This window comes from Paroedura picta, chromosome 14, assembly GCF_049243985.1.
Source record: "Paroedura picta isolate Pp20150507F chromosome 14, Ppicta_v3.0, whole genome shotgun sequence".
NCBI classification, from domain to species: domain Eukaryota; kingdom Metazoa; phylum Chordata; class Lepidosauria; order Squamata; family Gekkonidae; genus Paroedura; species Paroedura picta.
The window spans coordinates 7519706-7590646 of NC_135382.1; the positions used below are offsets into that span (position 1 = coordinate 7519706).

The 70941-nt window shown below is 49.6% G+C and overlaps 1 protein-coding gene and 1 pseudogene across 2 annotated transcripts; both read right to left on the reverse strand.

Annotated features, from left to right (window-relative positions):
* Positions 1-21241: 21241 nt before the first annotated feature.
* Positions 21242-22167, reverse strand: LOC143824004 (trans-1,2-dihydrobenzene-1,2-diol dehydrogenase pseudogene; annotated as a pseudogene).
* Positions 22168-41547: 19380 nt separating this feature from the next.
* PAX1 (paired box 1) lies at positions 41548-54562 on the reverse strand. 2 transcript variants are annotated; one of them, XM_077310470.1, is made up of 5 exons: positions 54256-54562; positions 52816-53523; positions 49786-49931; positions 48783-49005; positions 41548-43050 (listed from the first exon to the last, which is right to left on the reverse strand). In XM_077310470.1, the coding sequence occupies exons 1-5, from the start codon at positions 54257-54259 to the stop codon at positions 42950-42952; spliced, it is 1182 nt and encodes a 393-aa protein (XP_077166585.1). In that variant the 5' UTR covers positions 54260-54562; the 3' UTR covers positions 41548-42949. The 2 variants fall into 2 exon arrangements, with proteins under 2 accessions (XP_077166585.1, XP_077166584.1); XM_077310469.1 differs by having other exon boundaries at positions 52816-53547.
* Between the last annotated feature and the right edge of the window lie 16379 nt (positions 54563-70941).

Consider the following 70941-nt stretch of genomic DNA (forward strand, 5'->3'; position numbering starts at 1 on the left):
CCAGGTAATCAACCTGGGGACCAGGACCACTTTGGGGGTTGAATGATCCTTTCACAGGGGTCGCAGCAGGGCAAGCAGCTTGGCCAAGGGGGGCACCATCCACACAACAGCCTTACGGGGTTGAGCGAGATAGAGCGTTCATCTGTCTGGAGCAGTGGAAAAGAGTGAGAACGGCATTGTGGGACAAGAGGCAGAACCAAACTGAGAAACCCCAGGAAAAAAACAATTTATATACAAGCATGAACAATGGGTCTGCATGCCATTTGTCAGTTTTGGTTTAATTTCTGTGCAAGAACACTTGCATAATTTTATGGTTGGGGGTCCCCACAACAGGAGGAACTGGATGAAAGGGTTGCGGCATTAGGAAGGTTGAGAACCACTGAGGTAATCAGATAGCCAGATAAATCACCCACAATATCCAGGTGGCTAACCATGTTGGCCTAAAGCAGCAGAACAAAGTCTGGGGGTCCCTCCAAGACCAACACAGTTTTATTCAAGGCAGAAGCTTCCGCGTGAAAGCACAGGTCTCCAGGACTTCATGCTTGCACATGGAAGTTTAGACCTTGAATAAAACTTCATTGGTCTTAAAGGTTACCCTGGACACAAACTTTGTTTCATCAAAATATTAATAATGTTCATTAATGCAGGAATGAAACACTGAGGTTCCGAAATAAACTATAAAAGATCATCTGTATAAAGAATTGGTGTAGTGCTTTGGAGCATGGACTTCTAATCTGGCGAGCTGGGTTTGATTCCCTGATCCTCCTCCACTTGCAACCAGCTGGGTGACCTTGGGCTGGCTACAGCACTGATAAAGCTGTTCTGACCGAGCAAAAATCTCAGGGCTCTCTCAGCCTCAACTCCCTCTCAGGGTGTCTGTTGTAGGGAGAAGAAAGGGAAGGCAACTGTAAGCCACTTTGAGACTCCTTCGCATAGAAAAAAGCGGCATATAAGAACCAACTCTTCTTAAATGTGAAGAATTATGCACAAAGCCATGAATGTTATTATTTTGTCTAATAGCACACACAAGAGGTTCCAAACGCAAATTAAAAAATAACAGAAGAGGACAACTTTGTCTAGTATCCTTCTCACGAGGGAATGGCACAGAAAATATGCTTTTAGAGCCCTAGATCTGGGAGTGAGTGGCCATTGGCCTTTACAAAATAGATCTGGGAGACAAATAAAGAATTCTAATCCATTTCAAAAAATCCTGAGGAAAGCGAATTTTAGTCAATGTAGCAATAATAAATGTCCAGTATACTTTGTGGAAGGCTTGGTAAGTTGAACAGATTTCTTGCTATTTAAGTAAACAAATAAATGACCAGTTCATGGCAGCTAACATTTTAGCATCTGCATTCATCAAAGAAATTTTTCACACAGGATATGATTCCTGTTTCTTTTGCACTCCATTAAAATCAATGAGATTCTGAAAGTGTGAGGTGTTGAGCATTCCAGGTATGCAACTAGGGGACAGCAGGTTAATACTGAGGCTTTGCTCCAGTTTGCTTCAGATTTTTCTGGCTGGTTCCAGATGTCTATGAACCAAATCCCATTGCATTGTTTTTGAATGTGGGATCCTGTTGGTTGAATTGACTTCTCTGTAATCTGGCTGTTTAATCTGCCAGTGAAAGAGTCAGCCTGTAAATAATGTCCAGAAACAGATAATGCAGTGAAGCAGGCTTTTAGTTGTACAGTAATATCTAGCTGGATGAGCAGGCAGCTATTGACTGTGCTGACAGCATTCTGATGAGAAACACAGTCAAGGATTCTTTTTTCTTTTTTGGAGAACTTATGTAGAGTCTACTTTGTATTGCCTCTGCTCAGTACATTATTTGGTTTGGGTGAGGAAATGCGCAGGCCAACAGGCATGGTGCATCAGGCTCATCTGCCCATCCAGGTTCTGAGCACCTCAGTACAGTCATGATAGAAGATCAGTGCTAGTGCCATGCAGCAGAGAAAAAGGCCGGGGTGGGAGGTTTGATTTAGTCCTTGCTTGTACAGACCTTTTACACAAAAACTGCACAAATGGTCTACATGTACAGCTGTGAAAATGAAGCAATTAGCGGTCCTTATGGCAGCACTGTAAGGTTGGCCACCAGTACAATTCATTACCAGCATTCTGGAGTTAAACAGCAGGCTGAACAAACAGTGGTATGCACTAAGTTGTTAAGAGGTTTGAATCTGGGATTTCACAGCACTGTGCCAGTTCCATGTGAGCACTGTGTCGCTAGCAGCTGCTAATCTCTTTTACTCATAAAATTATGGCACAGCTTTCTTTTGGAAATCTCTACTAAAGGCAACATACAACAAAATGAAAAAAAAAATTAAACCCAACAAAAAAACTTAGGCATATCTTAAATTATGTCAAACATAAGAAACTTTTGAATCTTATTTCTGGCAATGGGTCATACTGTAAATTTTTCTGTATATCTTTTATTTAAATAATTATAAGTAATGTGAGTTAATTTTTAAAAATATCTTTGATGGGCTGCATCAGAATTAGCAAAATCTAGAGTGCTTACACCATCTTATGCAAATTGTTGTTAATTAGTCCCAGTTTATTTTAAGTTAGGATGACTTGGTGGAGATTTTCCCGTCTTCATTCTGCATCAAAAGAAATAATTTCTCCAGAAGGGGGGGAAAAACTAGCACAGATAATACTAGCAACTGAAAAATGCCTGCACGTTCCCCCTGCCTTTCACTTTAAATTAATATAAATTTTCAGATGTGTCATAAATTTAGGCTGTAGCTAAATTGCTGCCAAAGCTGGAGGCACATCTCATTGCTGTGCTTGATTCTAGTCCTGGCGCAGAATCAAAACCAGTTGTTGAGTCTGCCTGCTGAAAGAAGCCGGGAATGATGTCATCCTGGTGAATTATGCCATTTTGATCCAATCCAGTTAGCACTGCTGGTTTCTGTGCAGCCTGTTTGGGGCAGATCGGCTGGAGGGAATCTCTGCCACAAGGAAACACACTCAAAACCTTGGATGCGCCTTCAGCAGACAGCAGCGGAGCCATTGCAGCAGCAGAATCCCTTTCCCTTTGGGCAGGTCCCCAGTCCACAGAAGTGCTTCCCTGATCTGGTCAGCTGTGAGTGCTTCCTTGTTGCCGTTGTTTTGCTTCCATTGCCAAGGTCTGGAACCAGAAGTTGATCTCTTGCTCTCTGAGAGGAAGGTTCCGTGGGCAAGGTATGACCGAAAGCCAATGACGGAGCTGCCCTCCAGAAAATAATCTGACCCCTGATTTTGCAATTTTTTACTGTTAAATGTTTTTTCTCGCTATCTGTTTTATCTGGCCACAGTGCTGTATCAAATAAAATTGATTTGATTTGATTTGACCCCTTATGAAGCTGTCCAAAGTTAATGACTATGATCGTTTTTGTACAAGTAAATGTTATAAGTCAATTGTGCTTTGTGTACGGATGCACTTCTTTTTGTTTCTTCTAACCCAGCAGCAGGCTGCACCAGTGACACTTGGGAAGGGCACATTCAGAGTCCTGGCAGCAGATACCTGAAAATCCCTTAATAACCATAAAAGAAAATTGTCATCTAAAATGGTTGTTAGATCATAGAAATCACAGAATCATAGAATCATAAAGTTGGAAGGGGTCACACAGGCCATCTAGTCCAACCCCCTGCTCAACGCAGGTTCAGCCCAGATCCTGAGGTTACAAATTTATTCCACTGGCAAGTAAGACATTGCAGAGCAAAGAAGGAACAGGCAAAAACAAGACATGATAGAGATGCAAAAACAGGGGCGTGGGGCATGAAAGGAAACATTTTTCATTAGGTTTTATTTCATTTAGCCATTGGAGATTGGACTGGAAAGGGGGGAGGGGAACATTGTAAAAACCCCTGGTGAAATATTCCTCTTTTGAAATGTGAAATCCTTTATGTTTTTTTAAATACTAATGTTTTGCTCACTCAGAATGTGTTCTATGAAGATTTAGACATTTAGACAATGCTGTGTATGTTAGACAGACACAACATAAAGGTAGATTCAAGGAAGTGTGCCTGTGCACGAAAGTTCATGCCTTGAATAAATCTTTGTTGGTTTTAAGGGTGCTCCTGGACTCACATAAGTTTGGAGACCAAGACATATGAGGAAAGGTTGAGGGAGCTTGGTCTGTTTAGCCTGGAAATTAGATTGATAAGAGGTGATACGATGGCCATCTTCAGATTCTTAAAGGGCTGCCATGCAGAATATGAAGCTGTTTTCTGCTGCCTCAGAGGGTCAGACCAGAATCAATGGGTTGAAATAAATTCAAAAGAATTTTCGGCTAAACATCCAGGAGAAGTTCCTAACAGAGTGGTTCCTCAGTGGAACAGGCTTCCTTGAGAGGTGGTGCGTTCTCCTTCCTTGGAAGTTTTTAAGCAGAAGCTAGATAGCCACCACACAGATTCTGTGAACTTAGGCAGACTGTAAGAGGCTGGGTAGAAGGGATTGAGTCCATGCTTGGCTCTTGTGGCCCTTTCTTGCAAGCCCAGGGAAATGCCAGTCGCCACTTTGGGGTCAGGAGGCGAATTTCGTCCAGGCCAGACTGGCCATGAATTCTAGTTTGGGGTAGGGGCATCATCTGGGCATGGAATTGTGTGCCCACTGTGGTGGGCAGGTAGTTGTGAATTTCCTGCATTCTGCAGGGGGTTGGAATAGATGACCTTGGAGATTCTAAGTTAAAGGATATTTATTGATTAAATGTGACTACTTTTGTCCGTGACATTTTACTGTCATCATATATATTAAAGCTTTAATATATATGATGACAGTAAAATGTCATTTTCAATATTCAGCTTGAGAGGCAAATATACTTCTAGTCCTGTTGTAACCACATGATACTATTCTCATTCAAATAATAGACTTCCTTTTGCTTATTACAAAATATTTGAGCAGCTCTCTCTCTCTCTCTCTCACTCTCACCTCAGTATTGGTCTGCATTTATCTTTTACATTTCATTAATCTGCAAAATAGTACAATTTTATAGGATAACTTCTATATAGCATATTTTATGCAGCTAAAACAAGAAAATAAGTCTAAGTTTGATAAAAAGGAATCAAGCATGTACTTCCCACATACACCGGCAGTTCCTCTATCCCCTCCATCAAAGACAACAAAACTGCTTTCAGGCTTTCTGGCAGTTCTATGTTTCTTGGAACCAACTTACATGGCAAATTATGTGCTTGTTATGTGCTTGTGGGTGTACTGCTGAAATCCTTTGATTGGATTGGGCACCACAGTTGAAGAGGGATGTAGACAAACTGGAGCATGTCCAGAGGAGGGCAACAAAGATGGTGAGGGGTTTGGAGACCAAGACGTATGAGAAATGTTTGGGGGAGCTTGGTCAGTTTAGCCCGGAGAGGAGATGACTAAGAGTGGATCTGATAGCCATCTTATTTTATTTATTTATTTAATTTATTGATTGATTAATTTAGATTTCTATACCGCCCATTTCTTTGCAGCTCTGGGCAGTTTACATTGAACATTATATAACTTACATGGAACGATATATAGACTGTAACATCAACAACTTTCAAACAGGCATCAAAACCACATTTATAATATACATTTATATATATATATATATATATATATATATATATATATATATATATATATATATATATATATATATATATAAACCTTTATTGGCATAATAATAAGAGGCCAAGCAGAGTAAAATTATAATAGAATAAAATAAGCTAATATTATAGACTAAAATATAGTAAAATCAGCTGATTAAAACATCTTAATTCTAGCTCGATAAACAACCATTAAGAATTCAGCTACACACAATGTGGTCTCTGCAGAAAGATTGTTAAGCAGAAACTGGAGTGTAGCTTCATCATTTACTAGACCAGGAGTAGTCAAACTGCGGCCCTCCAGATGTCCATGGACTACAATTCCCAAGAGCCCCCTGCCAGCATTCGCTGGCAGGGGGCTCTTGGGAATTGTAGTCCATGGACATCTGGAGGGCCGCAGTTTGACTACCCCTGTACTAGACCTCTGGGACAAAGTAGAGGATCCAGAAGTTTTCTGCGAAGACTCACATGAAGTTCACTATCTAAAATAATATGTGAGGTTGAATCGGGACAGTTCGCAGAACACGGACACAATCTTTCCCTCCTTGTGCCATGCTGGTATCTTCCTGCAAGGACGCTTGAGGGAAGACAACTCATTCTTGCCAGCATGAAAACTCTACGAAGGGCTGGATTAGTAAGATTATAAATATAATTAACAATTTCCCCTCGATTTAATCGAATACCAGAAATGGATGTTGGGTAGCAAGACGATTGATCAAGTAAAAAATTTTAGTTACTTAGGCATTACATTCAATTATAACCTTAAATGGTCTAGCCACCAGGGCTGATTCTGCACTTACTTTGTTTTTTTCAGTGTGGATCCTGCTGAATTCAGATCAATTTGAACTCGGGTCTTCCTCTTTCCCCCACCTCCCCACTGAAACAGAAAAGTGTTCTGCACTTGATTGGGAAAACTCAGAAGGGGAGGGGGGAGCCAAGCCCAGACAGAGCCTATTTCTTTCTTTCTTTCTTTCTTTTCTTGAAGGGGGGGGGGGGCTTGAAGATAACAGAGAAGGGAGGGGAAAAAAACCACGAGGCAAATTTCTATCCACAGAAGTAAGGGCTTCTGCAGCTTCTCCAGAAAGAAAATTAGGGCTTCCTCTTTAAAAAAAACCTAACAGTCTTGGCTGGCTTCCCAGGTTTGGCCAATACTTGGATATGCTGGGGGGGGGGGGGCAGAGCCGGAGGACAGTGGGGTTTGAGGAGGGGAGGGACTCCAATGGGGTATAAGGCCACAGAGTCCACCCTCCAAAGCAGCCACTTTCTCCAGAGAACTGGTCTTTATCACCTGATCAGTTATAATCCCTGGAGACCTTCAGTTGCCACCTAGAGAGTGGCAGCCTTACCCCTCATGTGCTTCATGGCTAAGTGCCCCCAATTTTAGACCAACACTTTAACAACTACATCACACACATCGTGAATACTCAGTGTGCATCTTCTTGTGTTAGGGAGTGGGTTTCAAAAGTCTGTTGCCCAAATACTGCCCCCCCCCCCGAAAACACCAATCCAAAACCAAAATGGAGATGGGATAGAAATGTTTATTTAAAGGTAGTAACCTTGCCTCCTTTGGAGAAAATTTCAGTTTTTCTCACTGAATTATAGAAGCACTAGAAATTAAGCCCGCTGTATCCAGAATACAGCGGGCGCTAGTGGGCAGCGGGTTTCTGCGGGACAACTACTACCCCCTCCCCACTCCCTGGCCCCAACTCTTCCCCCCCGACTCATCTCCCCCCACCCGCTTCCACCTTCAGCGTGGGGCTCCGAGGCCCGCACTGAAGGCGGCCCCGCCCCCCACTCCCTCCCCCCCACCCTCTCCCACCTTAACATCTACATGCACACTCATGCCCAGCTGGTCCAGAGTTATGGGCTGGGCTGTCATAAATATGCAGATGACATCCAGCTCTATCTCCTAATGGACAGCTAGCTGGACTCCCCTCCCCCCCCCCAAAAAAAACAACATTTGTCAGATGTTTGGAACAGTGGCTGGATGGCTCAGGCAGAGCCGACTGAAACTCAGCCCCTCCAAAACAGAGGTCCTGCGGCTGGGGAGATGAGGGCAGGATCAGGAAGTGCGTCTCCCATTCCTGGATGGGGTACAACTGACACCTGCACCACCAGGAACCTCTTTTCCATGGAGGCTCAGTATTAAATTTGCAGACGATACTAAACTGGGAGGGGTAGCAAGCACAACAGAAGACAGAATCAGGACACAGTGGGCTAACCGGAATAAAGTGAAGTTCAACGGGGACAAATGTAAAGTTCTGTATTTAGGTAGAAAAAAACAAATACACCAATATAGGATGGGGGAGACTTGGCTGTAGCATGTGTGAAAAGAATCTAGGAGATTTAGACAACCATACATTGAATATGAGTCAGCAGTGTGACTTGGTGGCTAAAAAGGCAAATGGGTTTTTGGGCTGTATCAAACGGAGTATTGTGTCCAGATCACAGGAGGTGATGGTACCGCTTTACTCTGGTTTGCCCTCACTCGGAGTACTGTGTTCAGTTTTGGGCACCCCAGTTGATGAGGGATGTAGACAAAATGGAGCATGTCCAGAGGAGGGCAACAAAGATGGTGAGGGGTTTGGGGACCAAGATGTATGAAGAAAGGTTGGGGAGCTTGGTCTGTTTAGCCTGGAGAGGAGACGACTGAAAGGGGATCTGGTAACCATCTTCAAGTGTTTAAAAGGCTGCCATATAGAGGATGGAGCAGAGTTGTTCTCTCTTGCCTCGGACGGATGGACCATTACCAATGGGATGAAATTAACGCAAAAGAAATTCCGTCTAAACATCCGGAAGAAGTTCCTGACAGATAGAGCGGTTTCTCAGTGGAACAGGCTTCCTCAGGAGGTGGTGGGTTCACCATCTTTGGAAATTTTTAAGCAGAGATTGGATAGCCATCTGATGGAGAGGCTGATTTTGTGAAGCCTCAAGGGGGTGGCAGGTTACAGTGGATGAGCGATAGGGTTGTGAGTGTCCTGCATAGTGCCGGGGGTTGGACTAGATGACCCATGAGATCCCTTTCAACTCTATGATTCTATGATTCTAGGTAACAAAGGTAGCCCGAACAGCATTTTTTCATCTGCACCAAGCACAGCTACTAGCACCCTACCTGTCCTCTGAACACCTGGACCCAGTGATCCATGCAACAATCACGTCCAGGTTAGACTGCTGTAACTCGCTCTATGTGGGCTTACCCTTAGCTTTGACCCAAAAATTACAGCTGGTACAGAATGCAGCTAAGAGGGTCCTCACTGGTACAGCTTGGAGGGCCCATATCCAGCCAGTGCTACAACATCTGTACAGGTTACCAGTCTGTTTCCGTATCAGGTTTAAGGTTTTGGGTTTAACCTTTAAGGCCATACATGTTTGCTGGATCATGGAAATTCGGTTGAGTTTGCTGGATCGTGGAAATTCGGTTGATGTCGTTTACTTGGATTTTAGTTGGTGTTTGCTTTTAAAAACATACACATTCACTGTCTGCCCCCCCCTCAAACTGGCTCTGTGACTTTAACAAGGGTATGACATACAGAAATTCAACAAGTGACACTTGAACTTTAGCCACTCAAGGGGAGCAACCAGCACGGGTTGAATTCCTGTCAGTCAAGGCTAAGTCAGGGAAGAGCCCTCCGGGAGTGGTTCAGAATTCGCAAGTGTTCTGAGGCAGGTTAGTTTGTCTTGTATGATGGCCATGCCCTGTGCCGGCACAAAGGGGAGAGTTGGTTCCCCTCACCTTGTCCTTTCCAGATCCCTGGCAGCTCTCACTGCACATGTGGCAACCACGTTTTCTTCCATGCCCAAGATCTCGAATCCCTCTTCTGCCATCAGGACAGTTGCATCAAGCCCCCAGGGCCACTCCTCCCAGCTGTGCAGCACAGGGCAGACTCATGGCAAGCAGCAGCCCTTGGCAGTACCGGCCCCACCTGCCCTGAGCAGCCAGCAGCTCTCCGGGAGAGGGGAGGGGGGACTAGGCTTCCCTGCTGGGGATCTGAGGCGGGCCCAAAGAACGCAACCACGGAACAAAACGCATCTTCCGCTTCGAAGAGAGGGAGGCGGCCGCCTCCAGCGCCATGCTCACCCGGCCCCCGCCCCTCCAGCACCAGCACCAGCCAATTCTGAGCCCATCTCCTCTCCCCGGAGAAGAGTTGGGCGCTGGCAAGAGCGGCAAAGAACGCAGCCGCGGAGCAAAGTGCGTCTCCCACTTTGGAGAGAGGGAGGCGGCTGCCTCCTGCGCCACACTCACCTCGCCCCCGCCCCTCCAGCAGCAGCAGCAGCACCAGCACCAGCCACTTCTGAGACCGCCTCCTCTCTCCAGAAGAGAGTTGGGCGCTGGCAAGAGAAGCTCGCAAGCGGCGGGGAAAGGAGCAGGAGGAGGAGTGGCGGCCCGGTAGTAAGTGATTGAAGGCCTGGTCCCGGTCCGCGACCCGGTGGTTGACAACCACTGGGTTAGAGAACCGCACTCAAAGAGTTGTTGTCAATGGTGTTTTATCAGACTGGAGGGAGGTGAGTAGCGGGGTACCCCAGGGCTCGGTGCTCAGTCCGGTACTTTTTAACATATTTATTAATGATCTAGATGAGGGGGTGGAGGGACTACTCATCAAGTTTGCAAATGACACCAAATTGGGAGGACTGTCAAATACTCTGGAAGATAGAGACAGAGTTCAACGAGATCTGAACACAATGGAAAAATGGGCAAATGAGAACAAGATGCAATTGAATAAAGATAAGTGTAAAGTTCTGCATCTGGGTCACAAAAATGAAAAGCATGCCTACTGGATGGGGGATACACTTCTAGGTAACACTGTGTGTGAATGAGACCTTGGGGTACTTGTGGACTGTAAACTAAACATGAGCAGGCAATGTGATGCAGTGGTAAAAAAGGCGAATGCCATTTTGGGTTGTATCAACATGGGCATCACATCAAAATCACAAGATGTCATAGTCCCATTGTATACGACACTGGTCAGACCACACCTGGGCAGAGTCTGCACTTACTTTCTTTATTCCATTGTCAATCCTCAGTCATGCAACTTTCTGACCTACCTGGCTGACAATTTCATTTATCAAATGGTAGATGAACCCACAAGAGGTTCAGCCATACTGGACTTAATACTGACCAACAGGCAAGAGTTGGTGGATGAGGTGAAGGAGGTGGGGACACTAGGGGGAAGTGACCATGTCCTCATAGAATTCCTTTTGAGATGGGGAGCCAAGGAAGCTTGTAGCCAGACGCGGATGTTGGATTTTCGTAGGGCAAACTTTAATAAACTCAGAGACATGATGAGTGTCATACCATGGACGAGAATGCTGGAAGGGAAGGGAGCATGTGAAGGGTGGGCGCTACTCAAACAAGAGCTATTGCATGCTCAATCAATGACTGTCCCAGAAAGACGAAAACACTGCAGGAGCCCTAAGAAGCCTATTTGGATGAACAGAGAACTTCGGGAGGATCTAAGAAAGAAAAGGGAAATGTTCAGGAAATGGAGGGAAGGACAGAGCTCTAAAGAAGAGTACCTACAGGTTACTAGGCACTGTAGATCAATCATAAGAAAGGCCAAAGCTGAGAGTGAGCTAAGATTGGCCAGGGAAGCCCATTGTAACAAGAAACGTTTTTTCAGTTATGTGAGGAGCAAACGTAAAGTAAAGGAGGCAATAGGCCCACTGTTGGGTGCGGGTGGACAAACTCTAACGGAGGATGCAAAGAAAGCAGAAAGGCTTAGTGCCTATTTTACATCTGTTTTTTCCCACAGGTCAAAGTGTTTAGGCACATCTAGAGATGGCTGTAGCCAAAGGATAGTGTCTGGGTGGCAGGTTAACATGGATAGAGAGGTTGTCGAGAGGCATTTAGCTGCACTGGATGAGTTCAAATCCCCTGGTCCGGATGAAATGCACCCGAGAGTGCTCAAAGAACTTTCCAGAGAACTTGCACAGCCCTTGTCCATCATCTTGAGGACCTCTTTAAGGACTGGAGATGTCCCGAAGGACTGGAAGAGAGCAAACGTTATTCCGATCTTCAAAAAAGGGAGGAAGGATGACCCGGGAAACTACAGACCAGTGAGTCTGACCTCTGTTGTGGGGAAGATAATGGAGCAGATATTAAAGGGAGCCATCTGCAAACATCTGGAGGACAATTTGGTGATCCAAGGAAGTCAGCATGGATTTGTCTCCAACAGGTCCTGCCAGACCAACCTGGTTTCCTTTTTTGACCAAGTAACAGGTTTGCTGGATCGGAGAATTTCGGTTGATGTCGTTTACTTGGATTTTAGTAAAGCTTTTGACAAGGTTCCCCATGATGTTCTGATGGATAAGTTGAAGGACTGCAATCTGGATTTTCAGATAGTTAAGTGGATAGGGAATTGGTTAGAGAACCGCACTCAAAGAGTTGTTGTTAATGGTGTTTCATCAGGCTGGAGAGAGGTAAGTGGTGGGGTACCTCAGGGCTCGGTGCTCGGCCCGGTACTTTTTAACATATTTATTAATGATCTAGATAAGGGGGTGGAGGGACTACTCATCAAGTTTGCAGATGACACCAAATTGGGAGGACTGGCAAATACTCCGGAAGATAGAGACAGAGTTCAACGAGATCTGAACACAAAATGGGCAAATGAGAACAAGATGCAATTTAATAAAGATAAATGTAAAGTTCTGCATCTGGGTCAGAAAAATGAAAAACATGCCTACTGGATGGGGATACGTTTCTAGTTAACACTGTGTGTGAATGAGACCTTGGGGTACTTGTGGATTGTAAACTAAACATGAGCAGGCAGTGTGATGCAGCGGTAAAAAAGGCGAATGCCATTTTGGGCTGTATCAACAGGGGCATCACATCAAAATCACAAGATGTCATGGTCCCCTCGTATACGCCACTAGTCAGACCACACCTGGAGTACTGTGTGCAGTTCTGGAGGCCTCACTTCAAGAAGGACGTAGATAAAATTGAAAGGGTACAGAGGAGAGTGACGAAGATGATCTGGGGCCAAGGGACCAAGCCCTATGAAGATAGGTTGAGGGACTTGTGAACGTTTAGCCTGGAGAAAAGGAGGTTGAGAGGGGACATGATAGCCTTTAAGTATTTGAAAGGTTGTCACTTGGAGGAGGGCAGGATGCTGTTTCTGTTGGCTGCAGAGGAGAGGACACGCAGTAATGGGTTTAAACTTCAAGTACGATATAGGCTAGATATCAGGGGGGGAAATTTCACAGTCAGAGTAGTTCAGCAGTGGAATAGGCTGCCTAAGGAGGTGGTGAGCTCCCCCTCACTGGCAGTCTTCAAGCAAAGGTTGGATGCACACTTTTCTTGGATGCTTTAGGATGCTTTGGGCTGATCCTGCGTTGAGCAGGGGGTTGGACTAGATGGCCTGTATGGCCCCTTCCAACTCTATGATTCTATGATTCTAAGCCAAGACAGAGGTCTCCTGGTTGGGCTAACATATAAAGAAATGGGTGATGCAGCTCTCAGCACTTCACAAGGTGCAACTAACACCAGTGTCTATGTCAGGAGTTTGGGTGTGATTTTGCACTCCTCTCTTTCAGTGGAGGCCTAAATCATGAAAACTGGCTGGGCAAGCCAGCTGACACCAGCCAGCCAGACTTAGCCAGAGTGATCCATTCAACAGTCACCTCTAGATTAGACCCCTGCAACTCGCTCAGTGTAGGCCTGCCCCTGAGACTGCTTCAAAAACTCCAACTGGTTCAAAATGCAGCAGCATGAGTCCTGACAGGGGTTCAGTGGAGAGTGCATATAACATAGTACTCACATTTAAATTAGCTCCAAACTGGGGACCAAATCAGGTTCAAAGTGCTTGTTTTAATCCTTTAAAGCCCTAAATGGTCTGAGATTAGCATACCTAAGGGACCGCCTTCTCCCCTTTAATCCCCCTGAGGCACTGTGGTCTTCAGAACCAACATCTTCTCAAGGTTCCCAGCCCACAAGAGGTGAAGGTGTCTCAACCAAAGCCAGCACCTTTTCTGCCCTGACCCTAGCCTGGTGGAAGGAGCACCCAAGAGAGATCAGGGCCTTGTGGGACCTCAGTCGGTTCCACAAAGCCTGCAAGATGGAGCTTTTCCAGCAGGCATATGGTTGGTCTAAAATGACACTCACCAATAAAGGCTGGCCTCACCGCTGGGTGAGGAGTGAGTTGGAAGATCGGATCCTTACAAAACCTCACTGTTTGGGGAAATTTTAGCTGGGGATATCAGGAAAATTGTAAACTATTAGATTTTAACTGTAGGTTTTAAATATTGTTACCCACCGTGAGAGATGTTGAAGGACGGGATATAAATCATTCTTGTTGTAATTAAGTATTGGGATTGAAACAAGACTTGGACTTTGAGTGAGCATATTACCTTAGCTATTTAGTTTAAAATAGGAAACAAATCAATTTGGACACTTTTAATGAATTTAAAATTAATTGTTAAGGGCTAATTTTAAACACTGAATTAATATAATCTAGTGGTTATTTTTGTATCATTTTACTTGTTTTTTCTATTGCTGATCAATGACCATAAGTAAAGATTTGATCTGATTTGTTCAGTTTCTAATATGATATTTGGTGCAACATGGTTTTTAGCGTGGTCATCCAACATCTCTCCAAGCAAAGAAATGGATGCCAGAAAACTAAATGTGTTGATTTAATCTGTTGAGTGTCTTTAAACCAGACAGTGGGAAACTCATGTCACTTCATCAAGCTCATCCATCATATTAAGAATTTACTCAACAGTGAAGCAGTTAGTAAGTGTGGTATCTAAGGTTATGGATGGACATGAACCAGCTGACAAACCAAAGCTTGTCATGAATTTTAGGTGGTTTGTGGTTCACAAACTGAAGAACTACTATAACCTTCCTTGAATTTTGATGCAGTTCATGGTGGTTCATGAAGAGGAAAAATAGCTGAGTGACAGGGACCTCCTCATCGTTCAGCTGTTGGTTTTACTTACTTGGAATTACTTAAACCATTGCTTTGTGCTTCCCTCTGACATAAGCATGGCCCAGGATGGTGGTGACCTCAGCCCAATGGCCCCACGCACTCAACACGGGGCCGGAAGCACGAGGAGTGCTCCGTAGCAGTGGCAGCAACAAAGGGGGGATCGGGGGCATGGGGCCCCCACTGCACGATAGCGGGGAGCAGCATGCTGCTCTCCCACCATGGTGGGGGTGGGGGAAGCCCCTGTCAGCTCCGTGGAACCATGGAGCTGGCAGGGGCAAAAGGCGGAGACGCAGAGCCATGAAGCTGGCAGAGGCAGGGGTGCCGTAGGTCAGCCTTTGGGCCCGGCTCCTCCAATTATGCACTGGGCTAGCCCAACCAAGCCCTCACCTGTGCCCACGGTGGACCCAGGAATGCGAAAAAATCCGCGTTTCCTGAATATAGGCCTTCCGAGGGCCTGGGTCGGGCCAAGGCTCGCTGGCGCCCAGGATGGTGGTGACATCAAGGATTATTTATTTATTTATTTATTTATTTATTTATTTATTTATTTATTTATTTATTTATTTAGATTTATATACCGCCCTCCCCGAAGGCTCAGGGCGGTTTACATTAAAACTAATCAACGATACATGAAACAGTCTTCGTTAAAACATACAGTAATTAATAACAGTGGTTGTAACCATATAACAGAATAATGTAACAGTAGAACAATATAATAATATAACGATGGAACGGTGCAATACCACAACAGGTCCAGAGCGCTCTGGTGGAGTTCTGGGAGGAAGGGGGGAGATGGGGGGAGGGGGGGAGCGGGGGCCCTTCATTTGCTGTTGGTTGTGCCTGGTCTCAACCAAATGCCTGGCGGAGGAGCTCCTTTTTGCAGGCCCTGCGGAACTGTTTAAGCTCCGTCAGGGCCCTGATCTCCTCCGGGAGCTCGTTCCACCAGGTGGGGGCCAGAACAGAGAATGCTCTGGCCCTGGTCGAGACCAGGCGGACTTCTTTAGGGCCAGGGACCATTAGCCGGTTGGTGGCGGTGGAGCGCAGAGCTCTTTTAGGGGCATAGGCAGGGAGGCAGTCCCTCAGGTACACTGGGCCCTGACCGTGAATGGCCTTGAAGGTAATTACCAGAACCTTTAGTCTGATCCGGAATTCAACTGGCAACCACTGCAGTTGGTGGAGAATGGGCCGGATGTGGGACCTCCACGGTGTTGCTGTGAGGATCCTGGCCGCTGCGTTTTGGACCAGCTGTAGTTTCCGGGTCAAGGCTAAGGGCAGGCCTGCGTAGAGCGAGTTACAGAAGTCCAGTCTAGAGGTGACCGTCGCATGGATCACTGTGGCTAGGTGTTCCGGGGCCAGGTAGGGCGCTAGTAGTTTGGCTTGGCGGAGATGGTAAAATGCCAGCCGCGCTACCTTTGTGATCTGGGCTTCCATTGTAAGGGAAGTATCCAGAATCACGCCTAGGTTCCTGGCGGAGTGAGCCGTAGAGAGCTGTACTCCATCCAGGGCAGGCAGGCACGCTTCCTCGCATGGGCCCTTCCTACCCAGCCACAGGACCTCCGTCTTTGAAGGATTGAGCTTCAGACGACTCTGCTTCAGCCATCTCATCACTGCTTCCAGGCAGCTGGCTAATGCTTCTGGGGGGGAGTCAGGGCGGCCATCCATCAGGAGGAAGAGCTGGGTGTCATCGGCATATTGATGACAACCCAGCCCAAACCTCCGTACCAGTTGTGCAAGAGGGCGCATAAAGATATTGAATAGGATAGGAGAGAGGACCGCTCCTTGTGGGACTCCACAAGTAAGTTGACGACGGTCTGATGTTTTGTCTCCAATTGCAACCCTCTGTCCACGATCCCGGAGGAAGGAGATCAGCCATTGGAGGGCTGTCTCTCGTATTCCGGCATCGGTGAGGCGGCGAGCTAGAAGCTCATGATCAACTGTGTCGAACGCTGCTGAGAGGTCTAGTAATATCAGCAGTGCCGACCCACCTCGGTCCAACTGGCGACGGAGGTCATCCGTCAGGGCGACTAGCGCTGTCTCTACCCCATGGCCAGGCCGGAAGCCTGACTGGGATGGGTCTAGGACCGAAGCTTCTTCCAGGTACTCTGTTAGTTGGTTTGCGACAGCCCTTTCAATCATCTTCCCCAGAAACGCTAAATGCGAGACGGGTCGATAGTTGTTGGGCTCTCGCGGGTCTAAGGATGTTTTTTTCAGCAGTGGGCATACCACAGCCTCTTTCAGTCCCTCCGGGAATTCTCCCGTTGTGAGAGATAGATTGATTATCTCCCGGAGGGGGCCCTTTATCCTTATGTCCGCTGTTCTTAGGAGCCAGGATGGGCAAGGGTCTAGTGGGCATGTGGTTGGCCTCGCTGTTGCTAGTATCCTGTCCACTTCGGTCAGCGTGAGTCGTCTGAAGTTACTCAAGGTATTCTCCAAAGACGGCCAAGGGGCCTCTAGTTCACTTTCTGTATCTAAGGTTGGAGGGAGGTCATGGCGGAGTGTCGAGATTTTATCCGCAAAATGACTCGCGAATGCCTCACAGCTGATATCCAATTTGCTACTGTTTTGTTGTCCTTCAGCCAGGGCAGTAAGAGACCGAACTACCTTAAACAATTGAGCCGGGCGTGAGTCTGCGGATGCGATGGTAGCCGAGTAAAAATTGCGTTTCACTGACTTCATCGCCATCTCATAGGCCTTCATCTGCATTCTATAAGATGTTCTCGAGGCTTCGTCACGAGTCTTCCTCCAAACTCGCTCTAGCCGTCTCAGTTCCCGTTTCTTGTTGCGAAGCTCCTCGGTGTACCAAGAGGCCCGCTTGAGACGGGGCCGGAGAGGGCGTCGGGGGGCTATCTCATCAATGGCAGCCAGCAGTCTATCATGCCAGTCGCTGACCAGGCCATTGAGAGAAGTGCCAGGAGGCATTGGCTCCCGCAGAGCGTTCAGGAATCCAATTGGATCCATAAGTCTCCGCGGGCGAGCTAAAATTTGCTCGGCGCCCAACTGAGGTGGGAGTGGTAGCCATAGCCGAGCTTTCAGGGCATAGTGGTCTGACCATGGCACGGCAGTTGCCGTGACCAGATCCACATTCAGACCTACGCCGAAAATAAGGTCCAGGGTGTGACCTGCTTGGTGGGTGGGGCCAACAACAAACTGTGAGAGCCCTAATGTCGCCATGGTTGACACTAGGTCCTGCCCAGTTTTAGAGGACGGCAGCTCAGCATGGACGTTAAAGTCCCCCAGGACTAATAGACTGGGAAACTGTAGCGTCCAGGCCGCCACCGCCTCTAGCAGGGCAGGCAGGGCATCTGGTGGTGCATTGGGCACGCGGTACACTAACCAGATGGCCACGCTCTCAGTTGATCCCCATCCGAGGCCAACACATTCAATGCCTGGTATTGACGGCGCAGGAAGGGCCCTGAAGGAGAAAGCCTCTCGGGTCAGGATTGCCACCCCTCCTCCCCGCCCCGCTGTCCAAGACTGGTGGAGGACAGAGAACCCGGCAGGGGCTAGGTGTTTGAGGGCGACTGTTTCACCTTTCCTGGTCCAGGTTTCTGTCACGAACGCCAGGTCCACTCTTTGCTCTGCAAAATAGTTTTGCAGGATAGAGGTTTTGTTGTTTATTGACCTGGCGTTGCACAGCACCAGTGTCAGAGGCGGGTTATTCACCTTTGCCTCCACCCTAGTGTCCCGAGGGATGGGGCGGAGTCTGGAGGGGGCCCGTGTATGGTTGATTTCCGGGCCCCTTGGTCGCCGCCATCCGCTGTCTCTGCCTCTGCCCCTTATTGTTGGGATCCCTGACCCTTTCAGGGCCCCCGCTTTCTCTCCTTCCTCCGTTCTTTCAAATATGATGGGCTCCATGGACGCTGTTGGTTTTAGTTCTTGGTTTTGCGGTTTAGCTAGGGTTGTTGCCCACCCTGGTTCTGTGCTTATTGCTGGTTTCTAATGTAGGTGTAGGGTTTTGTGTATCTGTGGAAGGTTGGTCCCGATCGCTATTTATAGCCTCTCAGGACTTCCCAGTTCCAATTGTGACAGTTATGTGCTATGTGTAGGATGTGTATCTGGAGGGGTAGCCCCGATCGCCTGTTGCGGCACCTCAGGGTTGCCCAGTCCAGGGTGTGTGGTGGGTGTGGTGTATGTGTGGCCTCTGTGTTATTTCATGTTGTGATTTGGGACTGGATGTTTGTGGGTTGGGTGGAATTGGGTTGGACAGTTAGCGTTGTTTGGCAAGTGGAGGGTGGGTTGTTAGGTATGGTCTGAATTAATTAGTTGTTAGAATTGGTTGATTGGGGTGGGTTTGGGTGGTTCAGTTGGTAGTTGGGTAGTTCAATTGGTTGGTGGAGTTGATTGATTTGGGGTGGCTTGGGTAGTTCAGGCGATAGTTGGATAGTTCAATTAGTTGATAGAATTGATTGTTTGGTAGAATTGATTGTTTTGGGGTGGGTTTGGGTAGTTCAATTTTAGGATTTAGTTGATTAATTGGTGGAATTAATTGTTTTGGGTGGGTTTGGGATAGTTAAATTGATGGTGGGGTTGTGGTAGATCAGTTGATGATAATTGTTCGGATGGGTAGATGGGTAAGGTGTTAATTTAATTTGGGGTCAGTTAATGGTCAGATGGGTTGTCGTTAGGTTGAGGGTTGGGGGTTAATTCTTCTCCCTTTTTTATAATTCCTGTGCATAGATTGTTGTCTCTTTCCCTCCCTTTTAAAAATTTTTCTCCTTTTTCTATTACCCCCACCCCCCCTGCTCTTTCCCTCCCCCCCCTCTTTTTCCCCTCCCCTTTTCTGTGCACACCACAATGTTTCCACTTGATTCTTCTCTTAGTTTGTTTGAAGTTTTCCTCTTATTCTCCCCCTCCCCTCCATTTTCTGTCTGTACAGTTTTTCCCGCCTAAATTCTTCCCGCTTTTTTTCTTCCCGTCTAAATTCTTCCTGCTTAATTTCTAGTGGTTTGTTTGGTGTTCTTTTTTCTTCTGGGTGTGCCCTCCTCCCTCCCCTTTGAAATAGGCATTAATCTTAGTCAGCTCGGTTAGTTCGTTTGATTTCCCTTCCCCCTTCTGAGAATGTCTGTTTGTGCCTTCTTCCCTCCCCTCTGCAGATAGTATATTTGTGGCAGGTCCCCCCCCCCAGGATTTGGTATTAATCTTATTCAGTTCGTTAGTCCGTTTGATTTCCCTTCCCCCTTCTGAGAATAAGTGTCTGTTTGTGCCTTCTTCCCTCCCCCCTGCAGATAGGATATTTATGGCAATTCCCCCCCCCCCCCAGGATTTGGTATTAATCTTATTCAGTTTGTTAGTCCGTTTGATTTCCCTTCCCCCTTCTGAGAATAATAAATGGTCCGTTTGTACCTTCTTCCCTCCCCCCTACAGATGGGATAGTTATGGCAAGTCCCGTCCCCCCCCCCCCCCAGGGCTTGGTACTTCTCTTTCTTTATTGTTCTGCAGGTGAGTGTTCCTTTTCCTTTCCTTCTTCTTTCTTTTCTGTTTGCTTCTTTTCCTTGTCGCTCGGCTGTAGTGCAGGGTCGGCGATGGGCAGGCAGCAGCAGCAGAGGGTCAGGCTCTGTTTGATGGCGGTTGGGCACGGGTGGTGGACGTGGCGCAGCTATGGCGAGGCGGAATCAGTAGAAGTCCAGGCTCCGTTCCTGCGGGGTCCTGGCTCTGATCGGGCGGCAGCTATGGGCTTGAATGGAAGGCGAAGCGTGGTAATGGCGTCCTGTCGACCTTCGGCGGTGGAACAGCCGCAGCAGAGGGTCCGGCCCCGTTCACGTGGTGGCCACGGTGCTGATGGTGGGCGTGGCACAGTAGCAGCGGTCAGCTGTGGCTGAAGTCCGGCTCCGCTTGGGCGGCTGCAGGAGGGTCCCTCTGCAGCAGGCCGTTTCCCGCAGCGACACTGACAGGCCGTTCCAGTGGATCTGCTGGTCGGCTCTCCCTGGCTGTTCTCAGCAAGCTCCAGGTTCCTCCGGCCGTGGGGCTGTTCAGGCTTGGTAGATGGTCAGTGGGCAGCCCCAGCACAGTCCTTGATGGCAATCCCGGAGGGCTTTGTTGTTAGCCAGCCGTTGTTGTTTTCGTTTGTTTTATTTTGGTTGGTTTTCTTACCGTTTCTGTTTTTCTTTCTTTGGTTCTTCTTATCTGTTCTTGTTTCTATTTGTAGTGGTTTTGTTATTTCGATTCTTTTGCGTTTCTTCAGGTATCTGTAGTTAAATTGGTGGGGTTCTTTTTGTTTTTGTTTCTTTTTTTAGAGTGATCAATTCTGGGTGCTTTTTGGCGGCTATTTTTGGGCTGGGCCTGTTTAGTTTCAGGAGCAGTCTGATTTCATGACTGCTCCAGCCGCCCTCTTGGAGCAAATTGGGATTTTTTCCCCGAACTGCTGTTTTAAACTATTGCCTGTCTCCTAGATCCTAAATGATGATCAATGGAAACAGCTCCTCTGTGCTATAAGATTCATATGGCAACACGGGAAGGATAAATGCCCACCTTTTCTAATTCAATGGACTTGAGGATTTTACAAACTTCTTATTATTTGAATATATGACATATATGACCATTGAATATGGACTTATTTTTAGATATTTTTCTATTGAAACGTATTGTCTACATTGTCGGCCCCCTTTTTAAATTATTTCTGAAGAAGAAGACCCCACTTTTCACTACCCAAAGGAATCTCAAAATGCCTTCAATTGCCTTCCCTTTCCTCTCCCCACAACAGACACCCTGTGGGGTAGGTGAGGCATCATTCTTTTCCAAGGTCACATTAGGTTTGGTCCTGGGTGCATGACAGCCGAAGCTGCTTACAGACTTCAGCCAAGATGGAGTGGAGCAGCTTGCTGTCTGCATGGGACATGACCGAGCTCTCCTTCAAGCCTTGGAGGGGACGTTGCTGGACATGCTCAGCTTCATAGTGCAGACTGGTGCTATTGGAATAGTGCAGTTGCTGAGAGGGAAGGGGGAGGGGAAAGTCTTAACTCTTCCTGTTGACAACCAGCTGGACTGAGCATCAGAAAAAACTTGGATGATCCCTTTGGTGCCACTGACGCTTGCTGCGTTGGGCAGCGTGGTGGTCATGGTGTAGGAGAGGGTAGCTTGACACCCACCTGTGATGTTCAGGATGATGGAGCCTGTATTATCTACCCCCATGGAGAAACAATGGATTTGGGCTTCTCTCCTTCAAAGACCGTGCAGGCAAATTGAGAGCAGTGGACACCAATGTCCAACAAGCTGCCTCTGCCCAGCTCCTTCTCTATACACCTGGAGATAATCAGTTGACAGCCTCCAAAGTTGGCATGAACCGCCTTGAAGAAGACCCCCTTTTCTTGGGCTGCCCACACCATTGCGTTGACTTCAGCAGCATTCATGCCCATTGGTTTCTCACACAGCACATTCTTCCCAGCCTGGATGAAGAGGAGGGTGGATGGGAGATGAAAGGCATGGATCACACCCACATGCACCACCTCGACATCTGTATCCCGAGCCAGCTCTGCATAAGACCCATAGGCCTTAGGGATATCATGTCTTTGAGCATATTTCTGCCCCTGGCTGAGTTCAATGAGAAGTGATGGTCACCACCTGGTGGTTTTCAGGGGGCTGAACTTCCCAGACAAGCAGAAGCCCCAGAGGGTGGGCCCCATAGCAAGAGGGAATGGGAGGTGGTACTGCTGCTTGCTCAGAGTCCCACCTCATTACGAACCTGGTAGGTGAGGCTGAGAGAGCCCTGCTATTAATGTCAGTCAAAATGGCTCTATCAATGCTGTGATGAGCCCACGGTCACCCAGCTGGCTGCATGTGGAGGAGAAGCAGGGAATGCAACTCGGCTTGCCAGATTAGAATCTGCCGCTCTTAACCAAGCTGGCTCTAGTTCATTAAAATTCAAAAAATAAAATAAAAATAAAAAATGCATTCGGACATAAAACAAGATTATTTAGCAACTGCAATCTTGTGATATTTAAAATGTTGCCTCCTTAATTTACTTTATTGATAGGTTATCTTTTCATCAACACAGAATGCAGATTACACAGAGTTAAACAATGCAATCAAATAAACAATGCAATAGGGCTAGAGTTATAAAATTGGAAATAATGTAAAACATATTAGCCTTGGTGTATCAAACACAACAAAATATTAGAACAAAGTTTGAGTCCTGCAGCACCTTTAAAATCAACAAAATTTAAGTCTGAGTATCGGCCTGCCTCTGGCAAAAAACCTCCAAGGCCAAGGGGCCTTGGGAGACAAATCACTCCGAGATAGGCCAAGGCAGGCAAAACCTTTAAAAGACCTGAGGTGGGCTCTCCGAATCACAATTCGGATCCTCCTCGGGCAGCCTTGGCTGCTTCGGACCCACGTCAGACATGTCCGAGGCGCGCTTCCGAAGCAGCCATTTAAAGTTTAAAGGGAAAGGCAGAGATACTTCTTACCTTGGCTTCCTTCACGCTCTACCTTTCCCACCATTTGTTCCCAGGCCCTGGAGCAAAGGGAGGGGTGAGTGAGACCAATGGCTGGGCTCCCTGTAGGAGGCCAGCCAATCATTGGAATGCATTTTGCATTTGCAAATGTATTGCAGTCCTGAGGTTCTGCAGCTTGTTCTGCCTGCTTGCTGCAAAGGAATACAAGGTAGGTGGGGGAGAGGCGGGGGGGGGGTTAGCCTGTAGGATGCAAGTTTTTTCAGGAAAACATTTCCTAGCCAATCATAGAAAGCTTTTCCTTTTTGAAAATCTTCTGTGCTTGGCCAGGATCGTACATAAGGCTAGGGGGTCTTCTTTCCTGTTTTTGTTTCTGGCTGCTGCCTCCTGGCCTATGCTGCTCTGGTAGAGTAGACCGCTACAGTCTGACTGCCAGGGAGTATGCTGAGCCTTGTTCTGTGGCTGGCTGGCTGCTGTGCTGAACACTGGAGGATCTTCATAGCTGGAGAACACATCAACAGTTTGACAGAGGGATCTTTTTTTCCTCTTGCTTTCTCACTTTTCTTCTTCCTCTTCTTAATTACTTCTTATTTTAAAACCAAACTATTCTTTTGGTTTCTGTGGGTAGCGGGGCTGGGGGGGGGGTGTGCTTTGGGATTCATTGTTCCTTTCTCCTTGTGTTTCTTTCATCTTTTTTATCTAACTGAGGGGCAGCACTGTTTGCCTATTCTTCTTGGGGTTCTGTTGTGTCGCTTTTAAAATTGCTTTTTGTAGTTGCTTTTTACAGTTGTTTTTAACAGTTCTTTCTTTCAGTGTTGGTTTTGCGGTGGTGGTAGCCCAACTTTGGGTGGGTGGCCTGCTGCCCTGCTGCTGTTGCTGCTGTTTTGTTCTGGGGGGAGGGTGCTGCTTGTTGTGGGTGACTTGCCTGCTGTTCTGCTCTGCTGTTGTTGTGGCCCGGGGGAAAACTCTCTGGTTCTTCCTGGCGTGCCCAATTCGGATTCCCCCTCTATACAGGCACTAAAGGAGAGTATTTAAGGAAATATTTTAAAGTCCTGCTAATATTTTAGGAAGAGCCTCTTGTGGCGCAGAGTGGTAAGGCAGCCGTCTGAAAGCTTTGCCTATGAGGCTGGGAGTTCAATCCCAGCAGCCGGCTCAAGGTTGACTCAGCCTTCCATCCTTCCGAGGTCGGTAAAATGAGTACCCAGCTTGCTGGGGGGTAAACGGTAATGACTGGGGAAGGCACTGGCAAACCACCCCGTATTGAGTCTGCCAAGAAAACGCTGGAGGGCGTCACCCCAAGGGTCAGACATGACTTTTACCTTTACCTTTTTAATATTTTAGGATGGATCTTCAGTTCCTTCCCTAATTAGCCAGCTCAGGATTAGATTCCTAAAAGAAAAGGCAAATAGGACTTTGGATGACCTTGGGCTCACCACAGCGCTGATAAATCTGTTCTGACTGAGGAGTAATCTCAGGGCTCTCGCAGCCTCCCCTCCCTCACAGGGTGTCCATTGGGGAGAGAGGAAAGGGAAGGCGAATGTAAGCCGCTTTGAGACTCCTTTGGGCAGAGAAAAGCGGCATATAAGAAACAACTCTTCTTCTTCTTCAGTAATCTCAGGGCTCTCTCAGCCTCACCTCCCTCACAGGGTGTCTGTTGTGGGGAGAGGAAAGGGAAAGCAAATGTAAGCTGTTTTGAGACTCCTACAGGTAGAGAAAAAGTGGCATAAAAGAACCAACTCCTCCTCCTCCTTCTTCTTCATGGTTAAATAATTAAAAAACACTTCCATGGACTGTGCCTCTTCTCCATTGAAGGCCAGCTTTTCTGCTAGAGAGAGGACTTCAAGGCAAGTCCACCAGTTTCTTGGGGTCTTAGTGGCAGAGGTGGAGGTCTGCTGCCGCACATCTCTGCAGCCTTCCTCCTAGAACTGTTAGTCAGATGTCATAGTTAGTTTTTTTTAACCCTACCCTAACTTTCTAAAAAGGTCGAACTTCATTGTTTCCTGCTAAGGTTTAGTGAGGGTTATTTAAAGCTAGCCGGGTTTAGCATCAGTTTTCTCCAGTTGTTTAAAAACCCCCACAGAAAACCCACAACATCCCCATTTGCCCACTTTCCCAGCATGTTGAGATCTCGTTGAACTCTATCATCTGGGGTGTTCACTACTCCTCCCAATTTGGTTTCATCCACAAATATAATGAGGAGTCCTTCCAACCCCTCAATCAGATCATTGATAAAAATGTTGAAAAGTTCTGGACCCAGTACCGAGCCCTGTGGCACCCTGCTGCTCACCTCCTTCCAGTCGAACGAAATACCATTGACAACTGCTCTTTGGGTGCAATTTTCTCGCCAGCTCACTATCCGCCTAACCATCTGAAGATCCAGATTGCAGTCCTCCAGTTCACAGCATCTTCCACACTGCATCCACCTTTCGAGTTGGCCCTGCTGTTATTGCAGTTCTGATTATCCCGCTTTCATCGGGACAGGTTTGCACTCAGACCTTTTCCTGTCAGGTTTTCATCATCCATTCTCATTCACAGAAGATCAATTGGGGGGGGGGGGGGGATTCGTTTTGGTTTTGAACATGCACTGGGATGCTGAAGTGACCCAACAAGCTGAAAGGGATGATGCTGAAGGCCGGTCTCTTCCCCTCATGCACCACTTGAGGGAGAGGCCTTGACACTGATGGGTGCTCTTTTCCCACAGCAGAATAGGGCCTCTAATTGACTTCCCCCCAGAGTTTGAGTTCATTTATCCACCTTGTATTAGGAGAGCCACTCACTTCACTACTCTGGCAATTGATAATGCTTGTTTTTGAAAGCAGCCTAAGGTTGTGCATTACTTATCAAGGAAGCACCCATGGAGGGCATCGCCTCTTGTGACAGAATAATAATATTGATTTATTTTTAAATTTATATACCACCGCTCACCGACAGGTCTCACGGCAGTTTACATGATAAATACTCTGTAGTCAATTCTAACCCCATGTTGTTCAACTCAGGCCCTACTATCCCTCCAATGAGAGAGGGAGCTGGTTCAAGGTGTAGTGGTTAGGAGAGCCAGTTTGGTGTAGTGGTTAGGAGTGCGGATGTCTAATCTGGCATGCTGGGTTCGATTCTGCACTCCCCCACATGCAGCCAGCTGGGTGACCTTGGGCTCAACACAGCACTGATAAAACTGTTCTGACCGAGCAGTAATATCAGGGCTCTCTCAGCCTCACCCACCTCACAGGGTGTCTGTTGTGGGGAGAGGAATGGGAAGGCGACTGTAAGCCGCTTTGAGCCTCCTTCGGGTAGGGAAAAGCGGCATATAAGAACCAACTCTTCTTCTTCTTCTTCTTCTTCTTCTTCTTCAATAGACCCTAGGATCCAAGTTGGAAACCCGGGACTCTGCCCCGGCCTCAACCATACGCCTGGCGGAAGAGCTCCGTCTTTCAGGCCCTGCGGAAAGCTGGTAACTCTAGCAGGGCCCTCAGCTCTTCCGGGAGCTCATTCCACTAGGTTGGGGCCAGGACTGAAAAGGCCCTGGCCCTGGTCGAGGCCAAGCGAACATCCCGGGGGCCCGGTACAGCCAGTAAATTCATACCTGCAGAGCGAAGAGCTCTGCGGGGTGCATAAGCAACCAAGCAGTCCCTCAGGTAGGTAGGAGCCAGGCTGCGTATGGCCTTAAAGGTTAACACCAATATCTTAAACTTGACCTGGAAACAGACAGGTAACCAGTGCAGATGACAGAGCACTGGCTCAATATGGGCCCTCCAAGGTGTCCCAGTGAGGACCCTAGCAGCTGCATTTTGTACCAACTGTAACTTCCGGATCAAAGTCAAGGGAAGGCCCATGTAGAGCGAGTTACAGTAGTCTAGTCTGGAAGTGACCGTTGCATGGATCACAGTGGCCAGGTGTTCTGAGGACAGGTAGGGCACTAGTAGATGGGCTTGGCAAAGATGGAAAAAAGCCGTCCAGGCTACTTTTGTTACCTGAGCCTCCATAGAAAGGGAGGCATCAAAGGTCACTCCCAAATTCTTGGTAACTGGTGCAGGTGTTAATTGCACCCCATCCAGGCATGGGAAATGCATTTTCTGGTCTTGCCCTCTTCTCCCCAGCCACAGGACCTCTGCCTTGGAGGGGTGGAGTTTCAGGCGACTCTGGCTGAGCCAACCAGCCATTGCTTCCAAACAACTGGCAAATGTATCCGGGGGTGGGGTGCCTGGCAGGCCGTCCACTAGGAAGTAGAGCTGGGTGTCATCCACATATTGGTGACATCCCTGCCCATAGCCCCAGACCAGCTGGGCTAGAGCAATGGTCCCCAACCTTTTTATCACCGGGGACCGGTCAACGCTTGACAATTTTACTGAGGCCCGGGGGGGGGGGGTAGTCTTTTGCTGAGGGATGTCACCACCACCACCTGAGCCCCTGCTCCACTTGCTTTCCCACCGGAGCCCCTGACATGCCCACTGCCCACTGTGGGGTGCTGTCAGCAGCAGCTGCGCAGTGCCCCTCCGAGGGGGAGCCCCAGACATGGCGGCCACCAGAGAGCACCAAAGGTGAGCCAGCAGCAGGGAAGCAGGGCAGCCCCCGAGGCAACAGATGGGGAGAAGGACGAGGAGGAGCCATGGCCTGGTACCGACTGATCAGTGGACCAGTACCGGGGAGAGTATCGTCCCCTGCGGAACCCCACAAGGGAGCTCGCGAGTGGCAGATAACTCATTCCCCATTCATGTAAGTGAAAAGGGTTGTGTTCTGGCAGAACTTGGGCCCCACGTCCACCAAACAGTGGTCCCTTATTGGAGATTTATCACCTCCATTGTCTACTAAAAGAGGTGAAGAAGGACCAGGTTTGATTCCCCACTCCTCCACATGCAGACAGCTGGGTGACATTGGGAAAGACACAATTCTCTTAGAACTGTTCAATCTGAGTTCCCTCAGTCCCACTTGCCTCATAGAGTGTCTGTTGTGGGAATAGTACAGGAAAGGTATTGGGACTTCTTTGGGTAGAAAAAGCAGGCTATAAAAAACCAGCCCTTCTCCTCTTCATAAAGACGGAAAGTGCCTACCATTTCTTCTGCAAGGTGCTTCTCCCATACATCACTGGGAAGGCTTCTTCATGCAAGGGTTTGCACATCAGGGTAAGGGTTTTTTATAAAAGTTGGGACATATTACTTTTTTTAAAAAATGAGGAGAAAATAGATGCAGAACCTGATTATTGCTATGTCCTTCTAGTATTCTTCGCGTCCACCTTTCTATCTTCAGGAAATGATGCGGCTGACAAATAAACAATCTCACTTTCCAAAAAGCCTTCCAACCAGCGCAGTAGCCGATTCATGTCTTTATCGACATGACAAGCAAGGCTGTTTTGCTTTCTTCGGAAGAAGAGGAGGAGGAGGAGGAGGGAGTAAAATTACTAAGCTGGAAATGTATGTGTCTGTTTGTAGAGTCTCACCACAGAAATCGATCTGTCTCTAAAAACGTTTCCCTTCATTCCAGTGCCGCTTCAGAGAGGAAAGACTAAAAGGATTACTTGGCTGTTCCTGACCTGCCCTCATTGTCTGAACAAGCAAAAATGATTGAATGAATGGTGTAATCTAACTCCTAAAGAGATAACAGAAGCCAGTGTGCTCACCAAGATTTGTTATTAGCATTTCCCATGAAGTGTCCAGGCTGCTTTCAAGGGGCCTATCCCCAGACAGCGGGATACCTCAGAAGTCATGGAATGATCCTGCCCCTGGACAAATAGGGGCATTGCTGTAGAATTTAATTGCTCACTCAACACAAAAGGAACACTCAACTCTCAACCAGTTGGATCCCCCAAATTCTAAAAATGTGGCAAAATTATTGGCTTTCCATTTGTGTGGGTGCCGTAGTGGGAACTGATCTTTTATTATTTATAATAATAATTTTTACTTAAAATATTTCTAAACTACCTTTCCATCCAGGTTAGGGCCCACAAGCTGGCAAATAACAGAAACATTGAAATGATGGAAAACATCTACACATAAACGTGTAAATGGGAGGAAGATCTTTTATTAGTTTTATTTTTCTTATATTTCTATGCCGCCCACCCAAGAGGCTCAGGGTGGTTTACACAAACGTAGAGGATGTACCTCGTAATCATAACAACCGCAACTGAGTTCCAAGTTAACAACAGAATTATAATAGTTTGCATTACAACAATAACTTCTATAAATTCTAACGTGTACCCATGTGGGAGTCAGTTTGGGTTCAGATCATGAGGGGGGTGTTTGGGGGACCTGTGGATGTTGTTCAGTCAATCAGGTTCAACCACGTTCCTGGTGGAAGAGTTCCCTTTTACAGGCCTTGCAAAATTGTGGAAGTTCGGGCAGGGCCATAGAATCATAGAACCATAAAGTTGGAAGGGGCCATACAGGCCATCTAGTCCAACCCCCTGCTCAACACAGGATCAGCCCTAAGCATCCTAAAGCATCCAAGAAAAGTGTGTATCCAACCTTTGCTTGAAGACTGCCAGTGAGGGGGAGCTCACCACCTCCTTAGGCAGCCTATTCCACTGCTGAACTACTCTGACTGTGAAAATTTTTTTCCTGATATCTAGCCTACATCGTTGTAAAGGTGAAGGTAAAGGTATCCCCTGTGCAAGCACCGAGTCATGTCTGACCCTTGGGGTGACGCCCTCCAGCGTTTTCATGGCAGACTCAATACGGGGTGGTTTGCCAGTGCCTTCCCCAGTCATGACCGTTTACCCCCCAGCAAGCTGGGTACTCATTTTACGTCGGAAGGATGGAAGGCTGAGTCAACCTTGAGCCGGCTGCTGGGATCGAACTCCCAGCCTCATGGGCAAAGCTTTCAGACGGTTGCCTTACCACTCTGCGCCACAAGAGGCACATTAAACTACATCGTTGTACTTGTAGTTTAAACCCATTACTACGTGTCCTCTCCTCTGCAGCCAACAGAAACAGCATCCTGCCCTCCTCCAAGTGACAACCTTTCAAATACTTAAAGAGGGCTATCATGTCCCCTCTCAACCTCCTTTTCTCCAGGCTGAACATTCCCAAGTCCCTCAACCTATCTTCATAGGGCTTGGTCCCTTGGCCCCAGATCATCTTTGTCACTCTTCTCTGTACCCTTTCAATTTTATCTACGTCCTTCTTGAAGTGAGGCCTCCAGAACTGCACACAGTACTCCAGGTGTGGTCTGACCAGTGCCGTATACAATGGGACTGACATCTTGTGATTTTGTGATGCCCCTGTCGACACAGCCCAAAATGGCATTTGCCTTTTTTACCGCTGCATCACACTGCCTGCTCATGTTTAGTTTACAATCCACAAGTACCCCAAGGTCTCGTTCACACACAGTGTTACCTAGAAGCGTATCCCCCATCCAGTAGGCATGCTTTTCATTTTTCTGACCCAGATGCAGAACTTTACACTTATCTTTATTAAATTGCATCTTGTTCTCATTTGCCCATTTTTCCATTGTGTTCAGATCTCGTTGAACTCTGTCTGAATCTTCCGGAGTATTTGCCAGTCCTCCCAATTTGGTGTCATCTGCAAACTTGATGAGTAGTCCCTCCACCCCCTCATCTAGATCATTAATAAATATGTTAAAAAGTACCGGGCCGAGCACCGAGCCCTGAGGTACCCCGCTACTCACCTCTCTCCAGTCTGATGAAACACCATTGACAACAACTCTTTGCATGCGGTTCTCTAACCAATTCCCTATCCACTTAACTATCTGAAAATCCAGATTGCAGTCCTTCAACTTATCCATCAGAACATCATGGGGAACCTTGTCAAAAGTTTTACTAAAATCCAAGTAAATGACATCAACCGAATTTCCCCGATCCAGCAAACTTGTTACTTGGTCAAAAAAGGAAACCAGGTTGGTCTGGCAGGACCTGTTGGAGACAAATCCATGCTGACTTCCTTGGATCACCAAATTGTCCTCCAGATGTTTGCAGATGGCTCCCTTTAATATCTGCTCCATTATCTTCCCACAACAGAGGTCAGACTCACTGGTCTGTAGTTTCCCGGGTCATCCTTCCTCCCTTTTTTGAAGATCGGAATAACGTTTGCTCTATTCCAGTCCTCCGGGACATCTCCAGTCCTTAAAGAGGTACCGAAGATGATGGACAAGGGCTGTGCAAGTTCTCTGGAAAGTTCTTTGAGTACTCTCGGGTGCACTTCATCCGGACCAGGGGATTTGAACTCATCCAGTGCAGCTAAATGCCTCTCGACAACCTGTCTATCCATGTTAACCTGCCATCCAGACACTATCCTTTGGCTACGGCCATCTCTAGATGTGCCTAAACATTTTGACCTGTGGGAAAAAACATGTAAAATAGGCACTAAGCCTTTCTGCTTTCTCTGCATCCTCCATTAGAGTTTGTCCATCCGAACCCAACAGTGGGCCTATTGCCTCCTTTACTTTACGTTTGCTCCTCACATAACTGAAAAATCTTTTCTTGTTACAATGGGCTTCCCTGGCCAATCTTAGTTCACTCTCAGTTTTGGCCTTTCTGATGATTGATCTACAGTGCCTAGTAAACTGTAGGTACTCTTCTTTAGAGCTCTGTCCTTCCCTCCATTTCCCTCCATTTCCCTTTTCTTTCTTAGTTCCTCTTGAAGTTCTCTGTTCATCCAAATAGGCTTCTTAAAGCTCCTGCAGTGTTTTCGTCTTTCTGGGGTAGTCATGGATTGAGCAAGCAATAGCTCTTGTTTGAGTAGCGCCCACCCTTCACATGCTCCCTTCCCTTCCAGCATTCTTGTCCATGGTATGACACTCATCATGTCTCTGAGTTTATTAAAGTTTGCCCTACGAAAATCCAACATCCGCGTCTGGCTACAAGCTTCCTTGGCTTCCCATCTCAAAAGGAATTCTATGAGGACATGGTCACTTCCCCCTACGGTCCCCACCTCCTTCACCTCATCCACCAACTCTTGCCCTGATCTCTTCAGGGAGATCGTTCTACCAGGTGGGGCCGGGAAAGAGAAATCTCTGGCCAAGGTCCCATTCGCTTCTTTGGGGCCAGGGATCACCAGCCAGCTAGTGGTAGCAGAGCATAGGGCTCTTTGTGATGATCAGCAGAGAGGTGGTGTCTCAGATACGCTGGGCCCACACTGCGGATGAGGAGGCACACTGCCATAACATAAGTTCCAGTGACCTTAAGGCAGGGGTAGTCAAACTGCGGCCCTCCAGATGTCCATGGACTACAATTCCCAGAAGCCCCTGCCAGCATTCCCAGAAGCCCCTGCCATGGACATCTGGAGGGCCGCAGTTTGACTACCCCTGCCTTAAGGTATTTTATCATTTATTTGTTTGTATCCTGCCTTTCTTCCCAAGGTGTCTTACGTCATTCTCCTTTCCACCATGTTATTCATTTAAATTGCCCTGTAAGGTGGGCTAGACTGACCCAAGTCACCCTGCCAGCTTCCATTGCACAAGTGGGGATTCAAACCCATGTCTCCTTGAGGCTAGTCCAATACGCTTAGCCACTGCACCACGTTGACTCATACAGGGAGATCTTCCTCCCACAGCAGGCACATTGAAAACTTGTGTATGTAAAGGGCTGTCCATTCATTCATTAAGCTTTACTGTCATTCCAATAATATTACAAATTATACATGGCAAAAGGTCAGAGCAAGAGAAAATATAGACAGCAGCGAAACATATAAAATAGTAATACACTAAAAGTAATACACTATCTTCTGGCTTACTTCAACTAAAAATTTAGCAACCGTGACTGTAATCTCACGGGAATGATCATTTAATAGCTACTGGGATGCATTTTCCTTATTTATGAGACCGTTGGAATGTAATAAAGGGAAAAAGGGTTATTTATGGGGAACCTCATGAAGCTGCCCATCTAGAATGATGTGTTGATTTGTATCCTCTGAATTGATGGAACATAAACATCTCCTGAAATGGAACCTGCTGATATCTCCAGACTAACACCTTTGAGGGTGCTGTCAAGGGGGTTTCAGACTGGATGCTATGAGTTAATGACCTCCCAAACGTCCTGTAGTTAACAACCGTGATTGAGTTTTGAGGCCTGTGACTATCTTGGAGTCCATCCATCTCATGTTTGTCTTCCTCTTCTACTGATGCTTCCAATTTTCCCAAGCTTTTTCTTTCCAAGTGACTCTTATCTTCTCATAACCATGACTGAATTACGGTAGCTGAGTCATCTTAGCTCCTAAGAAGAGTTCAGACTTGATGGTCTAGAATCCACACTGGTGTTTTGGGTGGCCCATGGAACCTGTAAAACTCTCCTCCAATACCACATATCAAAGGAATCAACTTCCTGCCAGCTTTCTTCATTGTCCAGTTTTCACACCCATACACAGTAATGGGGAATATGGTACGAATTATCTTGATCTTGGAGCCAGCGACACATCTTTACACTTAAGAATGCTTTTAGCCCCTCCTTGGCTGCCTTTCCCAGTCTCGATCTCCTGATTTCTTGGTTACATTCTCCCTTTTGATAATGAAGCCAGAAAGTAGAAAATCTTTAATCATTTCAATTTCTGCATTGTCAAAGCTGTGCAACTTCCCAGCAATCATTAATTTTGTCTTCTTGAGGTTCGCCACGGCCTGTTCTGACCGAGCAGTGATATCAGGGCTCTCTCAGCCTCACCCACCTCACAGGGTGTCTGTTGTGGGGAGAGGAATGGGAAGGCACCTGTAAGCCACTTTGAGCCTCCTTCAGGTAGGGAAAAGCGGCATATACGAACCAACTCTTCTTCTTCTTCTTTTTCTTCTTCTTCTTCTTCTTCTTCTTCTTCTTCAGTTGCTGTTTTGCTTCAGCATTTTCTGCTTTACCCTTCGTCAGAAGTTGTTTCAACGTTTTCACTACTTCTGCCAGTTATGTAATATCGTTTGCATACCAAATGTTAATGCAGCCTTTCTCAACTTTTTTACTGTTGAAAACCTCCTGAAACATTCTTGAGGCTTCAACAAACCCCAGAAGTGGCACAATCGTGCAGAACATGGTTGGGAAGCATAGGATACCCAGGAGCCTTCCCTCCCCACCAGTTCCAGGCCCATCATTAGCCATAGAGGGTGGGCAGGTCAACATGATCATCACCCGATAAGTGTTTAACACATTTTTAAAATATATTACAAATTAATTAATTAACTCCCACCCATTTGGGAAACCCTTCCAGGCTGTCAAGAAACCCCAGGGTTTCACAAGACCCTGGTTGAGAAAGCCTGTGTTAAGGTTCTCTCCACCAAATTTCACCCCAACTTTACTTAAATGTAATCCTTCTTTCCTTTTGATATGTTCTGCATCCAGGCTGAAGAGACAGGGAGATGAAAGACTTCCTCCTCTGACTCCTTTGCTGTTGGAAACCATTGCCTAGCCTACTGCAACACAAACAGGACGCCACAGGGCTAACTTCAGATAGAGGCATGGAAAATGCAAACTGGCTATTTGAATTGAATCGGGGAGGGAAAATTACCGCCAGTTTGGTGGGAGTTGGGGGGGGTACATAGTAACCCCCCTCCATTATCATTTTGCAGATAATACAAGATCAGATACCACATGTGAAAATTAGTGGCCTGTGTATTCTGTCATTTCCATGTTCAGGATCCCTCTGAGGGAGGTATTCTTATAGCCACTGCTGATCTGAAGACAATTCATCTTACAGCTTCAGTGCAGTAGAAGCAGGATTCCATCCAGGTGTCCCTAGTAGAAAAAAGGAAGTGTGCAAAACAAAAAAGAGTTGATTTTTATACTCCGCTTTTAACTACCCAAAGGAGTCTCAATGTGGCTTACAAATATCTTTCCCTTCCTCTTCCCACAACAGACACTCTGGCCAATTCTGCACGGGCAGAAAAAGGTGAAAGGGCAGCCATATGGAGGCGAGGCAAATCCCCACATCCATATGACTTTGCTGCCAGACCAACACTCTCCCGAGCCTGGTATGGATCGGGCCCCAGAAGTCCCACACTAACGGAACACGGATTCTTCTGGGTTCCCTTTCGGCACTACAGGTGCCAACAAGGCCTGTCCCGCAGCAACAGTTCCTCCCCACCTTATGGAGACCTGCAGGGGACAAACAATGCCCTGGATGGCTTCGCAGCATGTCTTGGCGCTGCAGAGCAGACCAGGGTATTGTTTGTTTCGTAGAATGTAGTCCCACTGTTCAGCAAACTACAACACCCCACCCCCGTGCAGCAGAACCTACCTGCCACCATTGCGTTTCCAAAGCGGACTCTTTTCAGCGGGACACTGGGTGTCCCCCTAAAATGTGTCCCCTGTAGGGACTTTGTAAATTTGTATTTCATCAGTTTAAATTTGGAGATCCTTTTACTTTATGTACTGTATTTTTTTATTTTAATACAATCTCTGTTTTAGAAACTCTGTATAGTAGGTAGAGCTGAGAGATCCCTGATAGAACTGCCCAGCAAGATTGGCTATAAGAGAACTGCAACTGCACAAGGTCACCCAGCTGGCTGCATGTGAAGAAATGGGGACTCAAACTTGGTTCTCCAGAATAGAATCTGCTGCTTTTTACTATTACACCAAGCTGGTTCCTGAGAGATTCCTAGCAGCTGCTGAATAAGAGCATTGGATCTGGGTGGGGCTTGAGACCATAATTAAGCTGCTTTGGAGGCTGAAGAAGACCCTGGAAGCTGGCTGTTCACTGGAGTCCCTTCCCCCTTCTTCATGCTCCCGGTAGTTTTTTCCTCAGATATAAAAATAGATACAAATATAAGATTTTCCAAACATGTCTATATTTAACATCAGGTTTCAATATAACAGTTTGCTGAGATTTTATGTCTTGAAAAGTGAAAGGAATGGCATTGGAAAAATTTGAGCCTCTCTTTTGAAAACAAGACACACACACACACACACACACATATATATATACCCACAAAAAGCTGCCAAACAATGGGTGGTGGTGGGGAGTCCTGTTTTCAAAAGGGAAGCTGCAGTTTTTGCAATCCCATATATACACCCACTGTCACTAATGTTGATGTGGAGCTTGAGTGGACCCAGCATGTGGCTCCAGCAACTGTTTCTTGCTGGTCCTGGCTGCTAAAGGGATGCTTCCATTGCCTGCCCCTAACCAGGTTACCAGGCGTTGGAACTGCAGTCAGCAAGTAATTTGGTGTAGCCAGCTTTGGAAGCTGTTTTGAAACTGTTTAAGCAACTGAGCTGTACCTGTATGCACCTTCCAGGAGCATGGCTTTGTGCCAATGACTACGTTGTTTTCTAGAGAGTCTGCTTGTAGAATCATCTTGGTTCTCCACTCCTGGGGCTTGAAACTAGTAGCACTTGCCCTGGGAAGGAGGACCAGCCAACATGAGCGCAAACTCGGGTCCGCAGCCAAGAATGAAGTCACTCCATTCCTCCCTCAGATCCTGAGTCTTATTCCGTGCTCGTAATTTGCATAACCACAGAGCCAATCTCATCATTTGTTCCATATGTCCCTGAGGTACTGTCTTCGCCCTCTTGTTAGAACGATTCCATCGCTGCACTGATTTGCTCAGAATCTGGCACACCAGGAAGGCACGTGCTGATCCTACAGAGAAGATATTCAAGGCTTCGGGGACATGAAAAGTGAAAGCTAATTTGTGCTTTCATCATACAGGAAACTTTCCTTTGTTTTTTTGTTGTTGTTTCATTGACTTTCATTCAGACTTGTCCTTTATGATGGCAGCTAACTCTGGCTACTATTTCTCTTCCATTTGCTAGGATTATGTCCAATGTCGCATCCACTCATATGTCTCCTGGCCCCCTCTTTCTTCTCATCCTTGTCTTTAATGGAACCAGGCAGAGGGGATACCCTATGCCAGCTAACTGACTGGCAAAGAGCTGAGCTCATCCTGGGCAGAAACCACACAGCTGCTTAACCTCTGCTTGGCCATGTCTTCGCCCAGTTTCTTTTAGAACCAGACTCTCCAGTGTGGTTATAGCGGTTCTCACAGTGGAAATGGAGAGTGCAACATACATTTTAAGCCTCAGAGAAGACAGTTTCTGTTACCGGCATCTGGAGCAGGATTCCAAATAGTTCCAGGATCAGCAGCAGAATTTGAAAATCATTGCTCTATTTTTCGGCTGATGAAGCCTGAAGATGTCGGCTGAGGAAGCCAGGTGAAGTGCCACACAGTGGCAAAGTTAACAGGACCATGAGGGACAGACTTGGGGTGGGGGGTTAAAGGTCTGGGAGGCTAGCCACCTGGTTCAATGGGGTGCTGATGCAGACTGGAGTTCGAGATGACATTGCTCCCCCCCACACACACACACACACCAGCTCACCTCCATCTTTATTTACCCATTTCCTTAGTGGACTCTGGGACTTGGCCTTACCTGAACACTTGACATGAATATCAGGAATGCTGGGAACTACAATTTCCAGGATGCATTTGTGGCAAAGGAAGAGGAGGGACCTGATATCTGAACAAGACTTAGAGAGCTCCTGGATTTACATCTGATTTCCAGTTTACCGAGATCAGACCCCCCCCCCCGGCAAATGCCTGCTTTGGAGGATGGAGGTCTATGGCCTTACACTCCCGGAGGCCCCTCCTGAACCCTGCTGTCCTTAGGCTCTACCACTCAGTCACCAGGAATTTCCCAACCTAGAGTTGGCACCCCTAACTAGAGGTAGGGGAAATAAAGTAGCAGTTTAAAGAAAGCTGGGGTGAGAGTATTGCAAGATTTCCCTCTCAACTCCCTCCTGCTGTCACTGCACTAATGCTCAGCAGGTCAGATCATTTGGGGGGTGGGATGGAAGAGGGGAGGTGATGTGGGAATATTTCTCTGGCTTGGATTTACCAGCCAGCCAGAAACAAAGAAACCAGGAAGTTCATCTTATATTGTACACTAGAAGAATATGAACCTCATCTGCATTTCTCAGATTAGTTAGACTTTATGGGGAAGAAGTGGTGATGGAAAGGGGGGCTGAAGGCCATCACTAAGCCAAGAGCCTCCCAGCCAATGCACAGAATCTCCCCATTGCTATCATGCTGTGTTATCACACAGACAGCCCCCAGTCAACTCCTCAACCCCAACAACTCCTCACCCACAACAAAGCAGCATCGAATGTGAACATGGACACTGGTACTAGAGCTTGCAACAAACCCAGATGCCAACTTTGCTGTCATATACGCTCCAGTGACACAATCACTGGACCTAACAACATCACCTACACCATCAAAGGCTTATACAATTGCTCATCTTCAAACTTGGTATATGCCATCAAGTGCCAACAATGCCCCTCTGTTCTCTACATAGGGCAAACAGGTCAAACCCCCCGCCAAAAATTAATGGATACAAGTCTGACATCAAAAACCAAAGAATTGAAAAACCTGTAGGGGAAACTTCAACCTTCTAGGACATTCAATAAGGGACCTGAAAGTAGCTGTTTTATTGCAAAGGAACTTCAAGCACAGGCTAGAAGGGGACACTGCAGAAATGCAAGTTATACAACACTCAACACTATGGCGTACCCTGGGCTCAACGAGGAGTTTTTTATCTCACTATTCACACTAACCTTGTTCAACTCTTGTATCCATATTCCTCACTTTTTTTTTTAATTTGTGATAAATAAATTTTATTTTATTTGTGATAAAATAAAGGTAAGGTAATAGTAATGTAGTGGAATGTTAAGTTTAACTCCCTGTTCTTGGGATGAGATAATTGCCAGCAATTCCCTTTCAGGAATGTTTCACCCTTGCATGGTGACAGATGGGGCAAACAGCAAATGGTGGGGTGGGAGCCTTTAATCACTGACAGAGTTTTATTTCTCCTATGTTTTTGTAAACTACAACTGAATTCCAGGGGATTGATTGGCTGTTTTGGCAAAGAATTATCCTATGGCTGTATTTGGATGTGTGACACAGTTTACTAATTTAACAGAATTAATTTTTTGCTATATATTCCCACTGTCATGTAGGGAGTTCTTAGTCTGAGGAAGAGTGCTTGCACTCGAAAGCTCACGCCTTGAATAAATCTTTGTTGTTCTTAAAGGTGCCTCTGGACTCTGGGGTACAGAAGCTCCAAACCCAGCAGAAAGCAGCAGAACCAGTAAAATGCATCTGTGTTGATAACATGGAAAACGTTTCCCTCTAAGATTTTTCCAGAATTCCTCTGAAAACATTGGCAGCTGCATTGTTAGGACTTACTCAGCAGTGCTTCACTTGGAACATATGGAGTTAGAGAAGTAAAGATTAATAAAGTCTCATTTAAGTACAAATGTTTGCCTCAAGCTGTTTTCCCCCATCTGGTTATAACGGACTGTCATCCGTGCTTGGAGTGGACTTTCTACTGGTAAATTTTGCAGGCAGGATATGGCCTGTACTGCAACTATTTGGATTGATCTGTGGCCTAAACATCCATGATGCTTAATTCCATGACTTGGCTATTACTGGGAGCTAGATGGAGAGTGCGCATTCCTCCCATTCTGCAGTTGCCCCACTCATCAATTACCAGGCTCAATTTAAGGTGCTGATGACCTTGGACCTTCCTATCTGAACCTATGAAACCTGTTATGGCTGTGGACCCTGATATCTGCAAGACCGCCTCTTCCCTAATGCTTCGCCATGACAGCTTCACTCATCTGAGCAAGGCCTTCTGCAGGTGCCAACCTATGCTGAAGTGCTGGTTGCTACCAATAGCTCCGACCAATGATGCTGCAACCACACAGCTGGCACCCCAGAGGGCAACTATACAGTGACCAAGCCCCACTGCCTGCCAGTTCCTGCGTAAGTGCTCAAAATTGTCGATAACCTCCTATGGATGTATACATGCCGTGTACACACATGGCAAGTTTCACAATTGTGGGGGCAGTTTTTCAAACTGTGGTTGTACAATCGAGCTCATACCTTGAATAAAACTTTGTTGGTCTTAAACAGGGGTAGTCAAACTGTGGCCCTCCAGATGTCCATGGACTACAATTCCCAGGAGCCCCTGCCAGCATTTGCTGGCAGGGACTCATGGGAATTGTAGTCCATGGACATCTGGAGGGCCACAGTTTGCCCACCCATGCCCTATACAATATGCTCAAAAATGGCAACAGGTAATCCATAACTTGGAAATTTTTCTAGATGCTAGTTCTGAGACCAGAGAACATTCTGAGTAATAAAGGGCAAGAGACATAGAGGACCGGGACAGTCAGAGCAAAGTCCGTTTTGATGCATACACAACCTCAATTTGAGGAACTTTATAGTAAAAGGAGCATCAGAGGTTGAGGAGCTGAAGAGCTGCTTAAGACAGCTATTCAAATGGGCAAAACTTGTTGGAAGCCTACTATGAGGAGATGGCTCATTTCCTGGTTAGCAGTGCAAAACTTGCAGTTTTCATGCATTCTGTATATCTCCCTTATCTATCTATTAGATTAATGTCCCACAAATTTGCAGCCGAAAGGCTCCCAGTATGGTAAAGGTAAAGGTAAAGGTAAATGTATCCCCTGTGCAAGCACCGAGTCATGTCTGACCCTTGGGGTGACACCCTCTAGCGTTTTCATGGCAGACTCAATAAGGGGTGGTTTGCCAGTGCCTTAACCAGTCATTACCGTTTACCCCCCAGCAAGCTGGGTACTCATTTTACCGACCTCGGAAGGATGGAAGGCTGAGTCAACCTTGACCCGGCTGCTGGGATTGAACTCCCAGCCTCATGGGCAAAGCTTTCAGACGGCTGCCTTACCACTCTGCGCCACAAGAGGCTCAGTATGGTACTTTTGCATAATTACCTCCTTTTGAAGAACAAAGAAAAATGGATTGTATGAAGATGCAGGGGACCTTAATACGGCTGTTCAAAGTCTTCATGTCAATTAATCATAAGTCTGAACAGGTGAGCCAACTCACAGGACCAAAACTGCATGCAGTTCAAATTCTGCTGTCTGATGGCATGCAAAAGACTACATAAATTGTCATAATAGTGAGAGGCAGCTTAGGTTGCGTTCCAGTCAGTGGTTCAAGAATAAGGGACTTTCTCTCTTCCCATCGTCTGACAAAAGTTCATACTGGAAGAAATGTTAGAACAAAGTGTGAGTCCAGGGGCACCTTTAAGACCAACAAAGCTTAATTTGGAGTATAATCTTGTGTGTGTGTGTGTGTGGAATTAAACTTTGTGAGACCCACACTTTGTTCTGTTGCTCCAGGGATTCAGCACCCACCTGAATCTGGAATAAATATAAATCTTAAAGGCACCAGTGGACTTTTCTTTTGCTACAACAGACTAACATGGCTCCCCCACTGGAATGGTCCAGTAAACACAAATTTCACAGGGAACCACTAAGCAGCCCTCTGGACTCTCACAAAGCGCTATTTGGCATTTGACCATAGCTGTGGTGAAATGGTTCAATATAACAAATTTGGTAGGCATCATGAACACATGTATGATCTGACACAACTGCATGCTACACTTAGCATTTGAGAGGGTCTAAGTTACAACTGCCAAATTCAAACCAAGAGTCGCCCTCAGCTCTGAAGCACTTCGCTTCTTATCTAAAGTGTCATATTCAATATTTCAGTTTTGAATGTTCACATTTCCATTCAATATTTGAACTCTTGATACATTTCCAATACTTAAATATTGGCTTCAGCTCAGTGAAATCAATGGAGATTTGTTTACAATTGTTGGTTCGGATTCGAGTCGCCAGCCTTCTTGAGCAGCACAGCCACCCCCCACCCCAAACAAGACATGCAAAAGGCTACAAAAGGAATAAAGCTCAGTCAATAGCCATTCGCTTTTTATTGGTTTGTTTTTTAAAAAATATAAAATCAGACAAAATTGTTACCATCTTGTCCTCTGACGGGAGAGAGGACTCACATCCATGCTGGCCCCGAGCAAGTGTCCCCAGATGGTGGCCTGAGGGATTCGGCACTCAGCTCCACTCACGCCACTGCAGAAGGGGGGGGGATACCTGCCAAGGTGTTCTTCCCATCTCTTCATGCCTCCCTAAAGCAAAAGGTACCACTTCCCTTCCAGCCAAGTTCAGTTGGAGGGGGGGGGGGGAGAAAAACTAGCTCAGATGGATTCTGATCCAGCAACCCAGCAAAAGTCATTCCGCCCTAAGGCCAAAATGTGCATGTGAGTCATGCGTGGAACTGAGATTGAGTCCAGGGGCACCTTAAAGGCCAACAATGTATGATTCTGGGAGGAAGCCTTCATGCACATGCCTGCAGGTGCACACAGAAAGCTTATACTAGGCTTATACCAGGTGTCTGGATGGCCCTGGAAGGGGTTCCTGAATGAGTGGAGGTTAATTAACGTCATGATTGTTAAACACATATTGTGATATGACCATATATGATCATGTCAACCCACTCCCCCCCCCAAAGGGCCAATGATGGGCCTGGAGGGGGGAGGAAGGGGAGGGACCCCAGGTGGGTGTGTAGACAGCTCTGCTTCCCAATCATATTCTTCACCATTGAGAGCCTTCTGGGGCTTCGTGAAGCCTGGAGACTATTTCAGGGATTTCTCAATGGTAAAAAGGTTGAGAAAGGCTGACGTATACCAATAATAATACTTCGTTGGTCTTAAAGGAGCCATTGGACTGAAACTTTTGTTTTGCCTCTTGAATCTATGATGATGGGTGAAGTGATTCATTATCTAGAACCATAGAGTTGGAAGAGGTCATGCAGTTAGGGTTGCCAGCTCTTGGTTGGGAATTCCCTGGAGACTTTGGGGTAGAGCCGGGAGTGAGTGGGGGTTGGGGCAGGGAGCACAAGGCTACAGAGTCCGCCCTCCAAAGCAGCCATTTTCTCCAAGGAAACTGATCTCTGTTGTCTGTTGATGAGTAGTAATAGCAGGTTCTCCAGGACCCACCTGAGGACTGGCATCCCAAGGGGAAGGGGTTGCAATGACTTCTCAGCCGCCCTTGCAACCATCCCAGTAGCTGTTCCTGGAAAGCCCATTTCTTGCCCGTTCCGCTTTCGTCCCCAAAGCCCCGCAGCGCGACTTTCCTGCAAAACCCCCACCCCCGCCAAGCAGGGCCGGAAACAAAAGAGTCCGCGGGGCCTGCGCGGCTCACTCGCGCCTTTGATCCAACGGCGACTCCTCTGCGTCCCCCGTCCGGATCCCTCCGCGGTCCTTTGAGAGGGCGGAAAAGGCGTCGCTGCTGCCCGTCGCCCCCCCCCCCCCCCGCTTCCTAGGAGGAGGAGGCCGGCAGAGCAAGTCCGTGGATGCTGGCGAGGGCCTCGGGCGGAGCTTTGCCTCCCGCCGGGCTGGGGACGGGCTTTCTGCCCGCGCCTGCAAGACACCGGGGGGGGGGGGGGGAGAAAAGAGAGAGCCGTGAGGAGGGAGAAGCAAACCCGGGGGTAGGGCGGGGGCAGCAGGGGGAGGACTGGCCTCGCGGAACTGGCACTGCCCGGTCGATGCCGGTGGGGCGCCGTGCTGGCGTGGGACAGGACAGCACATAAACAGGTTTCTTGACAATGAAAACTCTTAAATCCCAGAGAAAGCACAAACATTGTTCTGTTCTTCTTTTTTAAATGCCCCCCCCTTTTTGTGCTAGATGGGGCCACAAAATCTGAGCACCTACATCCAAACACTTACCACTGCATGTATTTCATGCATTCTTAGAGTTTCATATTTTGAAAAGTGAAAAAGGACATTTCTCCCAACTGACTCCTTCAGACACGTGATTGCCATGGCATGATGAGGATGATGCCATCCGTTCAGTCGTGTCCAACCCTCGGCGGTTCTACAGGACAGTCTCTGCCTGCTTCTTTCAGTTGGCCCATGGTCATCCCCGCATTGGTTTTGATCGTGTCAAGCCAGCGGATCCTTTGGCGACCACGTTTCCTTTTGCCGCTGACCATGCTGAGGATTAATGATTTTTCTAGCGAGTTTGATCGCATGATGTGCCCAAAGTAAGTGAGCTTTAGCCGCAGTATCTTCCCTTCTGATGACATAGTTGGTTTGCTCCTCTCTAAAACTCTCTTGTTGGTAACTTTGTCTGTCCATGGGATTCGCAGCATTTGTCTCCAACACCATAAAATATATCTCATTTTAAATACCCAGACTATTTAAGCCATGATAATTGTTCCTAACCTGGAATATTCCTAACCTTCTGACACAAAATGAGGACTGCCATCTGCTTTTTTTTAAAGAACTCAAAAGAGGATGGACACACACACACACACACACACACACACAGCATTGTTCTTAAAGTGAGCACCTACAAATGTGAACTGAGTCACTGCAGAAACTCTTGTCAGTGAGCCCAGCTTGACGGCTGTCCCCTGCTAAGACTAATACCAGCCCTTGTTCTCCCTGGAAATTCCTGGACGCTTGTTTGTCCTGCTGGACACTAACACTGTTGTTCATAACGTTGCAAAGGGGTGGAGTCTCAGGGGAAGAGTCAGTGCAGGTAAGAAAATGGTTGACATGGTATTCTAAAGCAGTTCCCCAGGGCCTGCAAAAGGGAGCTCCTCCACCAGGCATTTGGTTGAGGTCGACCTGTCCATCGCTTCCAATTGGCCCCCAAGCCCTCCCCTCCTACCATGACTGTGAACAAATCCACCCAAATCTCAGTACGAGTTGAGCTAAGGCTCTTGCAGTTTCACCTTCCTTTAATGTTATTGTTGTTATTGTTATTATGTAAATATTGTTGTTACCACCTTACTCTTACTTGAATGATGTTACCTGTACTATTTTGTTGTTTCCTGTAAACCGCCCTGAGCCTTCAGGGAGGGCAGTATAGAAATACAATAAATAAATAAATAAATTCTGCCCCACAGTCCTGGTAAGAGGTTTGCATCACTTTAACCCATGGATGGGCTACTACATGGTGGTTAGAGTGTCAGAATACGACCTTTGAAACCCAGGTTTGAATCTCCCTCCAAAGCTGTAGCTGTAAAGCCAGGAAGATTTAAAAAACAACAATAACAACAGGGCAATTTCCTGCTTTTCTTCCTTCATTCCTGTGGGGACTGAGAGGGCTCCTTTCCAAAGCGTTCCCAGAGGCCCCTGGGATTTTCCTAAATTGAGGCTTTCAGGTAATGCTACCCATGGCGGGTATTAAATAATCTCTCATGTGCACAGAATATTTGATGACTCTCATTCGGCAACATATATACCTTCTCCGCACTGACACTTTCTGTGTTTGAGTCGACGGGAAATCTTGATCACGGAGGATGCAAGTTGGGACTTGAAGTCATGAGATGGGAAACACAGGGCAGAGTCCCTGCATTTCTTGAGCAGAAGCAGGCCTGCAGGGAGGTTCTAGTCACAAACCATGATGTGGCTCCCCACCATTCATTTTACTGGAACTTGTACAAAGGCATCCCTTTGGAGTCTGTCCTTACTTTACAACAGAATGCCTTAGGTGATAATTCTCAATGGGAATTATGAGATCTCTTCCTTCCTGCCTGTCCCCCTATCCCAATTTTCCCTGTGCCCTTTTGTTTAGCCCCTTAGTTCTCATCCACAACTGACAGAAATATGCATGCGGGTTTGTTCACATTCCTCTCTTGTCACTCTAGGTATTCGACCTGCCTTTCTGGAACATTTAAAACACAGCGCCAGTGAGAAAAAGTTGGTTCACTATAACACTTTTGTTTCCTTTTGTTGATGGGGCATTTATGCTCCTGAATGATGTCCATGTCCTCCAATCTATCTATAGCACAGAAGGCAAAAAGGCAGGTAGTTAGAAGAGAGCTGACCTCTGGAGCTGGAAGAAGTGGAGCATCCTAAGGAAGGATGGGTGTCCTGTGCACCTGACTCCTACTATTTGGAAGGAAGCCCCACAGAGACTGACCGGCTTCCAAGTGACTGTGCCTCACACAGTTTTGGTGTCACCCTTATCAAACAGATTGGAGCTGGTGCAAAATTGATGCTGCACTTAACCATATGGACAAAACAGACTAAAATAAACCAAATATCTGTTCATCAATTGCATTGTTTAAAGTTTGGGGAAAGGGGTTTCCATTCGGAATTTAAAATATCATCCTGGTCCCTTCCTCTTGAAACAGCATTAAGTTTTTGCTGTTTCTAAAAAGAAGAAAAAGTACATTTGGATTTATTTGTGTTAAGAGGCAACCTGTGAAGAGATTTATATTTAGGCAGCAGCTACACGGGAAGGTGGCAAACTCCTTTTCAATTCAGGAATGTCCCAAAGCAGAGCAGGAACTGAGTTTTAGTGCAAAAGGTTGAAGGGGAGTAGATTTTTCTTATAATCACAAAAAACTATCCTGCCCACCAAGCGTATAGTGTAGCCAAACGTGGGGGAGGGAAGGATCTGGCCCACAAATCTTCCAGGCTTCTGATCACCCTGATCTGCCTGGTGAAGTTTGAACCTTATTCTGCACATGGAGACTAATTCTCTCTCAGGACCTTCCCTTGGGCAATGTGCGATTCAGAGACTGAAGGGGGGGGTGGGTGGGAGAAGGGCCAAGTCTTCTGCGGTTGTGAAATGCATAAGAAGCCCTGCTCCCAAGAACCTTCTGCAAAATGCTGGTCCCTCAGAGAAACTGGAATTAAGATAATGATCTGCCAGTAAGCTGTGATAAATTAGCAATATGCTAATAATGAAACTGGCCAGGGAGGCATTCATCAACACACTCCGCTGGAATGGCTAGGGTGTCCCGACAGGCAACTCATGACTGTACTCTCTTGTCTGCTTTGAGTCTCAGGTAAGTGAGCGGAGTAAGGAAATAGGTTCGCACACAGGAGAATACTGGGAAACCATCACCCAATTCCTTTTGACTCAAGACTTGAATCCTGAAGTTGACTCTGCAAATGTTGCCTGGCCAACAATGCATTTGGTACAAGCAGGTTTAAAACTTTAAGAATTCATCACAATTCTTTATAACTAATCATAGGTCTAAAATTAGACAAAAAACGATTGTGGCCCCTCTTGAGTAGTTTCTTGCTGAGCAATAACATCGGGATCCTAAGGCCACTGAAGGAGGGACGTTGACCCACTCAGTCAGGATAGGACCCGTGCCTGAGACCCGGAGAAGACTCTGCCGAATGCCTTGCGGCTGGTTTTTGAGAAGGTCTTCCTCGGGCTGAAATTCCCTGCAAGGGAAGCGGGAACGAAGGCGCGTTTCCTTTAAAATGGACCTCCCCGGCGACTTCGTGCTTCTGCATCGCCAGGCCTGCAGCCACTCCGGCAAGCGGCGCCTTCCCTTTGCGTTGACATTAAAGGCAGGGAAGGCAAACCGGTTCGGCCCGGGGAGTGAAGCTGGCGCAGCTTAATCCTCCGGGCCGCGGAGCGTCCGGTTCTATCGCCGTGAAGGGCGGTGGACTAAGCCCACCGCGCGGAGGATTCGCCCAGGGAAAGCGGGTCCCGGCTTACAGCCTGGCGGCGGCGGCGGCACGGTCTGCTTCCTCGCCCAAAACGGATCAAGGCGGCGGGGAGGGGGGGGAGGGGCCTTCCCTCGGGACCTCAGAGCAAAGTGACCTCAGCGATGGAGCAGAGAAGCAAGCCGCGCCCGTCCTTCGTGTCTAGCTAAGCGCGGGGGAAGGAGCGCCGGGGAGTTCCGTGGGGAAACTCCGCAAGGAAAGCAAAGCGGCGGGCCTTGTCCGACGGGGGCGTCTCTCCTGCCTCCCTTCCTCGCTCCAGGGACCCGGCCGAGAGGGGCGCGCCCGTCCACTGCGGGACCGGCCCCCAAGCCACTCGAAGCCTGCCTGGGAGCTGGGAGGAAGCTGCGCAACGGACCCCAAAGGAGAGCGGCCAAGGGCGCTTCGCGCGAAGACCCACGGCCAGTTCTGCAGTGAGCGGTCCACAGTCCTGCCATAGCCATTTAGGAAGGGGGGGGGGGACGCAGATGTCCCTTCGAGGAGGGGGCCGCTTTACTGTCTGTCTGTGCTTTTGTCAAAGCAAGCCGCTGGTTCGAGCACAAAGGAACCCCAACAGCGCGATCCTGTCCCGCCACACCCTTCTAAGGCCATGGACTCCTCTGGATGCGCAAGGGTGTTCAGGATCGCTCAGTAAGACTTGCTCCTTAATGAAACGTGTTCGGATCCGCGGCACGTGCCCCAACGGCCAGGTTTGCGGGGCTGCGGCTGGAACGTCGCTCTCTTGGGACGACCGCAGCCTCACTGGCCCCAGGAGGAAGCAAGCACTGGCCTGTTACTCCCTCGAGTAAGTCTCAGCTTACGAATGATCCCCCGAAAGAAGGGGCACGTTTTCACTCTCACTCCTAAATGCCGCCTTGAGAAAATTAGCACTCCTTCCTTTTGGAAAATTACATTTTCTCCCCCCCCCCCCCCGAAAAAGAAGTCTGTGCCTTTTGGAGCGCTTCTCCCGGCGGGCCTCCCGGCCGTTTCGGCCTCGTCCATCATTGTCATTCCTCGCCCGGGGCTCCACCACGCCCGCTTGGGTCTAGCTCTGGGGAAGGGACCACACACCGCCAGCGACGGTCCGCCTTTGGAGAGGGGGCGCCGCGGAGAAGGCGGGCGGGGGGCGGGCGGACCGCCGCAGAATATGTGACGGGAAGGAAAATATTTGGCCTTTTCCTACCCGGAAAGCACCCCCGAGGTCTGATTGAACTGCCCGGAGAGCGGCACTCAGCGCCGCCTGGCCCCGGCCTGTCCTCAGCCAGGACGTGAAGCGCCCCCCCCCCCCAATCATCATGAGACACAGGCTGAATTCTCGCCGTCCAATGGCTTCGCCCGCTGACTGGCTCTTAACCCCCCCCCCCTCGGAGGTTTCTTCGGGGATGCGACCACCTTGATCTCGGAGGAGTGCTGTGAGAAGGAAGGGGGGGGGGGCTTCCCGGGACAAGCAAGGGTTTCGAAGACCGCGGCCTCTCTAGTTCCCGATCCCTTAAGCAGCTCCGACGGCCAAACAGAAGGGCGCCCGAGCCGAACAGGAGGCCGAGCCAGCCGCCAGGCCTCCCCCCGCCCGCCCGGTCGTCCTTCCTCCGCCTCCTCCCGCCTTCACTGCCAGACTCGGGGCCGGCTCCTCGACGGGACCGCGCAGCCAGCGGGGCTTGTGGCAGCGCCGAGGGGCTTCGCCGCCGCAGCCTTACCTTCTCGGGAGGGATGCTTGAAGGCCACGGGGGTGGGCAGCTCTCCCCCGTGGAGAGCCATGCCGGGCGCGTGGTGGTGAGCCAGGGGGCTGCCTTGCGTCTGCCAGGGATGGGCCGCGCCTAGGTAGCTGCCGGCGGGGCCGCCGAAGACGCCGGGCTGGCTGGAGGCCGGGTAGGCGCAGGGGGGCAGGAAGGTGCTGACCGCCGAGAGCCCAGGGGGAGCCTGCGATGGGAGGGGGCAGAGAGAGAGCGTCGGTGGGGGCGGGGGCCAAGCCGGGCAGACCCGCTCGGGCGGCCGACCCCGCCTGGACTCCTCGCCCGCTTACTCCCAACTAAGCCGAACCGAGGAAGAGCCGCAGGCCGAGCAGCCGCCGGGCTCTCCCTGCAGGACTCCGACAAGTCAGCCGGCAGGTGGCAGAAGGTGGAAAGGCCACCGGCGCGGAGCCCCCCTCTCCCCGTGCTGCTTGTGCCCGGATTACAATGCAGCCACCCGCCCAGGGCGCCTGGAGGCAAAGCGCAAAGGAGCCCGAGCGAAGGCCCAGCCCGGCCAAGGGAAACGCCGAGGCTGCGCATTGTCTTTCCCTTGGCCGGCCTGGACCTTTCAGCCCGAGGGGAAGAAGAACTCATGGACTCCGTTTAGACGGGAGTAATTCGAAGTTGCTCCTATCCAAATGCATCAAAAAAACAATGAGTTTCCAGTGGAGGGAATTCTGCACAGGCAGGCAGTGCGCAGTTGGTTGTTCTCTTCCTTTCATCGGAGCTTTCTCTTCCTCGCCCCCCCCCCCCCTCCCTGCAGTCGGATAGCTGCGCTGGAACGGCCCTTCCCTCCCCGGCAGGGCCCTGGCTTTTTCTCCCCTTACTTTCTCCGTGGTTCTGTTCCCACACCCGTTGGAGAATGCATTTTCAGTGCACTTTAGAAGCAAATCTTCCTGTTTCGCACAGGAAAACCCTGCTGCAAACACATGGGAGGTGCGCGGGAATCTCCGGCTGGCGGCGCTGTTACCTGCGGGTATTTAATATCCGTCTCCCCCGCCGACTTGTCCAGCGCGTTGACGCCTTGCCCAGTTGTGGGGAAGGTGGTCCTGTTGACGCTGGGCCAGTCTTCCATTTTGGGAGGGTAGGAAGAGCTCTCTGTCCCGGCCAGAGCTCCTGGGAGGGGGAAGATGGGATGCTACATTAAGAATCATGTGCGTATTGAGCGATTTGCCTGATTTACAGTCCGCCTTTCTCGCAAGGACTGGAGGCAGCACACACGACATAATGGGACATTCACGAGGCAATGCGTTAGGATTATAGAAGTCTGGAACACACACACACACACACAAGAAAAACGGAAGCCGAGCTTCCTTGCCAGAAGCTGAAACCAGCAGTACAGGCCACTGTCCCTAGCGCTTCATCCACGCAGGCCCCCAGGAGAGAGCAGCTCTCCCCCAACCGGCCTTTTCCAACCTTCTGACCATGGCCAGGCCTCCAGAACCCCCTTCGGAGAAGTGGGCGCGGACGTTAGATGTGGCAGCCAGCCAATCAATCAGCCGATGGATGGATGGACCAGCTACCCTTCTGTTGTGGAGGAAGAGACGAGCAACAGGGGAAGGGGCTCCCGTGACCTCTAGTGCTGTCAGCGGCCAGGGTAACCGCGGGGCTCGAGAATTCAACGCTCTCTAGAAAAACTACACGGCCTGATCTTTCTCTCTCACACACACTTGCGCACACACAACACCCCCCCCCCTTGCATCCCTTTGGTTGGAGGCTTCATTGCCCCCCCCCCCACGCCGGGCTCCAGGGCTCCAAGGGGAGATTTTGCGGTGGGAAGAAGGGAGAGAAGAAATGGGGAGGGGGAATGTGACGCCTTCCATCTTGTATGCCTTCCGGGCTAATTTGTGAACGCATCTTGCTTTTATAAATCGGAAGACCTGGGGCAATGTTATGGACGCAGGACAGCCAGATAGCTCCGTTGCCAGTACAGGCGGGGGCGGGGGGGGGTTGTGATTCTGGGGTCCCTTGAAGGGTTTCTAGCCGGGGGGGGCAGATACTTGTGAGGGCCGAAGGCCTGGGGAAGGCTGGGCGTGCCCCTCCCAGGCGTTGCAGGAGCGTAAATATGTGCGTGAAAATAGGGAAATATGCCCGTCAACGAAGCTCCTACATCTCCACGCAGTTTGGAGACCCGCGTTGTCTTTTCCAGAGCCGTCTCTTAAAATGAAAATAAAACCGGGGAGCTGAGCCTGCCGTCCTGTTTCTACACCCCACGGAGTCCGGCGCGGCTTAGGGGCCTGGAAGCGGCCGAAGAAGGGCCGGCTTCGGGCCATTAGCCGACCTCCAGACTTTTAAAACACCGCATTCCTCGTGCTTTGGAGCCGCCTGCGGGAGCGAGGAGGCCGGGGGATCCTTTTGATCTCCAGGCCTTGCAGGAGGGACGGGAAGGCGGCCGATCCGCCCGCCGTGCTTTGCGGAGACGCAACGAGGAGGCCCCAGATCGAGCCTTTTGTGGCGAGGGAATATTGGGGGGCGGGGGGGGCGGGGAAGCCTCTCGGGTCTTTGATCTCGCCCGAAGGACCCGCCGTGGGAGTTGGGTCCGGTCCCTCTCGCGAAGAAGCAGGGAGCGGGCGGGAGAAGGCTTGGCGTTTGCGGTCGCCATCTCTCATCGCTACGAAAATATTTTCCACATTTTTCCATAAGAAGTTCAAGATGTCCGGGCCTTCTCCTGCGAAACGGCCGGAGCTCCTCGGCCGCCTTCGATTGGCGCAGCAGCTGCGGGCTCCGAGCCGCGGACGGAAGGCGGCAAACGGGGGAGTCCGCCGAGGCCTTCTCGGAGCCCAGAGATTACCCCCCCCCCAACAAAAAACAACGATCCTAAGGCACACCTGAACTGGGTCGGCGCGCACCCTATGCGAGTTAATCCAGAAGTCCCTCTTTACTGAATAGGAGCTTTCTTCCAGGTAAAGTGGACATAGGATCGCCGCCTGATTGGCTCCCCCCAAAAAAAGTGAAGCAAAGGATAGTCAACTCTGCTGGAGTGGGGGAAGTTCCTGGTGGGGCTTCATAGGTTGCAAGTCACACTACTCCTACGCAGCTCAGAGGACAGCCCCAGCCCTCCTCGCCATTCTCAAGAACCCCCATATATCTGGTTGACACAGGAGCTCAGCACGTCTCTGAGAAGCGGCAGGGCCCCGCCAGAAGGCGACACACGCTCCGACCCCCGACCGGGAGCTGTTATTCCCCACACATGAACACCCGCGGAAACTAGCCTGGATTCTGCGATCTGCCTTCGGGAGACGGTTTGTTTTGCTTCATCAGAAGGCCTTTTTGTAACACCCCCTCCCCCGCGCGCTTTGGGTCAATGCCTCAGGTTGGCCCGGTGGCCGTCCTGGGCCTAGCTGTCTCCTGGGATCTCCAACGTGCAGAGAAACGCTACCTTCGACGCAATCGCCAGTGGAAAGGCATGGCAGCCACCCTTCCCCTTTTGAACGTCTTAAGCAGACAGGGCTGGGGGGGGGGCGTGTTATATGGCTTCTTGATTGATCGTTTTATTTACCATTAAAATATAATTGAAACTAGCAGCAAAGGGCCAGATTGGGAGCTTTTTCGTGCCCTATTCCCTACATAGGGGGCACCTCGAGTCCAGCGGCACCTTCAAGACCAACCAAGTTTGACTCAAGGTGTGAGCCTTCAGAGAACCTTTTGACTCAAGGTGTGAACCTTTTGTGGCTGCGGGCTGCGGGCACACAAAAGCTTATCGCTTAAATAAAGCGTCGTTGGTCTGCAAAGGTGCCTCCGGACGCGAACTATGTCCTGGTGCTTGGGTCACCTCGCCCCTCTGAATGGTAGCGAATCCAGTTTCCCCCTGGCCGCGGGAGCTTACAACCCAGACTAACTTTGCCGGTCTCAAAAGTGCCTGAGACTTTCTCGGCCGGCCCACGGAAGCTGGAAGGCGCAACAGGCAACATCCCTGCGAATAAAAGGTGTGGGTGCGAATAGCCTCCCCTCGCCACCCCCCCCCCCCCGCGGAGACCTTCCGGCCGAGGGATCCACTCACCGCTTGGGTCCACGAAGGCGCGGATGCCCAGGATGTTGCTGACCGAGTGCGCCGACGGCCACGAGCGGGGCAAGCTGACGTGGGCGGCGGAGACGGGCGCGCCGTGGGGGTGGGGGTGGGGGTGGGCGTGGGGGTGGGCGTGGGCGTGGGCGGCCAGCTTGCTGCCGGAGGCGGCCACGGCGCTCGGGTAGGGGTACTGGTAGATGTGGTTGTAGGGCAGGGCGGGCGGCGGGGCCGGGGGCTTGGCGCCCCCTCCTCCTGCTCCTCCGCCGCCGCCCTCGTAGAGGCCTCCGCCGGGCCCGGGCTGCGAGAGGTTGCCGATCTTGTTGCGCAGGATGCGGCTGATGGAGCTGACCGAGGGCACGTTGTACTTATCGCAGACGCCGTCGGCCAGCAGGCGGTCGCGGATCTCCCAGGCGAAGATGCCCGGGTCGCCCTGCTTGTAGTCGCGGATGTGCTTGACCACGTTGGGGGTGGTGACGCGCGGCTTGCTGCCGCCGATGGCCCCGGGCAGGATCGAGCCCGTCTCGTTGTAGCGGGCCAGGATCTTACTCACGCAGCCGTGCGAGACGCGCAGCTGCCGGCTGATGTCGCAGGGCCGGATGCCCAGCTGGGCCAGTTCCACAATCCGCAGGCGGATGGCGTTGGGCAGGGGGCGCCCGTTGACGAAGACCCCGCCCAGCTGGTTCACTTCGCCGTAGGTCTGCTCTGCAAGAGGACGGGAAGCGCCGGCTGAAGGGGGGGGCACAAGAGAGGGGGCGTCTTCCGAAGAGGCCTCCGAGAGTTCGCACCCTCTTGGGGGGGGGATTAATCCGGACTAACCCCCACCGGCCACCCGAATCGAGAATGCTCGTGGCCAGAGCCCCCTGCGGGATTTTTTAAAACTTCACTTTCAAAGAAAGAAAGAAAGAAAGAAAGAAAGAAAGAAAGAAAGAAAGAAAGAAAGAAAGAAAGAAAGAAAGAAAGAAAGAAAGAAAGAAAGAAAGAAAGAAAGAAAGAAAGAAAGAAATCCCCGCGAGGCGTCTGGAAAGGTCGCGGCTGGCTGGGCCAGGCGGTCCCATCGTGCGGAGGCGAAGGCGGCCGGAGAGGCGGGAAGGGCACCTCAAGGCCGCCGGGGCGAAGACACTCTGGGGCCTGGGCGACTGCTCGGTGGTGGGGAGACAGGCCCGGGCAGGGAAGAGGCGGGCTGGCCCCTGCGGGCGACCAGCTGGATGCGGGACCGCACCGCTCTCGAGCGATCTCTGGCGGCCGCCGGTCCTGCTGGGTCCTCTTCCGCTCCGGGCGCAGGCACCGTGGCCGAAAGCTCCCGCAGAGGCCGGGCTTCGACTCCCTGCAAGGGCTCCTCCCCGGCCGGCCAGCGGGGCTCCCCAAGGCAGGGACTGCGGCCTGCCGGTTCTCCCCTGCTGCCCTCTCCCCCCTGCCCGCCGGCCCGCTTCTTACCCATGACCTGCTAGGAGAGGCGGGCGCCGGCCGGGCCGCCCTCCCCGGGCGCATAGAGAGGGGCGCCCGCTCCTGGGGCGCTCTGGTCCGAGAAGGCTCGTCGGTGCGGGGCGCATCCGCCCGGGTCTCAGTCGGCCGCCGCGGGGGCTCCAGCGCGACTTGAGGGGTCTCCCGCCAGGCTCGGGCCGCCTGGCTGCCTTCTCGGCCTCTGCATGGGCTCCAGTCGGTGTCCTCGGCCCGGCCGGCTCTGCGAGGGAGGCAGCGGGCCGGGCTTGGCGGGATCCGCCCCGCCTGGAGCGCTCCCTCCCCCCCGCCCCGCAGAAACGCGGCCCCAGCCAGCCGCAGAGCCTTTAAACCGCCGTCGCCGCTCCGCCGAAGGCCCACCCCTGCCCCGGCCCTTGCCCCCGCCCGCCCGCCCGGGCTGCCCACCCAGGGGGCGTGAGCGGGTTGCTCCTGCTGCCCCTCCCCCGGCCTTCGAGGTCCCTGTTGGTCTCAGTTCCTTGAAGGAGAAGGCGAGGCTCTACACGAAACCGGATGGGCCCCGATTCTCCCTCTAGGGGAGGGACTCACCTGGCGCTCGCCCCTCTGCACCTCTGGCCGGCAGTCAGTGCGAAACCTGGACTTGAAGCAGAGGAGGAGCCCGATCCTAGGCACGTACTCGGGGAAAGAAGTCGCACGGGGTTCACTGCCAAGACTCTTGACTTGGGAGTAAACCCCACTGAGCTAAGCGGGGGGGCTATGACTTTCTCCGGGTGAAGTTGTGTAACGCGGACTGAGCCTCCTCCGCTGTAGGCTTGCCAAGGATTGCGCTGCTGCCGAGGAGCACTCCGACCCGGATCTCTCTCTCTAACTCGCAGGGAGTCCAGTGGGACTTACTCCGGATGAGGTACGCAGCGGGACTAACGCGAAAGCCGGGGTTTAGGGCGGAGGCCAGGAGGGGCGCTTGGCTAGGCGGCTTCCCACCGCTGCTGCCCCTTCACCCTTGGCGGAGCAGAAGACCGCGGGGGAAGAAAGGCCCGCCGGACCTCCCTGGTTTCCCAGGACTCAGACAGGCTAGTCGGTCAGGGCCCTGGAGAGGAAGGCAGAGGGGCGACGGGCTCACTCCGGGCCCCGCTGCACTGGCTCCGGCCGCCTCTGCTTAGGACGGGTTCAAGGAGAGGACGGACTCCTTCCAGATGAGCGTGTTTCCAAATCCAGCCGCGGGACTGGCTCCTGGGGAGGCGACATTTTCTTTCACACTTTTGACTTTTGGAGCGGACTGGACCGGCGGAGTCGAAGATAACCCTTGGCAGCAAGAATCAAATCCAATCGAAATCAAAATAAGATTTCTTTTCGAGCCCCCCTTGTTGCCCTGGAGCGGGAATGATTTGGAGCTCTCAAACAACCCGCCCATTGGGCGACCTCGCCCCCCACCTGCCTTTCCCCTAAGTGACCAAGCCCTGCTCCTCTCGCCGAAGTTGGCTTCCAGGCAGGAGGGGCGGGGGCGGAAGGACTTATCACACACACACACACACACACACACACACACACACACACACACACCGGCTGCCTCGGCGAAGCACGTGCGGTTGTGATGCGGGGCTCGGGGGAAAGCCCTTCTCTCCGCCCGCCTCCTGCCTGCCGCCGCTCGGCTCCCGCGCCCACCGCCGGCCTTCCTCGGCTCCCGCAGGCCTTGGGTCGATTCCGCCAGGGCCAGCGGCTTCCCCCAGCCGAAGAAGCCCCGTAGGGGTTTCAAATGAACTGCGAACTGGAATCGCCGGGACCTCGAATCAGAGGACTGCCTTTCAAAAATAATTTACAAGCGCACTCCCCCCAACGAATTTCCAGTTCGTTTCTTTGCAAGATATTTGTGCTCTTGCCGCGCTGCCCAAGAGCGAAGCCGCCTTCCGTGGATCGCAGTCCGGAGGTCTCTCGGGGCCAGGGCCAGGCTCTAGAATCCATGGGGGGGGGGGGGGTAACTCCCCCTGGGTAACTCCCATGGAATCGACGCGCGCTAACCTTGGGATCGGGACCTCAAGATTTCTTTGGTGGTAGTTCTTGGGAAATGGGCAAATTGTCCATTGTCTGGATGTGGAAATCATGGCCACGGGATTCCATGTGTTGCTGTTTTCTTGCTTTCCAGATCCGAAAGGTTTTGAGGTCGGTCCAACCCAAAGAAAGCATTTCTGAAGCCACTTGAGGCAGCTTCCTGGTTGACCTCACCGAAATGCGCTTCCTCTGCGCCGTCGAGGGTCACCGCAGAACCTTCGGTCTGCAGAAAGGGCTGCTCGGCTGGACTGTGGGGCGAAATGGGCACCTGGGTCGTTTCCCCGGCGCGTCGGCAGCGCCCGCAGCCCACCCCCCTTTCCATCGCGCGGTGGGGCGGCTCTTCCCCGTCCCTTTAATGAAACGAGGCATAAAGCAGAATAGGAACGAGACAAAGGCATGAGGGTTCCGGGCGCCTTCTGCTCCCAGTGCAGCCGCAGGTCCCCTCCCCCTCCCCTTCCCGGATGAAGTTGGCACGAGCTCTCCGAAGAGGCCCCCCTGCATCTCAGCCCGGCCCCGGGGTTCACGTCACGGGTACGACCTCTTTGCTTTCAAATAATAGTGATTATTCACCAACATCGAAAAAATAGCAACCCTTATATGAAATCCATAGTAAAACATCTTTCTTTCTTTCTTTCTTTCTTTCTTTCTTTCTTTCTTTCTTTCTTTCTTTCTTTCTTTCTTTCTTTCTTGGACCCTGGGTTATTGACGTGAGCCCTCGCCCCCCCCCAAGGTATCGCCCCCCCCCCAAGGTATCGCCCCCCTCTCCAAAGGTATCCAAGGTATCGCCCAGTCTCCGTTGACTGGCGAAGGCTCGCCAGGAGGCCCCGGCTTCCACAGTGGTGTCCTGGTTAAGAGCAGGCTTCTGATCTGGCGAGCCAGAATCCCACTCCCCCCCCCCCCCCCATGCAACCAGCTGGGCTCCCGACAGCACTGAGAAAGCTGTTCTGACTGAGCAGTAAAGTAATCTCAGGGCTCTCTCAGACTCACCCACCTCACAGGGCGTCTGTTGTGGGGAGAGGAAAGGGAAGGCGGCTGTAAACCGCTTTGAGACTCTTTTGGGTAGAGAAAAGCAGCATGTAAGAACCAGCTTCTTCTTCTTCTTCTTCTTCTTCTTCTTCTTCTTCTTCTTCTTCTTCTTCTTCTTCTTCTTCTTCTTCTTCTTCTTCTTCTTCAGTAATCCCAGGGCTCTCTCAGTCCCACCTCCCTCACAGGGCGTCTGTTGTGGGGAGGAGGGAGGGAAGGGGATTGTAAGCGGCTTTGAAAAACGGCGTATAAAGAACAACTCTTCTTCAGCAGCAGACTCGGTGCCTGCGAGAGACACGGAGGATCAGCCGGCAACGCTTGCTTGCTTGCTTGCCTGCTTGCTCCAGAGGAGCCCAAAGCTGCTTGGCAACGGGCTCTTCTCTCCCTCCGCTTTACTCTCACGAGGACAACCTTGGGTCTGACGGTAGGTCTGGCGAGGAGCGAGGGAGCGGCCCACCTTGACTTCCAGGCGGTTTGAACCTGCGCCTTCGACATCCTCGTCCAGGGGAGGGGCAACGGTGGATCCCCAGATGTCCGTGGACTGCAGTGACCCGGAGCCCCCGGCCGCAGGTTGGCTCACCCTGTCCTCGTCCACAACGCGACCCCCCCCCGCACCACCATTATGCCAGCGCCGATTGTATTGAACGAGCGAGGCAGCCAAGGCCGCCTTCTTCGGCATCCGGAACCCCAGGGGAAAGTTCAGCCGCCTCCCCGCCCGTGGTGGGACCCCGCGGAACCTCAAGCAGGCCTCCGGCCCGAGGAGAAGCGAAATCCCGTGGCGCAGCCCGTTTTCCTGCCGCGGGAACTCCCGCCCGAGCTCAGGCCTGAAGGGCCGGCCTCTCTCCGGGATGCCTTGTCTGTACCAGCGGTGGCTGCCGGCTGGTGGCTCTCCAGATGCCCAGGGACTACAGTTCCCATGGTGCTGACAGGGGCTCATGGGATCTGTTGTCCATGGACACGTGGACAGCCACAGTATGGCCACCCCCGGTCTAGTCCCAGGGAACAATTTCATGCCTCGCCTCGCCTCCCCTCTTGGGCTTCCGCAGCTAAGCAGTCATAGAATCATAGAATCATAGAATCATAGAATCATAGAATCATAGAATCATAGAATCATAGAATCATAGAATCATAGAATCATAGAGTTGGAGGGGGCCATACAGGACATCTAGTCCAACCCCCTGCTCAACGCAGGATCAGCCCAAAGCATCCTAAAGCATCCAAGAAAAGTGTGTATCCAACCTTTGCTTGAAGACTCCCAGTGAGGGGGAGCTCACCACCTCCTTAGGCAGCCTATTCCACTGCTGAACTACTCTAACTGTGAAAAACTTTTTCCTGATATCTAGCCTATATCGTTGTAAAGGTGAAGGTAAAGGTATCCCCTGTGCAAGCACCGAGGCTATCATGTCCCCTCTCAACCTCCTTTTCTCCAGGCTGAACATTCCCAAGTCCCTCAACCTATCTTCATAGGGCTTGGTCCCTTGGCCCCAGATCATCTTCGTCACTCTTCTCTGTACCCTTTCAATTTTATCTATGTCCTTCTTGAAGTGAGGCCTCCAGAACTGCACACAGTACTCCAAGTGTGGTCTGACCAGTGCCGTATACAATGGGACTATGACATCTTGTGATTTTGATGTGATGCCTCTGTTGATACAGCCCAAAATGCCATTTGCCTTTTTTACCGCTGCATCACACTGCCTGCTCATGTTTAGCATTTGCCAGTCCTCCCAATTTGGTGTCATCTGCAAACTTGATGAGTAGTCCCTCCACCCCCTCATCTAGATCATTAATAAATATGTTAAAAAGTACCAAGCCAAGCACCGAGCCCTGGGGTACCCCGCTAATCACCTCTCTCCAGTCTGATGAAACACCATTGACAACAACTCTTTGAGTGCGGTTCTCTAACCAATTCCCTATCCACCTGACTATCTGAAAATCCAGATTGCAGTCCTTCACTTTATCCATCAGAACATCATGGGGAACCTTGTCAAAAGCTTTACTAAAATCCAAGTAAATGACATCAACCGAATTTCCCCGATCCAGCAAACCTGTTACTTGGTCAAAAAAGGAAACCAGGTTGGTCTGGCAGGACCTGTTGGAGACAAATCCATGCTGACTTCCTTGGATCACCAAATTGTCCTCCAGATGTTTGTAGATGGCTCCCTTTAATATCTGCTCCATTATCTTCCCCACAACAAAGGTCAGACTCACTGGTCTGTAGTTTCCCGGGTCATCCTTCCTCCCTTTTTTGAAGATCGGAATAACATTTGCTCTCTTCCAGTCCTCCGAGACATCTCGAGTCCTTAAAGAGGTTCCGAAGATTATGGACAAGGGCTGTGCAAGTTCCCTGGAAAGTTCTTTGAGTACTCTCGGGTGCATTTCATCTGGACCAGGGGATTTGAACTCATCCAGTGCAGCTAAATGCCTCTCGACAACCTCTCTATCCATGTTAACCTGCCACCCAGACACTGTCCTTTGGCTATGGCCATCTCTAGATGTGCCTAAACACTTTGACCTGTGGGGAAAAACAGAAGAAGAAGAAGAAGAAGAGTTGGTTCTTATATGCCGCTTTTCCCTACCCGAAGGAGGCTCAAAGCGGCTTACAGTCGCCTTCCCTTTCCTCTCCCCACAACAGACACCCTGTGAGGTGGGTGAGGCTGAGAGAGCTCTGATATCACTGCTCGGTCAGAACAGTTTTATCAGTGCCGTGGCAAGCCCAAGGTCACTCAGCTGGCTGCATGTGGGGGAGTGCAGAATCGAACCTGGCATGCCAGATTAGAAGTCTGCACTCCTAACCACTACACCAAACTGGCTCTCCACACCAAACTGGTAAAATAGGCACTAAGCCTTTCTGCTTTCTCTGCATCTTCCGTTAGAGTTTGTCCATCCGCACCCAACAGTGGGCCTATTGCCTCCTTTACTTTACGTTTGCTCCTCACATAACAGAAAAATCTTTTCTTGTTACAATGGGCTTCCCTGGCCAATCTTAGCTCACTCACAGTTTTGGCCTTTCTGATGATTGATCTACAGTACCTAGTAACCTGTAGGTACTCTTCTTTAGAGCTCTGTCCTTCCCTCCATTTCCTGAACATTTTCCTTTTCTTTCTTAGTTCCTCTTGAAGTTCTCTGTTCATCCAAATAGGCTTCTTAGAGCTCCTGCAGTGTTTTCTTCTTTCTGGGATAGTCATTGATTGAGCATGCAATAGCTCCTGTTTGAGTAGCGCCCACCCTTCACATGCTCCCTTCCCTTCCAGCATTCTCGTCCATGGTATGACACTCATTCTGTCTCTGAGTTTATTAAAGTTTGCCCTACGAAAATCCAACATCCGCATCTGGCTACAAGCTTCCTTGGCTTCCCATCTCAAAAGGAATTCTATGAGGACATGGTCACTTCCCCCTAGGGTCCCCACCTCCTTCACCTCATCCACCAACTCTTGTCTGTTGGTCAGTATTAAGTCCAGTATGGCTGAACCTCTTGTGGGTTCATCTACCATTTGATAAATGAAATTGTCAGCCAGGCAGGTCAGAAAGTTGCATGACTGAGGACGCTTCACAGAGTTTGTTTCCCAGCACACATCTGGGAAATTGAAGTCACCCATGATGACAAGGTCCTGCCGCTTGGATATTTTCTCAAGCTGCTCACAAAGTGCAGCATCCACATCCTCTCGTTGGTCAGGCGGTCGGTAGCAGACATCAACCACCACAGTGTTTGTTTTCCCCTCGCTTATTTTCACCCAGATGCTTCCCACTGTAGATATGCTCTCCTCCACTAGAATTTCCTGACAGGTAAGCCCTTTCCTCACATACAGTGCCACTCCTCCACCTCTTCGATCTATTCTGTTTTTTCTGAACAGTTCATATCCATCCACCATTACATTCCAGTCATGAGAATCATTCCACCAAGTTTCTGTGATGCCTACTAGATCATACCTTTCCATCAGCATGAGACGTTCCAGCTCTTCCTTCTTATTGCCCATGCTTCGGCCGTTAGTATAAAGACATCTGAATCCTTTTACTTTTGGTTCCCTATGAGCTGGCCTTGCTGGTTGGGCTGCCTCCGATCGTTTTCCTTCCATACACTCCCTATGTTGATCGTCTCCTTCCCCGAGTGGCTTTAGTTTAAAGCTCTCCTGATGAATCTCCCCAGGTTCCTGCCAAACACATTCTTCCCCAGTTTCGATAAGTGCAGTCCATCAGGTGCTAGTAGGCCTTCCTCAAGAAAGCCTATCCCATGGTCCCAGAAACCAAATCTCTCCTGCCGGCACCAACTACGCAGCCAGTGATTCACCTCCATTATCTTCCTCTCCTGACGCATTCCTCTTCCCTTGACAGGCAAGATTGAAGAGAATACCACTTGTGCCCCCATTTGCTTGAGCATCCTCCCCAGATCTTGATAGTCTTTTTTAATAGGAGCGATGGTATTCACGGACATGTCATTCGTTCCCACATGGACCATCACAAATGATGGTGGGCATTTCGGAGGTCAGCTAAGACAAGGGAACCCTCCTTGGCCGAATAGGGCCAGGCAGCGCCGGAGCGCCGCTCTCGGACCACCGCGCCCTTCCCTCTCTCGCCCGCTTTTCTCCCTCGACGGGCCGTCGCTCGAATCATTCGTGTTTGCTGCTGCGCATTGGGTGTAGGACCCTCTTCCGGTTTCTGTTTCTGTTGTCTCACTTTTGCTGTGTTCGGCTCTAAGGGGGTGGTGTTTTGTTTGGCTTCTACATGCCCAAGGCGGGGGCGGGGGGCATGCGCGGGGGGCGTGCGCGGGGGGGGGGGGTGCCTGTCGCGACAGCCCTCCTTGGAGGATTCATTTCAAGCAGTTCCTCCTCCCGCCCCTCCACAAAATCCTCAGAAGTCAAGAGAGCGCACCTGCGATCCCTGACTCCGGCCCAGCGTCCTCTGTGGCTCAGGAAGTTTTGGGATGGTAGGATGGCATCGGTCGGGTCCGGTACAGACACAGCCCTCTCCCTTGGGTGACTTGAGCTCCCTGTGGCCCTTTTGCTTTATAAAGGGGCCCCGAGAGCTGAGGCCCTTTCACTGTGGTTGCCAGTCTCTATGTGGCCATTGTGGTGCTTTCCCCACAGCTGCTGCCCTGTTGCGAGTCCCTGCGGCAGTCTTGTGTCTCACAGTTCTAACTGCACACTTGCACTCATTTGTGATGGTTTTTCCTCAACTGTCTCATAACAGGATGGTGGTGATTGCACATAGTTTTTAATGTGAAACATCTGTTCATTCCCATTCCTGCAGGCAATGAGATACTGTTAATCGAAAGAAATCTCCAGACTAAGGAGCTCAGTTCCCCTGGAGAAAATGGCTGCTTTGAAGGGTAGACTCCACTGAGGCCCCACCCCTCCCGCTGCTGGCTCCACCCCCAAAGCCTCCAGGTATTTCCCAGCCCAGAGGAGGGCCTGCCCCTCGACACCAGGCCTGCTGGCCACCCAGGGCTGTCGGATGGCCAGTGTGTGAAACAAAATGCTGGACAACATGAACCACGCATCCTTTGCAGCCCTCTAGAATCATGTTTGAGAAGTGATGCCGATGATCCTGCCACTTTAAAAAAATATTTGGTGGTTACCAGAAAAGGTGCCATAGACGCCCTGTGCCCATGGACACCACTTTGAAGACCACTGATTCAGAAGCGTGCAGTGAGTCAGGCCTAGATAGAACTATAGAGTTTCTGTTGATTCCTAGAGCTACCCTGTTTCACTTGTGAGTTTTCTCAGGAAATGACACAGGGAATCCAACATTCCCACCTCCTTACTTCCTCTGCTGCTTTGAGCAGCAGCCAGCGACTTTGGAATCTGACCCCCACTACCAGACAGATCCACAGAAAGATGGCAAAGAAGGTCTTGGACCTTGGACCAACCATACTTCCAGCTAAAATCTGCAACCTCTTTTGAATTAACAACTCTTAATATTAAGTTAATTGAAATGTGAGTGGAGATCACACCTAAGCTTTCTGTGTTGGAGTATGGTGTACAAAGTTAACCAGGAAGAGGAAGACCCTGATGGGGGCAGCAAGAAGGCTGTTAGATAAATCAGAGGGCAATTCCGCACAACGGGCCATTTCGCTAAGTCTGAGCGCTGTTGAAAAGTGCTGGAAGCAAAAGCGGCAGGTCTCGGTAACACACACAGCCAGTTCAATAGAAAAAAAGGCTCTCCCACTAGCACTTCTATTGTAACGCACAAGTTTCCGGTCTTGCCAAAATCACAACAAAGAAGGCAATATTTTTCCGCGCTTCCTCCCTCCCCTGGCCGTCAATCAAACAGAGCAGCCAATGAACTGTTGTGTTCGAGTTTCCTTTTTTAAACATTTTTTTAAACACAAAAATACCAGTAGCAATACATATTTGTTCATTTGATGTATCAGAAAGACCTTTGTTTGCTGGTTTAGGAGCTGGCGCTTATTCGTTTACACGTTCTGAAATTTAAAAGAAAAATCCCCCCCAGTGCTATTTCTGGCCGAAATTAGTGCAGTGTCAAAGGGGGCTGTATTGTGCTTGGAAACTTTACGGACAATTGCTTGTGCAGGGATTTCAGCCATAGAAGCATCACTGGTTCATTGTTTTGGCCAGTTTAAGGGGGGGGGGAAATGGTGATTGGGACGCTGGAAGCTTGGGTGTGAGAGATTAGGGAGAGACATGCTTGCTACCACTGTTTTGAGAATGCACATGTCTTTTTCGGATGTGTTGCAGGTTCTCAAGAGTCACGCGGGTTTTTTTAGGGGGAATCCACTTTTATGGATTCCCCGAAAATGGCTACAACAAAGCGATTTTTGCGGGAGTGTTGCAGGAGTGTTGCAGATTGTGTACAACGTCGTGAATAACACAAAATAAATAGCGTTACACAATGGTAACACTTTGGCAACATTAGCGCTGTGCGGAATGGACCAGAGAGTTCAGGACCTTTCTATCTTTTAAGTGTGCCTTTTGTCTGTCCCTAGATTGCTACTCTTAGTGCAGTTTCCTCTTTCTTCCCGGAAGCTTCTCAGTCCACCCTTCTTTCTTGAGCCAGCTAGATGTAGGAGCTCTATCCTCTGCCTCATCTTTCCTATCCAGAATGTCCTTCTGTAAATAAAACTTTCTTTTCTAAGCTAAACAGCGTCTGCATATCAATGAAACAACTCTGGTATGCTAACATTCTGTAGGACTGATGTCATTCTCTTCCCATCCTCTATAGCGGGGGTAGTCAAACTGCGGCCCTCCAGATGTCCATGGACTACAATTCCCATGCTGGCAGGTGCTCATGGGAATTGTAGTCCATGGACATCTGGAAGGCTGCAGTTTGACTACCCTTGCTACAGGTTTAGCCTTCAGAACCCCACCTCTCTCAAACTTCCTATTCTGGGGACACTGACAATATCCATTTTAATATCCATTTTAAAAGTACAGGCATTTTTGGGTCAGGGGCTCTGCTTAGCCATGGAAGGATGAGTCCAGCTAACCTCACTTTCAAGCAGCACAATCTCAGAGTTTGTACTTGGCTTGTTGCCTCTTTGCCATAAAGGTAGTTTAAAAAATGCCAAAGCCAACGGGGCAAAAATCAGGTAATATATATGTACTAGGGGCAAACCCTGTTGCATCCAAGAATACAACGGGCACTAGAGCTTGGCAGTGGGAAGAGGAAGGGGAGGAATTGTCCAGTCTGTAAGGGCATGGGGTTGAATGTGTGTGTTGTGTAGGAGGTTGTGGTGGCATGGTGGCAAATGAGGGTATGGGTGTGGAGATATTGGTGTCAAGAACCTGTGGTGTGGACTGTCCATTGAGTGTGGGAGAGAACTGACCTTTGGCAATTGTGGCATAGTGGTTACAGATGAGCTTTAGACTGGAGACTCTTCTTAGGGGAAGATTACATGGCAACCAATTCCTCCCAGTTCTGTGTCATTTCCCTTGTGTGAATTAGGCCACATTCACCGAAATGCCCCTCTGCCCTAATACACATGGGGTAGTCACAGTACACAGGTGTCCACCCTTTTCCTCATTTTCGATTTTTTCAATGTTGATAAAATGTTATGTGCCCACATGCTTCTTTCATGGTTGCTCCTTAGAAGAACGGATTTTTGTACCCCATGCTTACTACCCAAAGGAGTCTCAAAGCAGTTCACAAACACCTTTTCCATTCGTCTCTCCACAATAGTCAACCTGGGAGGTATGTGGGTTTGTGAGAGATCTGAGAGAACTGGGAATTGGCGGCAATGACCCAGCAGGCCTCATGTGTCTCAAAGCATTTTCCAATCGTCTTCCCTTCCTCTCCCCATAGCAGACTCCCCATGAGGGAGGAGGGGTAGAGAGCCTCACATGGAAGCTGGCAACCCTAAGAGGAAGACTGTCTGTGCACAGCAGTCTTGACCTTAGTAAGGTTTTTTATACTGTTTTTTTTATTTGCCAGGCCAAGGTTATTTGCCAGGCCAATAAGTCATTCAGTTACCATGTCTCTCCAGCCATTTACTTGTTCTCTATTTACAGTTTCAGGCTGTAAATATTTATTTAGATCTTCCTGCACTTTCCAGATTCACAGGACTGATGGTGGTCTGCCTGTCTGCACCCAAGAATACAAACAGTTGCTGGTAAGGGCTGGCCATAACCCATAGGCCAGGAGGGATACCCCTGCACCACTCCCTACCAACTGCAGGCAAAAAAGGCTCTTTTGAAGGCTGGACTCTGAGGCATTGTACGATTTTGAAGTCCCACCTCCAAACCTCCAGGAATATTTCCAACCCAGGGGTAGCCAACCTCCAGGTGGGGCCTGGAGAGCTCCTGGATTTACAGCTCACCTGCAGAGTATAAAGATCAGCTCTCCTGGCAGAAAGAGCTACTTTGGACAGGGTTGTGGTAGAGAAGAAACATTTAAGGCCTCCAACACAGGTTGTTGTTGAATTGAAAGACTTGAGGCCTACTGCACAGGATTATTGTGCAGATGAAACAGGAGACAAAAGAGCCCATTTGTTCTGCAGAATAATGCTCTGCAGTGACCTCAAATCTGCAGAGAGTTGCAAAGAAGAAAGACACATGGCTAGGCTGTGTCTAACCTCCGGGCAGAGCAGTATTTTAAGTGAGAAGGGGCTTTTCTGTGGCCTCCCTGTCAGCCAACTGTTTGGCAGAAGGGGAAAGTCCCCCCCCCTCAAAAGGAAGGCCCTCAGGCTCCCCTGTGTTGCTCTTGGAAAGGCCCCCTTCCCTCAGTCAGGGCCTGTCAGAGGCTCCTTCGCAGCAGGCCTGAAGGGGGGAGGGGGAGCACTCTGCAGCCTCCAGCCAGCTCTGTCAGGGTTCTGAGGCAAAATGACAGTTGGACTTGACAGTTAGGACAGCCTTGGGGCAAAAGGTTCTCATACCCCTCAGCAGCCCTACTGACCTCCTCTCCCTTTGGTGGTCTGGAGCAGACTGGCAGCCAGACTGGGCTGGGTGAATGGAATTTTGGTCTGTCCTGGTGAGGGGCCAATAGGAAGGTGCTTCACACGCCTCCCCATTGGCCGCTTGGCCCTTGAGTTGCACTTGGAGGGGCGAATCAGGAGCCGTGAAGCGGCTCCTGATTCGCCCCTCCGAGTTTTTATCACGGAGAGAGCCCGCCCAAACTCCTCCCCAATAGCCCTTAGAGCATTATTTAACCGCAGGAGCGGTTAAAGATATAGATATAGATATACTCTGCTAATTTTTTAAAAAATCCCTATGTGTTTCACCAGCAGGCCTTGTCAGGGACTTCGGTTCATGGGTTACCAAGAATGGCATGTCACTGGCATGTCTTGTCCCTCTGTGTGGCTCTTTGGCTGCAGCCCATCATGCAGGCCAGGAGAGCAGGGGAGAAAAGGGAGCATGGGTGCAATTTCAAGTTTGCACTATGATATAATCACAGAATTGTTCTTAAATGCCTTCCATCCCTTGATTCCCATCCAATCACCCAAGCAATAGGGGGGGTGTTCTATCACTGATGTGTGCTCCATCACCAGGCATGTAGGAAGTCAAAGCACACAGCAGCCATCATTGCACAAATGTTTTTCTGCAGAAAAGTTACAAAGTGCCCCATTTCACCTTCAATCATAAGGTGCATTTAGATGCTGGAGGGGGAGATGGGGAGGTGTGTGTGTAGAGTTGACTTTCAACTTTTTGGAGCCTCCCCAGAAAGCCAGTGCTTTTGCTACTGCAGATTAGCATTGTAATGCGATCGTGTTCAAAAGAAATAAATGGGGGGGGGGAGGAGGGCAGGAGGAGAGGCAGACTATTGGTTGGAGTTGGTACATCCTCATTTGAGGTATGAAACTGAAGAGGAAACCAATTCAACTCTTGAGTTTCCTCGCTGGGTAAACACAAATCCCCTCCCCCTGGGAGGGGGAGGAATCCTGTTTTAACAGCATTAAGAAACTGCATGGCAAGCAGAGAGTGCATCCAGCTCTGCACCTGAGCAGCAAGATTTCAGGATAAAAGATGAGTTCCCCCTTGTATGTCTCATGCACTGCGTCATCAAAGATTAATGCTTTTGTGAGACGAAGGAAGAAAAATGGGAAAGCCAGGGTATCTGCTCCCTCGGGGTTCATGCTGACCAGGAGTGGGTTGTTCTGCATTAGCTTTTTGGTTTTCCACCATCATTCACCAGAGAGTTGTTTGCACCTGACAGTTGCTCTTTCCACAGAAATGGGCTTGTGTCTTGTTCAGTGGTAAAACATGTGGAGCTCTGTTAGCACAGCTCCCCTTGGGACACGGCGCTGGAAGGGCATGCAAAATGCTAACTGGGCAGAGAAGACAGCAGGTGGGAGAGGAGTTCTTTGGAGCAAGATGGGGCCTCCAGTCAGAAACTTGTCCTGTTCATCTTACCAAAGAACACAGGAAAGAGGGGAGAGAAGTATAAGGGAGGGAGAAAGTTTGCCCTTGAGCCCACTGATGCAACTCCACAGGATCCTCTGCACCCGCTTACATTTCTGGCCCTGAGCTCATCCCAGAAGGCAGCTGAGTGTGGAAGACAAGATGGCAGCCACAGTGGAGGGGGCTGTTCAGCTGTCACTCCTGGAAAATTAAACAAGAAGGCAGAGGCTCCTTACAGAAGAGGATACTTGTCTTTCAGAATCGGCCTTTGTGAGCTGCATCTGAGGAAGTGGGCTACAGTCCAGGAAGGCTTATGCTGGGAAGGGGCTGTGGTTCAGTGGTGGGCCAAGGATTCAGTCTTGAGGTCACAGATTCCAGGTGATATGAAAGACCTCAAAGATATGATCAGGCTACAGGTGATATGAAGACCCGTCAGCCGTAATACAAGTAAATGAAATGATAGCAAATGATACCCAGCTTGAAAATAATTTCATTTGCTGATATTCATTTGCTGGTATATAAATCTAAATAAATAAATATGAAAGACCTTTGCATGAGACCCTGGACAGCTGCTGTCAGTCTCAGCAGATGATACTGACTTTGATGGACCTTCAGAAGAAGGTAGCATCATGTGCTGGGGGAGGGACTGTGAGTCAGTGGTAGAAGACCCCATAAGCAGTTCCCAGCATCATCAGCTAAAAGGAGGGACTGGAAGATAATGTAGAAGAACTTTAGTGAACAACCTCAAAGAGACAGGCCAGAGCTTCCTGAATTTCAGAATGGCTGGAGCCGTTCTCACTGTCTTTGGAAGGGTATTCCATAAGACAGGAACAAGCACATAAACACTTGGCTTGTGCAGAGGGATTATAGGGTAGAACCAACAGCCAAGCTTGGGATGATGACTAGAGTTCAGGTGTGATGATCCAAGGTTATGAAGAATCTATCCTCTCATATCTAGTGGATGGGGTTAAATGGACACTTCCATTGACCAAAGGTGAGCAAGAACAAAGTCACATGTGTTCTTGCTGAAAGTCTATATGTTTAATTTACACACACACACAAAATCCATGGAGTAGATGGGTGCCTGTCTCTCTGCCCTTTCTACCAGGACTTAATGTTAGCAGGGTAAATAAGTCATAGATATGCACAGGCTGTATTTTAGGATAAGGAGATAAAAGGATTTATTTATGGAATGACACACTGTGATAGTGCAGGGGGAGAGAGGGAGAGGCACCTGTCTACATGGCTGCCTAAGAAGAGAGAGAGGCAAGAAGCCTCTGAGAAGAAGGAGGAAATTGCCCTAAGAGTAGCAATCTAGAGACAGACAAGAAGCAACATTTAAAGGGTAGAAAGGTCCTGAACGCTCTGACCTATCCAACAGTCTTCCTGCTGCCCTCTTCAGGGTCTTCTTCTTCTTCTCTTTGTACACCAGACATTGTCTATTCCAACAGCCCAGGTTTGTATTAGGGAAATGGGACGAAGGAGAAGAGCTAAAGTCTTCCCTAGCATGTGGCCCTGGTCCTTATCACAAAACTCCAGCATCTCCTATGGTTTACCTCCAAGATCAACATGAAAACACCCATAAAGTGGAGGTAGACACCACAATGCTTGCGTAGAAATAAGATTTTGAGTTAGATCAGCAGAAAACATAAAATGACCTCTGCTGGATTAGATCAGTGATCTATTAGGCAACCAGATTCACTGGAGAGCCAATAACAGAGTATAGACTTAGGCTTCCCCTGATGTTGCCTCCTGGCAGTGGGATCCAAAGGTTGACTGCCTCTGAATGTGGAAGTTCCTTTCAGTCACCATGATAGGTCTTAATTTCCATAAACCTACCTAGTCCCCTTCAAAAACCATTTGTGCTTGTGTTCATCACGACATCTTCCAGCAGCAAATTCATATTTAAATCTCCCAGCTTGGTGTAGTGATTAGGAGTGCAGACTTCTAATCTGTCAAGCTAGGTTTGATTCCCCGTTCCCCCACATGCAACGAGCTGGGTGACCTTCGACTTGCCACAGCACTGATAAAGCTGTTCCAGGGAAGGCGACTGGAAGCCGCTTTGAGACTCCTTCGGGGAGAGAAAAGCAGCATATAAGAACCAAATCTTCTTCTTCTTTTAAAGAAATATTTCTTTTTGTCAGTCACAGAATCACAGAATCATAGAGTTGGAAGAGGCCATACAGGCCATCAACCCCCTGCTCAACGCAGGATCAGCCCAAATCATCCTAAAGCATCCAAGAAAAGTGTGTATCCAACCTTTGCTTGAAGACTGCCAGTGAGGGGGAGCTCACCACCTCCTTAGGCAGCCTATTCCACTGCTGAACTGCTCTGACTGTGAAAAATGTTTTCCTGATATCTAGCCTATATCGTAGTTTAAACCCATTACTGTGCGTCTTTTCCTCTGCAGCCAACAGAAACAGCATCCTGTCCTCCTCCAAGTGGCAACCTTTCAAATACTTAAAGAGGGCTGTCATGTCCCCTCTCAACCTCCTTTTCTCCAGGCTGAACATTCCCCAGTCCCTCAACCTATCTTCATAGGGCTTGGTCCCTTGGCCCCAGATCATCTTCGTCGCTCTCCTCTGTACCCTTTCAATTTTATCTACGTCCTTCTTGAAGTGAGGCCACCAGAACTGCACACAGTACTCCAGGTGTGGTCTGACCAGTGCCGTATACAATGGGACTATGACATCTTGTGATTTTGATGTGATGCCCCTGTTGATACAGCCCAAAATGGCATTCGCCTTTGTTACCACGGCATCACACTCCCTGCTCATGTTTAGTTTACAATGGGACTATGACATCTTGTGATTTTGATGTGAAGCCCCTGTTGATACAGCCCAAAAAG

What these genes read in the sequence shown, in the direction of transcription:
- PAX1 (XM_077310469.1), bottom strand. An exon ending in CGGATATTAAATACCCGCAG is followed by an intron (nt 49,006 to 49,785) that starts GTAACAGCGCCG and finishes CTCCCATCGCAG; the next exon opens with GCTCCCCCTGGGCTCTCGGC. An exon ending in CAAGCATCCCTCCCGAGAAG is followed by an intron (nt 43,051 to 48,782) that starts GTAAGGCTGCGG and finishes GGTGTCTTGCAG; the next exon opens with GCGCGGGCAGAAAGCCCGTC.